Here is a 60,846-nt window from a genome sequence, read left to right on the forward strand (position 1 = left end):
ATGAAAGTGTGATAAACATAAAAAATATGTTTGTATCTTTTTAATCATTTCTGCACAAATCTGGGAAGATCACCCCTTTTTCTGTGGGAAAACCAAAGAGGTTTCACAGGCACTCAGTGCATTATATGATTGCCTCTCCCTGTGTCACCTCAAATCAACTGCAACTCCTCTCCGCAAATTGTTCTGCTGTGCGTAAGAGTGTTCTGCTGTGTGTACTCTTCTGATTTGAACGGGCCCCCTTCCGCATTTAACATAAACAATCATTCACAGTCTGCATGTCAGAGAGTGTGACACATTTCTGCATAAATCTGTGAGCAATGCATCTCCCTTTTTTTTCCTGAGGGAGCGAACATTTCTGGAGTGGGTGAGGAGAAGGGCGAGCAGAGATGGCAAGACGGAAGGCCTGTGATCAACCGGTGGACGGTAACGGTTAGGCAGTTAGACTTCACCCACCGTCCATCCAGTCACGGCAGACGTCTTCAGACAACAGTCTGTTTACAATCCGATTGCTCTGGCCACTGCAGTGGGTACATCCACGAGTCCATTCCCATGACGACCTTCCCAAGCACGACCTTCAACTCTCTTCTCTTAGCCTCCACTCAGTGAGTTGGCCCAGTGAAACAGAAACATGGATTTCTCTTCTATTTACGCCACCTTGTTTTCTTTGTCTTTTCCTCAATTGATGATTAGCTTGCGTTCACCTTTGGTAGAGGTGTCTGCCAAATTAATAAAATTAAGTAAATATAGTGGAAGAAAAGAATGTTAGAAACTGCTGTCTGGACTTCTATGGTACTTGTTCTCGACTTAATCTCCCAAAACATGTTAGATGTCGTGCATGCACTGTCTTCCGTGGCTTGTGGGAGAACAAGCAAGTTGTCTGAAAACTGGGACTTGTTTTCCTTTTTACAGACACGGTAGGTATCCATTTATAGCATCTGATGTGGCGATTTATTCTGGATGAAGTCCTGTGCAATTCACGCAATTCGAAGATTAGTCTACATAATTAGAAGATAAATCTGACCTTATCTACCTAATCACTTATAAATGAGTTTATAATATGTGTTTCTGGTAACACTTCATTTGGATAGTCCGCCTACAGAGACTTCACAGATGGTTTGTTGAAATTCAAATTCAGTCTTTCTAATTGTTCACTGAATCACCTTAACCAAACCCAACCCCTAACCTGAACCGTAACCATAAAATGTTGTTAGCACGGTTTCAACAGATAGTTTGTTTACAATCTGAGCATCTGTAGATAGTCTATAGGGGAGCATTCACATAAAGTGTGTTTATAATCTGAGCATCTGTAGATAGTCTATAGGGGACCATCCAAATAAAGTGTGTTCATAATCTGAACAGCTGTAGATAGTCTATAGGGGAGCATCCACATAAAGTGTGTTCATGATCTGAGCATCTGTAGATAGTCTATAGGGGACCATCCAAATGAAGTATGTTTATAATCTGAACAGCTGTAGATAGTCTATAGGGGAGCATCCACATAAAGTGTGTTTATAATCTGAGCATCTGAAGATAGTCTATAGGGGAGCATCCACATAAAGTGTGTTCATGATCTGAGCATCTGTAGATAGTCTATAGGGGACCATCCAAATAAAGTGTGTTTATAATCTGAACAGCTGTAGATAGTCTATAGGGAAGCATCCACATAAAGTGTGTTTATAATCTGAGCATCTGAAGATAGTCTATAGGGGAGCATCCACATAAAGTGTGTTTATAATCTGAGCATCTGTAGATAGTCTAATAAAAGTCTCATCGAGATAAAACGTGACGTCTCAGGTAGACATGCATGTCGTGATGGGGCTTGCACACAGTATAGTAGAGTCACCCCTTGAGTCAAATCCATGAGTTGAGGGGTTGTTCTTTACTGTGATGGTCGTGGTGCGATAGAGTCACCCCTTGAGTCAAATCCATGATTTGAGGGGTTGTTCTTTACTGTGATGGTCGTGGTGCGATAGAGTCACCCCTTGAGTCAAATCCATGATTTGAGGGGTTGTTCTTTACTAATGATGAATCCCTGAAGATGGAGGCTGTGATTCTCTGAAGAGCAAGCGTGGAGAACAAGTTTGGAATTACTTGTCCTCTAGAAAATCCAAATCGAATGCATGTCAATAGTATGGGGTCATTGTATGGGGCTCGTCTGCTGTTTAAGTCACATCACAACCTAAAATGGGGGGTGTATGTAAAGAGTTGCATATTCAGCAGTTTGTCGTGTCTAAGACACCTTGATTCATTCACCTTCTCTACCATACATACATGTTCACACACCCACATGCATGCACAAATTATTACATACACACGCATGCACAAATTATTACATACATACACACACACACACACCTGCATGCACAAATTATTACATACACACGCATGCACAAATGATTACATACACACGCATGCACAAATTATTACATACATACACACACACACATGCATGTTCAAATTCTCACTCAATCCCCTCTTTACTCAGACATTCACAAACACACACACGCACACATACAGTATTCTAATGAGGGTGGATAAAGGTTTAAACCTCTGCCTTGGCCACTGTCAGTATCATAGTATAATCATTGTGTAAATATTCATGATTGTGATCCTATGCAAAACAGCATCTGTTTTCCTATGCCCTTGCCATCTGGTTAGGAGACTTTTCCACTCTATTCCTTCAGGAAGCCATGTTACAAACCAAACCAATCTGATCCTCGAGCATGGGACACACATTATTATGGGATGTTTATACAAGAAGCAACCCTGCCTTTGTACGTTTACATTTGAGGATGCTGAGTATTCCAACGTTTTGGCTGATTCTGATCTAAATCCACACTTTCATACAACCAATCATTCAGTCAGTGAAGGGGGAGTCCAGTGATATTTCCTGAAGCACCTTTTTTTTTTTTTTAAACGTCCTGAGATCTTTTCATCAGACATATATTCTCTTCTTCTGCTAATAACAATTCCAGTACAGAGCGTTGTTTCAGGTGCCATGAGAACTACTGTATACAATCAAGACAACAAAGACCAGTCTAGAACTTGGAGCCATGTGCAGTTCAGCAACAAACATCTGTTTTTTGTTTTGCCTAAAATAGGTTTTCATCTCGTCTGGTGTTGTTTTAGGTAATCATTATTCGAAAGGTCACGATGGAACGGCATTAAGAGCTGCTTAGCTTCTGTGACTGTTAATATTGGTTCATACGCAGATTTTATTCTGGGGAATAATAGTTCATGTCCCTGTGGCCATTATTATAAGGCCATGTGGAAAACAATAACAGTGCCAAACACATTAGCCTCCCTAGGCCAAAAGAAACACAGGCCCTGTAATATCCAACAATGCCCTGGTCCAGGCCATTCTCTCCAGAGCTTTTATTTAAAGATAAATGAAAAAAAATGAAAAGAACGATGAAAAAGGAGAGAAAAAAAAACAAGAAACACTTTTCTTTTAGTGTAATATAAAAGTGGTGCAAAACCTCCTGCCACGCTACCTCAGGCTTTTAGCAGCCTGGATGTGTCAAACCACCCCATTTTAGGTGGGAAAACATTTGCACTTGTCTCTGGATAATATGAGGTGTGTGCCCAGAGTGTGTGTGTGGGTGTGTGGAGGGGTGAGAAGGTACGAGGTGGAATCTGAGAACATGACAGACCTAGAGAGAGCGTCTAAGGTGAGGAGATGAGGTGATGCAGAAAGGCTGGAAGTAGAGAATAGTCAGCACTAAATAAACTATATAACATAATATAATATAATATGATATAATATAATATAATCCATATTTATCCACTTAACTCACTGCAGTGGTATGCTTTAGGTCAAATGTAAATCTTAACCAGCCTGTAATAAGGAAGGAATCTATCTGAGAGAAAATACCTGCAGAGTGACACATGTAGTTCACTGATCAAGCCTCTCCATCCATCCATCCATCCATCCATCCATCCATCCATCCATCCTCTCAATTAGTGTCCTCTATGTGTCTCCTCTGAGGGGGAGTCACTGAATAACACAGATAATTACTTTCATTACCAGGCTGGGATCAGGGCTATCACTAGGCCGGGATGATGATGTCCTTTTGGAGGAAGGCTGTGTTTGAACAGGGACCCCCAGGGGCACAGCGGTCCTTGCTGGGACGCAGCCAGTGAGTGGGTACGGAGGCCTTTGAAAAAAAATAAGGGTTAAGAGCAATGGGAATCTTCCTTGAAGTGTGATCCAAGAGTGAGGGAGAGAGAGAGACAGAGAGAGAGAGAGGGAGAGAGAGAGAGGGAAGGACAGAGAAAGAGAGGGAAGGAGAGAGAGAGAGAGGGAAGGGGGGGGGGCGAGAATCTGAAGAATGCTTGGAGAGTTAAAGGAATCAACACATATGCAAAAGATGTCCGAACATGTATGCATCCACATATTACATTTTATTCAAATTGTGTAAAATGTGTTTCCATTGCCCCCCTTCCTTCCCATAAATACAGCACATACTGTACATGCACAAGTAGTGGAGTAACTGTATAAATACAGCACATATATGTACAAGTAACTGATTAGATCTGTATAAATACAGCACATATATGCACAAGTAACTGATTAGATCTGTATAAATACAGCACATACATGCACAAGTAGTGGAGTAACTCTGTATAAATACAGCACATATATGTACAAGTAACTGATTAGATCTGTATAAATACAGCACATACATGCACAAGTAGCAGAGTAATTCTGTATAAATACAGCACATATATGTACAAGTAGTGGAGTAACTCTGTATAAATACAGCACATATATGCACAAGTAGTGGAGTAACTCTGTATAAATACAGCACATATATGCACAAGTAGTGGAGTAACTCTGTATAAATACAGCACATATATGTACAAGTAGTGGAGTAACTCTGTATAAATACAGCACATATATGCACAAGTAGTGGAGTAACTCTGTATAAATACAGCACATATATGCACAAGTAGTGGAGTAACTCTGTATAAATACAGCACATGCATGCACAAGTAGCAGAGTAACTCTGTATAAATACAGCACATACATGCACAAGTAGTGGAGTAACTCTGTATAAATACAGCACATATATGCACAAGTAGTGGAGTAGATCTGTATAAATACAGCACATATATGCACAAGTAGCGAGGAGACAGAGTCCATGAATAAAGTTCCAATGCCATATACAGGGTTTCTTTAAAAGGATGTTTCAGCTGTGCAGCTGTGTAAGTTATTATAAGTTTAAATATGTTGTTCAATGGAAATAGTATCCTACCAAACGTTATCCTACCATACTTTTGGAGCTTATTTCAGGCTCATGATAACATAAAAAGGACCCGCGACAACCACTGGCGTGATGTGAGTAGTCTGGACCTATTTAAGCATGACCCTTGGACCCCTTCTTTTCTCCCAGTGTATAAATCTGTTACTTCAGCAGATCTGGATGACAATGTAAAAATTAAGCCAATCTAAAGGCTGGGAAACTTTCCCAATGGGTCACAACCCTTCCCCGAATAAAAATAAAAAGCTGTGTTTTTCTTTTTCTTTTAAAAAATTCATTTTTCTTGTTTTTTTTTGTAACGAGGTCAACAGTCTGTACGAATCAGATTGCAGCTCTACCATTAGCCTTCTGTAGATGGCCACTGATGATAGTGAACAACAACAATAAACAACGCTGGCACACAAAAAATAATTGTGAGAAACAATTTCAAACAGATGTGTTGTGCTGGACCCGGTCCCTCGTGTGCTGGCGTTAAATATAGTAATTTCATTGACAAAAAAAGGCAACAGCGAGGGATCGGCTGTCGGCCAATCTGGCCATTCAGGGGTCTCTAATGACCCCAAAGGTCGCGGGGTCACCGGAGTAAAAGCAGATCAGAGAGCGCGCCGGGGCCCTCGGCCAACTCAGAGCTCATAAATCCACCCCGCACTCAGAGGAAGCCATCTTTTATTTTTCCTGTTTCAATTAAAACACAATCACAGTCCTCACATTGCGCGCCAAAGCCTATATACAGAGGTTGTAATTCAGACACACGAGGTGGCGGGGTGCAAAAAAAAAGGGTGGGGTAGGGGGAGACATGCCGAGGGGATGGTAGGAGGGGGGTTCGGGCATGTTACGTTTTTTTATGCTCAAGGAACTGGTGAGCTTCCGATGACTCATGGACTCAGAAGAACAAGGGACCGCAGGATGGGCAGGACTACGGGGCTTTTGCACTGAGCCTCTCATCACAAACGTGACCTTTCAAGCGGCTGATTAGTATGTACTGCTGATGGCACGGCCACTCCTTCTAGGCTCACTTCAAAAGTTGACCCTCGTAAAACCTGACAGGGAGAAAAGTAATCGTGTGGACGGGTGATGTTTCCACAGTGACTTTAATCCGTTTTCAGAACCAACATGGGTTGAAGCTTGTAATTGTGAATACAGGTTCTGAGAAGTCACTCTTCAAGCAACAAATATATTACTTAATTTGGGCACTTGAACACCAGCTATATGTGTATTTTAAGGTATAATATTCCAGCAAAACTGAAAAATTAAGATTCTTTCTAGTTTAAATGTAAAAAGCTGATGCTTTTAAAGTTGGAAAAACTGTAAGTATATGATGTCCCTATAGATAATATGGCAACATTTTCGTTGAGGCAAATTTTGCTGTATAAAACTATAGGGCATTTTTTCCCAAAGGTAGAATGCGTAGCTATTTTTGTGCACATTTTTTTTCTCAAGACATACAACCAAAAGTGTCATTGACACCAGGCTGACAGCTGTTGTTTGTTACTTACGCCGAGTGAGACAATCAGCCAAGAACGTCCTGCCTATGAATTAGAGAAACGCGGTGGACAGAACAACGGCTATAGAACTTCACCCAGAAGAAATTTGTGGTGACTTCCTCATCAATTGTGGACGATCGAAAGTTGTTTGTTGTACCCTGGACTTACCTTTTCAACGACAATTAATCAGCTCTTGGTCTCCCTCTAGTGGCATCAGGGCTATAAAGCAGTGTTTCTGTCAGAGGGATCAGAAAGAGTAACCGGAGACCCTCTCAGGGAGTGGTGAAATCTCTCGTGGAGCGGGGCTACCTCCGCGGGGTCAGCAAGCATCAGGTCGCCTGCATTCCACGCTGGACATCTGATAGGCCCTATCTGAGGTAATAACAGCGAAGTTAAATGAAGTTGTAGTCATAAACTCTAACAGCAACGCACTCAGGCCAACATCGACTGCGTTTAAACACCAGTCTTGTGTAATCACTTTATTCATGTCGGTTAGCGGTTCTGTGAAACAAGTCCCAGTGTCTTCGTTTTGTTGTTTTTACAGGTGAGTCACTCTGGCTAATACTGCAAAGGAATGCTGGCTAAAAAAACTGACTTTCCCTTAGATATTCCAAATGAATCACGTATCGCTCTGTCGTCTTTGTTGTTACAAGGAGGTTTGTCACCGGTGGTGAAGAAGCGTTCCACCTACCAGGTGATCCGGAGAGGAATTCTATGGCCTCTTTAGTTCGTTCATTCTTGGTCGAACACGCAACGCTAAGATTAATGCTAAGCTTTTACCCCTTTCACGCTGAGTGAATTTACCCTCTCTCAGTGTAACCTCTGACCCACCTGAGTCGCTCTGACCCCTAACGGGGACCAGAGCAGTAGTCATTTTAGTCACTTTTACGACCTAGCAGGCCAAAGTATGCAGTTAAGTGTCTATTACTTAAAGTCAAAGTGTCTGTCACTGATATACTCTCCACGATGAAACAGATTTGAATTAATCTTCTTTACATACAATATACAGTAATACTGTACAGTAAAATTGCAGAATAACATCCTGGTACAGAGCTCCATTGCATAGCCCTTCAAGGTATTTTATGTAATCCAGTAAAAGGCAAGTGTTCTGCCTCCACAGCCGTTGCTTGGCAAAGACACGTCATCTCAAAGACCGTGTCAGTTTGACTGCAGTGGCTGCTCAGCAAGTTCCTGACTGAATGACTGACACCTCCAGCTCATCCATATTAAACAGGTGCTACACAGGCAACAGGGCATTCGGGCCAGACGACCAGGGCAGCTCCCCCGGGGCAGGGGGAGTGTTGTCCTTACCCAGGGCGGGGTGAGAGGCAGTCGGGCACAGCAGGCAAGGGTGTGTAGGGGTGTGTGTGGGGGGGGGTTGGTAGAGAGCTCAGGTAGGGGCAGCCTTGACTAATGTTACATCTCGGTGACCCCTCAGTCTGCCGCCAGCTGCCAGAAGGCTATTATTTCCCATCATGCACAGGGCCATGGCATCTCCCATGAGCCCTAGCATGGGCGTCACCATCTGCCAAGAAGATCTGGCAATAAATCACTGCTGATATTTAAGTCCTCCTGAGGTGAGTTTTAAAGTTGTCAGACTTTAGAGTTTTCTTAAACCTGGCTCCCATTAGAAAACACTAACTATAAAATGATATTGTGTATTCAAAAACATGCTTTACAGTACATTGCATTTAAAAAATATTTTACAATGTAAGCACATATTTGTCGCAACCCTGGAAAAAAATCTTTCTCACAGTGGAAAATGGTAACTAAAAATGTTAATATACTGTAAGGGACAGACAAAGAAGAGACTACCAGTGCAGTTTACAGATATTGGCACTCTGACTATGTATACAAATCAGAAATAATAAATAAATACAAATAATGTCAAATCAGCCTCCATTGGCCAACACACACAACCCCTAGGAGTATCTATAGGTGTGCTGTTCACTGATGAAGCTTTTAAGTCTTGGCTTTTGCACAACCTAGTGGCCAGAAGTATTATTGAATGTATTCTTTAAAAGTCGGTAGATTTGTGGACTGAGCTGAGGTCTGTCCTAAGAACTACAGTAAATGAAATCTTCTCTCATGATTGAAGTCAGATTTCCAGAGCTTTAGAAATGATAATATAATAGTATTATTGATATACTTGTCTCTCATGCTCATGCAATGTCAAAGATTCAGCCTGACTCATTTAGTTTGTTTAGCGCTACAGTTTTCTTATACAGAATCACATTTGGAAGGGAAATGATGAGATTGTTTCAATGAATTGATTGTGTTAATATCAATTTATTTTTTTACCTTAACTGTCAGTGCAATGTGACATCAAAATAAACAATAGTTATGTGATGCCACGAATAAGTGCATCACAGTTCGCAGAAAGTTACAGAATGGAAATATACGACAGAGCATTATGATCTTGTGCAATATTCTTGTGCCATCAACAGTATTTAATAAACAGTAGAATCCAGAAAATACTATGTAACTTCAACTAATTACCATACTCTACTATTTTGATAGCAGTAACGTCTCACAGAAATATAGGCAAAATATCTGATTTGACATTCCAATAAAAGTGAAAGAGTGAAAAATAGAAATACATTAAAAAAAAACTAAAAATAATTAAAAAGTAACTAGCATCTACAGATCTACAATACTATTCACTGTTTTAATGCCATCATACTATTCAGAGCTTTGAATTAAGACAACTGCCAGTGGATGGATGCATAAAGAGACAGGATTTAGTTTAAGCTTGGTGGTCCCAATGAACGTGCAATGTGACATCAAAATATACAATAGTTATGTGATGCAACGAATAAGTGCTTCACAGTTCACAGAAAGATACAGAATGGAAATATACGACAGAGCATTATATATAGTGGTTATGTGGTTATATCTTTAAAAACATGTAGAGAAAAGTATGAAAAAGTCAGTGCAGTTTAAAAAGAAGTGCCCAAAATTAAAACAGTGCAATAGGTATGCCATTACAGCTGGAGTGCTTGCAGTTCATCATACATGATCTTGTGCGATATTGTTGTGGCATCATAATGCATTCAACAGTATTTAATAAACAGTACAATCCAGAAAACACTATGTAACTTCAACTAATTACTATAATCTACTATTTTGAGAGCAGAAACGTGTCACAGCAATATAGGCAAAATATCTGATTTGACATTCCAATAAAAGAGAAAGAGTGAAAAATTGAAATACATTAAAAAAAAAACGAAAAATAATTAAAAAGTAACTAGCATCTACAGATCTACAATACTATTCATTGTTTTAATGCCATCATACTATTCAGAGCTTTGAATTAAGACAACTGCCAGTGGATGGATGCATAAAGAGACAGGATTTAGGTGATTTAGGTACATTTTAAGTGAAATTTAAAAGAACATCAGTGACTTAATATCACTGATTGGTCATGGAATGCTTGTAAAGTCATACTCAACATTGTGCAGAACGTCAACACTGGTTGCAACTTGCTGGTGGCGATTTGTTGGTGATTTTGATGGGATCAATTTTCATTGCCACCGATGAGGAAATGTATTTACTTAATGTCAAAAGCAACTGGGCCTTTCATGGTAAACCCGACATAGAATGACACACGGTTGTCTTCCATGACTTTTAAATCGCTTTTGTATCGGGGCCAGACTTCAACTTTGACATTTGGATTACAAGTGTTTGCCAAAATACAATTCCGCTGAACTACTCCGCAGACCCTCAGTAGGATTCTTTTGACTCTTTCTTCCCTCCATATTTGTCCATTGTCAAACTGTTCAGGGCTCCCACATTTGGTGAGGGCTCCATGGCTGACCAAGCGTCCATAGCCTTGCTTGTTTCCCAAGTAGAAGTGGACGACAGGTTTCTTTCCATGTTCCATCGATTGCATTTCATTCATGAACGTGCTCCTGAGCTGTGACAAGCAGGTTCCCATTTTCTCAGACAGTTTTGTGGGGAACAGAGGGTTGTTCTCCGGCCACAGAATAACAGTAGCAATGAAATGCACTGCCAAAGAATCAGCATGTTGAACCTGATGCAAGAGAACCTGATTTAGAAACTGAAGAAGTTCAACATAAGGTGCAATAAACTGAGATTGTGGCCAGACGCAAGCAAGGACTACATTGGCATAAATGTAGTTGACAACATCTCTCAAATTAACATGCTTGGTTGTATACAGTATCCTGTACTGTTGGACTATCATCTGCGGTGTGGGATCAGTGCCTTTTGCTGAAAGATATTCCAGTATTCCAAAATGGGTATCTGCTTTGTTTATTTCCAGAAACTGCCTCAACCTGTACACGGTTGGTATGTTTTTATTAGCCATTAGTTCTTGAGGATCTGTTTTGCAGAAAAGGTCCACATATTTGTGGAAACTCCTGAGGAGCTCCTTCCTTGTTTTCTCTTCTCTTGCATCATTCTGTGAGAACCAGGGCTTAAGGTTGATAAAGAAGCTGTCAAGGAAATCAAATTGCCTCCTCATGTTGTCCTTGATGTTCTGCAAAAATGGCTCAAAGTTCTGTAGGACATGGTAGTAAGATGCATTCTTGTGTCTCATGCGATCATTACTGGCAACAGCTTGGATAGGTATTTTGCCTGAGAGGATGTGACTTAGTATACTTCGCCTAAGTTTATCAAGGGAAAAAACTGGAATTTTCTCTAGGACTTCAATAACCATCACTGCCACCTGAATTTCTCCTTGACGTCCACTGATGTTGTAGGGTGTGTAGTCTTTTTTGCGCTGAGATCTCAGAGCAACTTCTTTCTTGGCAATAACTTGAGTCTCTTTGAAAGCATCTATGGCAGAGCAGGCCATCTTGAGATAGTCTTCCAGCTGGTCAGGTTTAATGGGATCATCTTGATTTGTGACAATGGCATTCCTCAGTTCATGCTTGATGACTTGTGCAGAAGTGTCAGCTATATATGAGCTGTCTTCATCAAGATCTTTTGCTTTTCGTGCCCAATCTTTTGCTTCTCTGAAATCCCTTTTCTTCAGGTAGTGGTACCTGGCCAGAAGCTGAGAAATGATTGCATCTTTCTCAAAGCGTTTGGCTGCATTGAACAGAACTGTTTCTTCAAACCCTGGTGTCTCCTTGATAATAGCGTGGATGAGCGGTGAGAACTGGGTCTCTTCACTCTCTGGCGAGTGATATCTTTTCACCAGCATGGCATGGACATCTTGTAGAAGTTTCTCTTTCCCCTGAAGACATTCATAAAACTGGTCTGTGGTCAGCAGAAGGTTGGCAATCTCTGCTTTTGATAAACTGTGGGTAGTTGTCAACTCTTCCAAACAATGCTTAGCCATGCTTGGATGAATTACTCTCACAGCATTGAAGACCACTTTGGCCTGGACAGTGCAACAAGTTACAAGTGGGGAGAATTTCCCAAAGCCATCCTGTACTTTACAAGACCCGAACTTTGGCTTGGTTGGCAGACCCAAGAATGTTTCGCACAGAGCAACAGAAAGGGGTGGATTTTTGCAATAGAAATTCAAAAGGACCATCACAGCAATGAGTTGGGCTTGCTTTTGGTTGATGTTAAAGCTCTTCAGGGTGTTTTTGGCCACTCCCTTTATATACTCTGGTGAGAAGTTCTCCTTTAAGATCATGAAGCCATAGAATGTTTCAACATTCTTGTATGTCTTCTTCATTTCCCCAAGCTTATTTTGGAAGAGTTTCTGTTCTGGCTCTGATAGTTCATTCCTAATGATGACAGTGTCTACTGTTGCCTCATGCTGACCCCAGGACTCAGTTTGCATGCAACAGAGTATGATGACTTGGGGATTGGTGCCCCCAGTGCTCTTCCTTGGGCATGCTCTTTCAATGCTCTGCTGCAGACTATATACTGCATCCCTTTCTTGAAAGTCATCGATCATCAGTAATATAGGGAGCCCAGTAGACTGTTCCGTTGCCTCATAGGTCAGCAGCTGTACCACCTGCTTGGCAACATCATCCGGATCTGCTGCTCTGTCCTTCAGAACAACACAGCGGAATTTCTCTTTCTGTGTCCATAAAACATGCATTGCAAGAGTAGTACCACCACAGCCTGGGAGATGCATTATGTTGAAGAGCGCACAAGGTCTTGTCAAGGAACAGAGATCTGGAATGATCGTGTCAATTATGTAATCAAATTTGTCTCGCTTGATGAATGGTGTAGATCCAGGTTCCTCAGAGAAGTAGAAGTTCCACCATGATACCTTCCCTCCTTTGTAAAAATTCTCCTGGATTGACAGCTTATCGTCATTACCCCCTTCACATTGATTGACACACAGAATATCCAGGGTGTCCAAGCAGCCCTCCATTTTCTTTGTTAACATAACTTTGCTGCCTCCACCGCAAGGTAAAAATCTGCTTGAGCGACGGTTACTGGACCACAGACTGAGAACAGTGCCATTAATCTCCGCAAAGCTGAGCTCAGAAATGCATCTGTTTGAAATGTTGTCTCCATAGCGAGCTTCAATAAGCTCCTTCCAAGAGATGAAAGATCGGTCATTCTCACAGATGCACAGGATTTGGTGGGGTCCTCTGAGCTCTTGCCGGAAGGTATTGAAGATCTCAAGCAAAGGGTCCTTGCTATCGATGACATCAGACAGCAGCAGAAATATGACAAGGAATCTCTTGGGAGGTAGGACTTCACCTCGACACAAGAAGGAAACGACATCTCGAACAGAAGCTCCTTTTTCTGTTGACCAGGAGTTTATGTCCGAGGGCTCCTCTCCACTGATGTCACCATTGCAGAAAATCCAGCTGGTGATTCTGGTCAGTTTCAATTTGCTTGCGATGTCCTCTACTGCTTCAGTGATTTTGTACTGCGCTGGAGAATGGACATTTGTGTTTCGATCTTCAAAAAACTTCTTTAAACCTTTCTCTGAAGACTCTGGATCAAAGTCCAAGACTGCAGTCAGGTTCATGTCTAAAAGGAAACTCAAGGAATCGAGTTGGACTGGATGCGATTTGTTGGTTACAAGTATGTACCTTTCAAAATGGGATGTATCCAAAGAATGTGATCCACCAGTTATCATTTCACACAACTTGGAACCCTGAACGCTATTTCTAGCAATGGAAAGGCGCTTTTCTTCAGCTTCCTTTCTTTCCTGTGACAGCTTTGATATATTTTCATTGTATTTAGTGTACTCCTCCAGAGGCTTGGACTGAGTGTTTTGCCTAAGAAGATCTCTGCTGCTACTGTTGTCTCGAATGTAGAAAGACTTTTTTGCATCTTCCCTAGATTCTTTGCTCTTGCTTCTTTTTGACTTTCGTGAGTCCATGTTGTAGACATGAAAGAAGTTCTCTTCACAGACTGAAAATGTCGGTTCTATGTCAACCTCCATGACATAGTTCTCTGAAGATGTCATATCAGATTGAAGCACCTCGACAAATCGAGGTGGCTTGATGCACTTCTTTGCTGCCGCCACATGTTTATGTTCAAAGTGGCCCTCAATCATGTCATGTAAAGCTTTCCCAAAAGACTCTTTATCTTCAACACTAAAGCCTAGAATCTGACCATGGCTAAAATCTGGCAAGTCCCCTACGCCAAAGTGAATGGTGCCATTTGTGCGACTGTTCATACAAGCTCCTGCAAAACGCACAACCTCGTCAGTGAATTTCTTGATTTTGGCTTCTTTTGTTGTGTCACCTGTATTGATGTATGCTTTAAATTCATGACATGGCTCAATCAAATCTAATGCCCCTGACTCTGGTATGTCGAGACAGCTGTTAATCCTGTATCTGTAAGCTTCATGAAATCGATTGAAAGGGTAAGGCTTGCACGGACCCCCTGCCTGAACTCCAGGATAATTTAACATCTCAGCTTTGAGTTTCACAAGTTCATCCCTCTTATGAATTATCAGTTTTGCTGGACCCAATGGAATACCTGTTCCCATCAAATCAGATTTGTCCAAAAGTAAAAGACTTTCTCCATTAATTTTCTGCTGGTACATTATATTAGCACATTCTTCACCTATATTTTTCAACTCAAGAGTCCACTTTCTGACATGTTCTGTAGACCAGCTCTCGATCTCCGCAGGAAGTTGTCCAGCAGGCAGATCCTCCATATTTCCTCCTCCATCACCCTGAAACCAGAAAAAAATACATGTCAAGCTTTGTAATATTACAATTACAGACAGAAGAACAAACAGGAGGATATGGGGACATGTGAACAATTTTGTTCAATTGCTTGACAATAAAAAGCACTGGTGGAAACGGTTGGCAAATGAACTAGGTACAGAAAGTTGCTAGACTGTTAGCAACACTGTTGCCTTTTTTGCTTTGTTAAAATTAGTTTATTAGAATCATAGGTTGTAATGCATTTTGTATACATTAAATGTCGTTTATTAGAGATGCGATGCAAATGAACATTCAGGAACTGATGACGAATGGGCAGAATGGCTTGGATCTTATACGCAGACACAAAGGACAGGGCAAGGGTAGACAAAGACGCTAATACCCCCTCTAAAATGGCAACAGACATTACACTGACATTAACCCGTGGTGGCACATCACTTTTGAAACTGAGGAAGCCCCAAAATGAGGGGGGCGGGGAGAGGCGGTCGGGTGATAGACAGATAGATAGATAGATAGATAGATAGATAGATAGATAGATAGATAGATAGATAGATAGATAGATAGATGGATACTTTATTTATCCCGAGGGACATTTTTGAATTTAGTGTATGATAGTGAGGATTGATCACAGACTTGCCGTGGTGCTGTCATAGCTGGTTTAATCTGGTCAATTTCATGTTACACGTTACAGATAACTTTACTCACAGTAACAGAGATAAACCACTTAAAAATGCTATCCCAGGTACATTTTCTGCTAAGCTATATTGTATTGCCAAAATTAGAAAAGTCCTATCCCTCCAAGATGCAGAAAAACTAATCCATGCTTTTATTACGTCGCAACTAGATTACTGCAATGCTGTCCAGATGTAGCAACAACTCAATAAAGAGCCTCCAGCTTATATAGAACACTGCTGCTCGCACACTCACTAGAACTACAAAATATGAACACATCTCACCTGTACTTGCCTCTCTGCATTGGCTCCCTGTCAAACATAGAATTGATTTCAAAGTACTCCTTCTAACATACAATGCCCTAAACGACTTGACTCCAAACTACCTTAAGGAATGAATTGTCCCCTTTTGCCCACCGGGATCGATTCGTTCCCAGAGTGCAGGCCATCAAAAAGCACAATAAGAGACAGAGCCTTCAGCTATTAAGCCCCCCTCCTCTGGAAGAATCTTCCTGCCTCCATCCGAGATGCAGACACCCTTCCCATATTCAAATCAAGACTAAAGACATTCCTCTTTAGTGCATCTTATAGCCATGAATAATTGCGTCACGTCACAACATTCCCCACCTTATCTGGCCATGTTGTAGTGTTTAACAGGTGCAGGCTACAGACAGAGCATGTTGTAGTGTTTAACAGGTGCAGGCTACAGACAGCGCATGTTGTACCGTGCCACCCTTACTACGCTTGTATGACCATAACTCCCCATTCACCAAGCCAGCCAACATAACTAAACATAACTCATCACATCACTCAACTAAACACATACAAAATCCCCAAAATCAATAAAATGGGGCTACAGACAGCACATGTTGTACCGTGAAGGCACGAAGGAGGGCCTTTACGGATCCCGGCTACAGCATACGGCGCGTGTAGCGACTATCACCAGCCAGTTGGGCACTGTTGTGTATCTTCCCATCCCTGCCATCCTAACTAAGATCCTCATGCACATGGCCGTATTAAGACTTCATGGTGCCCCTGGGCAACAGTGACTCTCTGGTGCCCACCTACCCCCACCCCGCAGAACACAAACCATACCCACCCCTGTGTATTGGTCCTTGAGTAGAAATACTTTCTTACTGTACTCAAGTATTATTTCTGAGTATCTGTACTTTACTTGATTGTTTTTTTATACTTTTTGCTTAATACTGCTCCACTACATTTTCCATACATTGATGTAACCTATGTAAGGAATAATGCACTGGGAGCAAGTCAGTTATAAGAAAATAACCGTTTGACAGGGGGATGCTACCGTTTACCCCCCTGAAGTGCGGTTATTTTCCATAACTCACTTGCTCCCAGTGCATTATCCCGCTTATATCACAGCAAACTTGCCAAAGTAATTAATGCATATGCTGTAAATTATGTTTAATGTGAACTTATGTTATTAGAAATCATAACTTAATACAGTGCAGAACTATTGTTTTATCTTTTGTTGACCTTAATGAAATATCATTACTAATCTCAACAGGTATATTATTCGTCTAAATCATAAGAGAGTTTATACTTTTACTTTTGGTATCTAAGTAGGATATACAGACTTAAATCTGCTATAATCTACACAGAAAATGAGAACATGAGCACATGTACAAAACAAATCAAGCTTTATTTATTTAATCGAACTCGCCCAAAAACAAGTCAGAAGCCTGCCAAGTAGCCTACGTCTTTCAACCAGTATATGGCGACATTAATAGCACTTTCTTAACAATGCATAGTATAGTTATCAATCTTCATTGCAATTATAGCACACCAAACAATCGGCAATGGCTTTCAAAAACATCGGCGAGGTTATGCATTTAGTGACACACACGTACATTGTTCAAACCTTTGCAAGCGCAGTGAGTCTACTAAGGAAACTATCATTTCAGAACCATTTGGAGCAGACAGCACACACACACTTTGCCTTCTGAAAAACACAGATTTACACTGGTTCAAACCTTTGCAAGCGCATTTTTTTTTAAGTGGCCGCATTTCTACACTCTTTCAACTGTCGTTTTGCATTACCGCTAAATTGCTGCTCGTTCTGTTGGTGCCTCTTTCGCTGAGTTTGTGCATTGTGTTGGAACGTCAAATTGTGCTAACGTGGGGTCAGAATGAAACATATATATTTTTTTTAAAATAAAAAATACATCGGTTGCTTGGTGCCCCTGGAGTCTTGGTGCCCTGGGCAGTTGCCCCAGTTGCTCATATGGTTAATCCGGCCATGCTCATGCACCATGTCAGCCAACCATAACTAAACCTAACATAACAAAACTAAATGCAAATAAAATTCCAGTATACCTGACCAGGCAACCTCTCTCTCTCCCTCTCCTTCTATATCCTATTGCTTAATTGATACTGATAAAGTGGCCATATTATCTACTGTTAATTGCCTACCTAAATGTATCTCCTTATCTGTTTATCAAATTGATGTCTACTAACAACATTTTTCTCTCTTATAGCATGATCCAAATGCTGATGGATGTGGAAACATTGCTCCTCATCACCCTTCCTAGTCTAGACTTTAATGTGGGATGCTCCCAGTCTCTCCAACCGATCTACTTGTAGAACCCTTGGGCCCACATGCACCCATCACCACCGTGCCGTAAACGTACTCTACCCTATACTCTATGCTAGCATTTATATGCAATATATATAATTGCCACCATCAACATGTTTTTCTTTCTTACCCTTGTAACAGTAACCCTATGAGCACACTGTATACCCACTAAGCTGTTTTTGTATGCAGCATGTATATACCATATGATGTTTTTATATATGTTATGTACATCTACAAAATGTATGCTGTGTACATTACCTGTGTATGCAGTGTACATTTACCCTGTGTATGCTGTGTACATTTACCCCGTGTATGCTGTGTAACATTTACCCTGTGTATGCTGTGTACATTTACCCTGTGTATGCTGTTGTACATTTTACCCCGTGTATGCTGTGTTACATTTACCCTGTGTATGCTGTGTACATTTACCACTTGTTGTTTGCCTCTCCCCTTTCTGCCCCCCTCCTATCTCTTCCCGCCCCCTTTATGTGCCGTCGGTTCTGCTTAAGGTTTCTTCCTGATTAACAGGGACTTACTATCTCATAGTTATGACTTACTATCTTATAATAATGACTTACTATCTTTCTGTCTCGTATCAATGACTTACTATCTCATAATTATCACTTACTGTCTCATTAATAATGACTTACTATCTCATAATTATGACGTACACATATCTAATCCTATCTAATAGGCTACAGCAGCAAAGGACAAGTCAAGCAAGTCATGACCAGAGGTTTCAAGGTGCTGCTGAATGAATGTTGCCACAAACAATTTTGTGCATCCGACATCACAGTGTCTTCTCGCTTAAAATCCTTTCCAGTGTGCGTTTGCTTAGAACAACCACCATGCAATTCAGCCAGTAAAGCAAGGATTACAGCATAAGTAAAACCACATTTGAAATATACTCAATGTATTCACAATTATTATTATAAGCTACTAAGTTATAATTATGAGATATGATGTCATAATTATGAGATACTAAGTCATAATTATGACATACTATGTGACGGCCTTCCATAATTGCCAGCACTAATTCATAGGCTACAATATAATACCTCTGCCTTATGTTCAGCCATCCTTGAATCCAGTCAGTCGAAACACGTCTGGGCTTTATTCAGACTGATGGAGAAGAGGTAAAGATATTGAATTTCAGAGATGCACCATGTAGAAATGAATACTGTACAATTGTACAGGCTACACCTATATCCTCTTTGATTCTAAGAAATGATTATTGACATGGCGAAAATGCATTCCATATATAGATATATTGCTAAAGGTTTATTATCAGAGTCACACATAGCATTTGCATAATGGGAAAGCTCGTCATTCTAGAGTTCTTCTTCCAACTCACCATTGTAAGTAGGCTGGCTGAGTTCCCAAGTTTCTTGTTACCCAAGACTTGGCCAATATCCTGTGGAAAGTATTCGGAAATTGTGATCACAAAGTTTGGGTCTTCTAACTCGGTTAAATAGTTTTATATGCTTTAAAAAACCTTTTGACGCATGGGTAGGTGATTTTATCAGGGTTATATTTTCAACACGTCGCTATTGACAGTGTTTAAACTTAAAAAGGAAACTCCTTTAAACAAGGAATAACAACCAAATACACCAACAAAAAATTATGGGCAAATGTAACCTACAAGCCTTTGTGAATTTAAAATTCTCCATATCACCCATATATCGATATAACATTGTCCGTGGATGACAAGTTAGTTTGCGGTTAGCTACTCGAAATTCTCAAAGAGAAAACGTAGCCTTCTTCCTCAGTTCGGCTTTCCTGGTTGTTTAATAGCCTAGCAATCATCAAGATGTCATTGATAAAAAACTAGCCTAATAAATGTAGCATACGGCTACTTACCCATCCAAGTCATCCGTTATTGCTGGTAGTTAATAAAGGAAAGAGGACTTTTTCAAACCCCTCAACCCAGGTCGATTTCGACGTCACTGTAAATATGATGGCTTAATGCGGAAGGACGGTTGAGTGATAAAGTAATGGTCAATGGGCGGTGCGAAACCGAAGTCCAAGGTGTCGGACTAGCCTATGTCGACAGCCAAGGATAATACATACAAATTATGTATATCTATGCCAACAGCGATTCAAATTAAAATTAGCAAGCATACTTGGCTAGTTGTTTCAAATTCAGAGCGAGTTCATTCAGAGCTTTTCAGGAGTTTTTCTGAGTTAATTTTGAAATTTGAAGATGAGCTGTTGTCATATGACGAGACCGATACGCTTAAGTTTCGATTACTTTGCAGAGAAGATGTTGCAGAAACGAAACTATGCTGCAAATGGAGTTGGTACCTGAGCACGTAGTATGAAGTTTCAATGGCCCCTTGACAGAACATATACATTACATGCGGTTAGTAAGAGCTCTTTGTTGTTTTGATGCAACTCTGCGTCAAGTATGGCTGAACTGTTTTAAGTTGTAATGCTTTGTGATTTCATTGTTTCCAGGAATGTCAGTGTATCCATAGGATCTGAACATGAAATGGGCCAGTGCAACCACGAAGAGGCCGACAGCCGCATCATGGTCCAAGTAGCCTACCCCAGTCTGCAGGGGGCTTGTCAGGACCGTTGACACGATGTTGTTGTGATCTTGGTTGGAAAGCTTCATGAGCTTCACGTGCCAAAATATGGGTGGCGTTTGGCATGGGACGCCACTATTCGCTTATCAGCATCAACAGAATCCGTTTTACTCTTGGAAAGTCTAATTAAGTCGCGAGCCCTACCCTCGGGTAGCTTTCTATCATATGTGCATACTGATTCAAGTAGTTAAATTACCTTTTTGCCATTTTTGTGTAGTCAACTGAAACCACAAACAATTTGGGCCACAAAATGTAATATTCCTTCAATGTTGTCCTTGTGAAAAGTGGCATAATGTTTTCATGTTATTTCTTATGCATTTAATATCAGCCATTTTGCATGCTTGAACATTAACAAGAAACTGTGAAGAAGCATTACACAAAATGGTGAAAGTTGGAAGAAAAGGAAATCCAACATAATAGTGGCAAGTTGCCAGTTTGTCTGTTCATGCTCTGACCAGAGGACTGCAGTACTGTCATATCGACACCAGAGGGAGCAAGATGCATAGTGTGTTTTCTGTGGAAGCAAGTTGAAATTATTTTTCATTGTGCGCATACATGCATTTCAACAACTTAACAGCTATGTGGTATATCACAGTTACCCTCAGTGTAACCTACTGTGAATTATTTCATCTGTTATTTCTTTTATGTTTTGTAGAGCATCATTTACAACAGCTAATTCAGCTAAGTGTGTTGTTTAAATTAGCTTGACTCATAAATGTGCCTTACCATAACTGTGTCTTGATGACTTACATTTCGGTTGCTGGCAGCAAAAGTTCTCTCAGTAAAGAGTAAATCAATATCTCTTGTCTGAAATCTGAAATGATCAATATCACGTTACATTGCATCAGTGCAACTATCAATTTACATATGCCCTGTTTAGATGACATGATATACAGCTTCGATTATACAAAACACATAATCTTTGCTTGATTCCTAGTGGATCAGTGGTAAGGAGCAGATCTGCAACTCCAAAGGTAAGTGGTTCAAATCCCAGCTTGGTGAGTGTCTGTCATGTCTAAGAATGTCCAGTTGATGTCAATATTAAGAGGTTCTAGGAGTCTACAAATAAGCAGGTTCTAGGAGACTGTAGATAGATGTAGTGGGTTCTATGGGCAGCATAGAACCAGTGAAATCTCCAGCCATTTAGTTTCTGCTTGTTGGCACACCCTGCGGTAATGTTGGACAACCAGAAAAAGCCGATAATAAAATAAAAATGATGGTACCCTTAACTTAATATTTTTGTCGCACGACCTTTTGAGGCAATCACTGCAATCAAGCGATTTCTGTAACTCTCAATGAGACTTCTGCACCTGTCAACAGGTATTTTGGCCCACTCCTTATGAGCAAACTGCTCCAGCTGTCTCAGGTTTGAAGAGTGCCTTCTCTAGATGTTTCAACTCCTTCCACAGATGTTCTATAGATTTAGATCAGGGCTCATAGAAGGCCACTTCAGAATAGTCCAATGTCTTGCTCTTAACCATTCCTGGTGTTTTAGCTGTGTGTTTAGGGTCATTATCCTGTTGGAGACCCATGACCTGCGACCGAGACCAAGCTTTCTGACACTGGGCAGCACATTTCGCTCCAGAATGCCTTGATAGTCTTGAGATTTCATTGGACCCTGCAGCAAAGCAGCCCCAGAACATAACCGAGCCTCCTCCATGTCTCACAGTAGTACAGTGTTCTTTCTTTGTATGCTTTATTTTTGAGTCTGTGAACATAGAGCTGATGTGACTTGCAAAAGCTCCAGTTTGGTCTCATCTGTCCAAAGGACATTCTCCCAGAAGCCCTGTGCTTGTCAATATGCATTTGACAAATTCCAGTCTCGCTTTTTTTTATGATTTGCTTTCACAGTGGTGTCCTCCTCGTCGACTTTGTCTCAACCAGTGACACTGGTGTACTTGACCTTGGAGTTCACTCTAATCTCTTTGGAAGTTGTTCTGGGCTCTTTGGTTTCCATTTGTTATTATTCCGTCTCTTCAATTTGTCATCAATTTTCCCTCTTGCGGCCACGTACAAGGAGGTTGGCTACAGTCCTCTGGACCTTAAACTTCTGAATATATGCGCAGACTGTAGTCACAGGAATATCAAGCTGCTTGGACATGGTCTTATAGCTTTTATCTTTAACATGATTGTCTAAAATGTTCTTTCTAATCTCCTGAGACAACTCTCTAATTAGCAAGACACCTGTAATGCTAATTAGAGGACACCCTTAGTTTAACATGTCCCCTATGGTGAAATTATTTCAATCTTTTCTAGGTACCATCATTTTTGTCCAGGCCAGTTTCATTTGAATTATTATTCTGTTGAACCACAATTTCAAAAGCAATGTCTGATTTTCATTAGTTAATTTTCATTACATTTTTTATTTATTATTACTTTTTGTCAAGGGTACCAACAATTTTGGTCCATGTCTGTATATATAGTATACATGGACATACAGTCAAAGGCACATCAAATACGCCAAATACACAATATTTCTCTCACTCTCACTCACTCACCACACACAAAACACAACACACACATGACATACTGTAATACACATAGTCATACAGAAAAAAATGTTCATTAGCTTTAGAATGTATACATTTGGCATTTTCTTTTTGAGTATATCAGCTGTAAGCCTTGGTTTAACACGAATACACCTTTAACAACGACGTCGTATTTATAAAGTTGCATAGTTACTGTTGCTATTGGGTGAATGCAATCAACAAATGGAAATTCAAAAGAAAACATTGAAGCTCACACATACAGTTTAAAGGGGTAATAGAACATCTGCGTCTGTCCCTACTATTGTTAAATATAAAACCTTTATTTCTGACAAGCAAGCTAAAACTAATCAGGCTATTGCCTAGCTGGTTCTCGAGGAGTTGCCCCCCTTATAAACACATTTTAATAATTATTTTCTCAGGACTGTTACTAGAAAACACAGATTCACACTGCTTTGGCGTAGGCGCTTGACTCTTTCCCATTCACAAAGCAGTTGTACCACACGGCATAAAGTTATCATAAAGAATGTAAGAAAATACAGATAATTATCATCAGAGCTAGAGCTATCACTTACATGACATGACAGAAAGATGAATATAATACTAAATGAAATGGTTAACTTAATGGTTAACTAAGACATCTTCATAATGTCCAGCCTTGGACCGGTCAAACTCATTAAACACATACCTAAATTGTCAGACTGTACTAATGATAGAGCCTTGATATAGCATTACACTACAAATGATTCCAAGCCCTGTGACTACTTCTGGCATTTAATGGTAAAGATGTTGAGCAGAAGAGATTCAGTTTCCATACAGCTCAAATGAAAGTAAAAAATTCCACAGAAGGGCGACTCAAAAAGTCTCTGCAATGTATATACGTATGCATATTTTTCAACTTGTATCGATTTGCCAATAAATCACTGCTGATATTTAAGTCCTCATGAGGTGAGTTTAAATTTGTCAATTTCTTTGAACCTGGTTCCCATTAGAAAACACTAACTATACAACTATATTGTGTATTTAAAAACATTTTTACAGTATATTGTTTTAAAAAAAATATTTCACAGTATAAGCACATGTTTGTCACAACCCTGGAAAAAATCTTTCTCACAGTGGAAAATGTTAACTAGAAATGTTAATATACTGTAAGGGGAAGACAAAGAAGAGACTACCCGTGCAGTTTACAGATCTTGGCGATCTCTGACTATAAATAAAAATTAGAAATAATAAATAAATACAAATAATGTTTCCCTCTTAATTTCAGCCTCCATTGGCCCACATGTACAACCCCTAGGAGAATATATAAGGTGTGCTGTTCACTGATGAAGCTTTTAAGTGTTGATTTAAACCTAGTGGCCAAAAGTATTATTGAATGTATTCTTTAAAAGTCTGTCAGATTTGTGGACTGAGCTGAGGTCTGTCCTAAGAACTACAGTAAATAAAATCTTCTCTTTTGATTGAATTCAGATTTCCAGAGCTTCAGAAATTATAATATAATAGTAGGATTGATATTCTTGTCTCTCATGCCCCTGCTTCGGTGCTCATGTTAAAGATTCAGCCTGACTCATTTAGTTTGTTTAGCACTACAGTTTTCTTATACAGAATCATATTTGGAAGGAAATTATGAGATTGTTGCAATTCATTGATTGAACCACTCTTGAGGAAGTGTACACTTAATGTCAAAAGCAACTGGCCCTTTCATGGTAAACCCGACATAGAATGACACATACTTGACTTCGATGTCTTTTAAATCACTCTTGTATTGGGGCCTGACTTCAACTTTGACATCTGGATTACAAGTGTTTGCCAAAATATAATTATTCTGAACTAATCCGTAGACCCTAAGTAGGATTCTTTTGACTCTTTCTTCCCTCCATATTTGTCCATTGTCAAACTGTTCAGGGCTCCCACATTTGGTGAGGGCTCCATGGCTGACGAAGCGTTCATAGCCTTGCTTCTGTCCCAAGTAGAAGTGGACGGCAGGTTTCTTTCCATGTTCCATCGATTGCATTTCATTCATGAAATTGCTCCTGAGCTGTGACAAGAACCTGCTTATTTTCTCAGACAGTTTTGTGTGGAACAGAGGGTTGTTCTCTGGCCACAGAATAACAGGAGCAATGAAATGCACTGCCATAGAATCAGCAAGTTGAACTTGTTTCAAAAGAACCTCCTTTAGAATTTGAAGAAGTTCAACATAGGGTGCATAAAACTGAGATTGTGGACAGACACAAAAATGGACTACATTGGCATAAATGTAGTTGACAACATCTCTCAAATTAACTTGCTTGTTTGTATACAGTGTCCTGTAATGTTGGACTATCATCTGCAGTGTGGGATCAGTGCTCTTTGCTGAAAGATATTCCAGTATTCCAAAATGGGTATCTGCTTTGTGTATTTCCAGGAACTGCCTCAATCTGTACACAGTTGGTATGTTTTTAGTAGCCATTAGTTCTTGAGGATCTGTTTTGCAGAAAAGGTCCACATATTTGTGGAAACTCCTGAGGAGCTCTTTCCTTGTTTTCTCTTCTCTTACATCATTCTGTGAGAACCAGGGCTTAAGGTTGATAAAGAAGCTTGTCAAGGAAATCAAATTGCCTCTCATGTTGTCCTTGATGTTCTGCAAAAATGGCTCAAAGTTCTGTAGGACATGGTAGTAAGATGCATTCTTGTGTCTCATGCGATCATTACTGGCAACAGCTTGGATAGGTATTTTGCCTGAGAGGATGTGACTTAGTATACTTCGCCTAAGTTTATCAAGGGAAAAAACTGGAATTTTCTCTAGGACTTCAATAACCATCACTGCCACCTGAATTTCTCCATGACGTCCACTGATGTTGTAGGGTGTGTAGTCTTTTTTGCGCTGAGATCTCAGAGCAACTTCTTTCTTGGCAATAACTTGAGTCTCTTTGAAAGCATCTATGGCAGAGCAGGCCATCTTGAGATAGTCTCCCAGCTGGTCAGGTTTAATGGGATCATCTTGATTTGTGACAATGGCATTCCTCAGTTCATGCTTGATGACTTGTGCAGAAGTGTCAGCTATATATGAGCTGTCTCCATCAAGATCTTTTGCTTTTCGTGCCCAATCTTTTGCTTCTCTGAAATCCCTTTTCTTCAGGTAGTGGTACCTGGCCAGAAGCTGAGAAATGATTGCATCTTTCTCAAAGCGTTTGGCTGCATTGAACAGAACTGTTTCTTCAAACCCTGGTGTCTCCTTGATAATAGCGTGGATGAGCGGTGAGAACTGGGTCTCTTCAATCTCTGGTGAGTGATATCTTTTCACCAGCATGGCATGGACATCTTGTAGAAGTTTCTCTTTCCCCTGAAGACAATCATAAAACTGGTCTGTGGTCAGCAGAAGGTTGGCAATCTCTGCTTTTGATATACTGTGGGTAGTCGTCAACTCTTCCAAACAATGCTTAGCCATGCTTGGATGAATTACTCTCACAGCATTGAAGACCACTTTGGCCTGGACAGTGCAACAAGTTACAAGTGGGGAGAATTTCCCAAAGCCATCCTGTACTTTACAAGACCCGAACTTTGGCTTGGTTGGAAGACCCAAGAATGTTTCGCACAGAGCAACAGAAAGGGGTGGATTTTTGCAATAGAAATTCAAAAGGACCATCACAGCAATGAGTTGGGCTTGCTTTTGGTTGATGTTAAAGCTCTTCAGGGTGTTTTTGGCCACTCTCTTTATATACTCTGGTGAGAAGTTCTCTTTTAAGATCATGAAGCCATAGAATGTTTCAACATTCTTGTATGTCTTCTTCATTTCCCCAAGCTTATTTTGGAAGAGTTTCTGTTCTGGCTCTGATAGTTTATTCCCAATGAAGACAGTGTCTACTGTTGCCTCATGCCGACCCCAGAACTCAGTTTGCATGCAACAGAGTATGATGACTTGGGGATTGGTGCCACCAGTGCTCTTCCTTGGGCATGCTCTTTCAATGCTCTGCTGCAGACAATATACTGCATCCCTTTCTTCAAAGTCATCGACCATCAGTAATATAGGGAGCCCAGTAGACTGTTCCGTTGCCTCATAGGTCAGCAGCTGTACCACCTGCTTGGCAACATCATCCGGATCTGCTGCTCTGTCCTTCAGAACAACACAGCGGAATTTCTCTTTCTGTGTCCATAAAACATGCATTGCAAGAGTGGTACCACCACAGCCTGGGAGATGCATTATGTTGAAGAGCGCACAAGGTCTTGTCAAGGAACACAGATCTGGAATGATCGTGTCAATTATGTAATCAAATTTGTCTCGCTTGATGAATGGTGTAGATCCAGGTTCCTCAGAGAAGTAGAAGTTCCACCATGATACCTTCCCTCCTTTGTAAAAATTCTCCTGGATTGACAGCTTATCGTCATTACCCCCTTCACATTGATTGACACACAGAATATCCAGGGTGTCCAAGCAGCCCTCAATTTTCTTTGTTAACATAACTTTGCTGCCTCCACCGGAAGGTAAAAATCTGCTTGAGCGACGGTTACTGGACCACAGACTGAGAACAGTGCCATTTATCTCTGCAAAGCTGAGCTCAGAAATGCATCTGTTTGAAATGTTGTCTCCATAGCGAGCTTCAATAAGCTCCTTCCAAGAGATGAAAGATCGGTCATTCTCACAGATGCACAGGATTTGGTGTGGTCCTCTGAGCTCTTGCCGGAAGGTATTGAAGATCTCAAGCAAAGGGTCCTTGCTATCGATGACATCAGACAGCAGCAGAAATATGACAAGGAATCTCTTGGGAGGTAGGACTTCACCTCGACACAAGAAGGAAACGACATCTCGAACAGAAGCTCCTTTTTCTGTTGACCAGGAGTTTATGTCCGAGGGCTCCTCTCCACTGATGTCACCATTGCAGAAAATCCAGCTGGTGATTCTGGTCAGTTTCAATTTGCTTGCGATGTCCTCTACTGCTTCAGTGATTTTGTACTGCACTGGAGAATGGACATTTGTGTTTCGATCTTCAAAAAACTTCTTTAAACCTTTCTCTGAAGACTCTGGATCAAAGTCCAAGACTGCAGTCAGGTTCATGTCTAAAAGGAAACTCAAGGAATCGAGTTGGACTGGATGCGATTTGTTGGTTACAAGTATGTACCTTTCAAAATGGGATGTATCCAAAGAATGTGATCCACCAGTTATCATTTCACACAACTTGGAACCCTGAACGCTATTTCTAGCAATGGAAAGGCGCTTTTCTTCAGCTTCCTTTCTTTCCTGTGACAGCTTTGATATATTTTCATTGTATTTAGTGTACTCCTCCAGAGGCTTGGACTGAGTGTTTTGCCTAAGAAGATCTCTGCTGCTACTGTTGTCTCGAATGTAGAAAGACTTGAATTCTTTTGCATCTTCCCTAGATTCTTTGCTCTTGCTTCTTTTTGACTTTCGTGAGTCCATGTTGTAGACATGGAAGAAGTTCTCTTCACAGACTGAAAATGTCGGTTCTATGTCAACCTCCATGACATAGTTCTCTGAAGATGTCATATCAGATTGAAGCACCTCGACAAATCGAGGTGGCTTGATGCACTTCTTTGCTGCCGCCACATGTTTATGTTCAAAGTGGCCCTCAATCATGTCATGTAAAGCTTTCCCAAAAGACTCTTTATCTTCAACACTAAAGCCTAGAATCTGACCATGGCTAAAATCTGGCAAGTCCCCTACGCCAAAGTGAATGGTGCCATTTGTTCGACTGTTCATACAAGCTGTTGCAAAACACATGACATCGTCAGTGAATTTCTTCATTTTAGCTTCTTTTGTCGCGTCGACTGTATTGATGTATGCTTTAAATTCATGACATGGCTCAATCAAATCTAATGCCCCTGACTCTGGTATGTCGAGACAGCTGTTAATCCTGTATCTGTAAGCTTCATGAAATCGATTGAAAGGGTAAGGCTTGCACGGACCCCCTGCCTGAACTCCAGGATAATTTAACATCTCAGCTTTGAGTTTCACAAGTTCATCCCTCTTATGAATTATCAGTTTTGCTGGACCCAATGGAATACCTGTTCCCATCAAATCAGATTTGTCCAAAAGTAAAAGACTTTCTCCATTAATTTTCTGCTGGTACATTATATTAGCACATTCTTCACCTATATTTTTCAACTCAAGAGTCCACTTTCTGACATGTTCGGTAGACCAGCTCTCCATCTCCGCAGGAAGTTGTCCAGCAGGCAGATCCTCCATATTTCCTCCTCCATCACCCTGAAACCAGAAATAAATACATGTCAAGCTTTGTAATATTACAATTACAGACACAAGAACAAACAGGGGTATATGGGGACATGTGAACAACTTTGTTCAATTGCTTGACAATAAAAAGCACTGGTGGAAACGGTTGGCACATGAACTAGGTACAGAAAGTTGCTAGACTGTTAGCAACACTGTTGCCTTTTTTGCTTTGTTAAAATTAGTTTATTAGAATCATAGGTTGTAAAGCATTTTGTATGCATTAAACGTTGTTTATTAGAGATACGATGCAAATGAACATTCAGGAACTGATGACGAATGGGCAGAATGGCCTGGATCTTATACGCAGACACAAAGGACAGGGCAAGGGTAGACAAAGACGTTAATACCCCCTCTAAAATGGCAACGGACATTACACTGACATTAACCCGTGGTGGCACATCACTTTTGAAACTGAGGAAGCCCCAAAGTGAATTTGGACGTGGGGGCTGGGAGAGGCGTTGGGGTGGTAGATAGATAGATCGATAGATGGATACTTTATTTATCCCGAGGGACATTTTTGAATTTAGTGTATGATGATGAGGATTGATCACAGACTTGCTGTGGTGCTGTCATAGCTGGTTTAATCTGGTCAATTTCATGTTACACGTTACAGATAACTTTACTCACAGTAACAGAGATAAACCACTTAAAAATGCTATCCCAGGTACATTTTCTGCTAAGCTATATTGTATTGCCAAAATTAGAAAAGTCCTATCCCTCCAAGATGCAGAAAAACTAATCCATGCTTTTATTACGTCGCAACTAGATTACTGCAATGCTGTCCAGATGTAGCAACAACTCAATAAAGAGCCTCCAGCTTATATAGAACACTGCTGCTCGCACACTCACTAGAACTACAAAATATGAACACATCTCACCTGTACTTGCCTCTCTGCATTGGCTCCCTGTCAAACATAGAATTGATTTCAAAGTACTCCTTCTAACATACAATGCCCTAAACGACTTGACTCCAAACTACCTTAAGGAATGAATTGTCCCCTTTTGCCCACCGGGATCGATTCGTTCCCAGAGTGCAGGCCATCAAAAAGCACAATAAGAGACAGAGCCTTCAGCTATTAAGCCCCCTCCTCTGGAAGAATCTTCCTGCCTCCATCCGAGATGCAGACACCCTTCCCATATTCAAATCAAGACTAAAGACATTCCTCTTTAGTGCATCTTATAGCCATGAATAATTGCGTCACGTCACAACATTCCCCACCTTATCTGGCCATGTTGTAGTGTTTAACAGGTGCAGGCTACAGACAGAGCATGTTGTAGTGTTTAACAGGTGCAGGCTACAGACAGCGCATGTTGTACCGTGCCACCCTTACTACGCTTGTATGACCATAACTCCCCATTCACCAAGCCAGCCAACATAACTAAACATAACTCATCACATCACTCAACTAAACACATACAAAATCCCCAAAATCAATAAAATGGGGCTACAGACAGCACATGTTGTACCGTGAAGGCACGAAGGAGGGCCTTTACGGATCCCGGCTACAGCATACGGCGCGTGTAGCGACTATCACCAGCCAGTTGGGCACTGTTGTGTATCTTCCCATCCCTGCCATCCTAACTAAGATCCTCATGCACATGGCCGTATTAAGACTTCATGGTGCCCCTGGGCAACAGTGACTCTCTGGTGCCCACCTACCCCCACCCCGCAGAACACAAACCATACCCACCCCTGTGTATTGGTCCTTGAGTAGAAATACTTTCTTACTGTACTCAAGTATTATTTCTGAGTATCTGTACTTTACTTGATTGTTTTTTTATACTTTTTGCTTAATACTGCTCCACTACATTTTCCATACATTGATGTAACCTATGTAAGGAATAATGCACTGGGAGCAAGTCAGTTATAAGAAAATAACCGTTTGACAGGGGGATGCTACCGTTTACCCCCCTGAAGTGCGGTTATTTTCCATAACTCACTTGCTCCCAGTGCATTATCCCGCTTATATCACAGCAAACTTGCCAAAGTAATTAATGCATATGCTGTAAATTATGTTTAATGTGAACTTATGTTATTAGAAATCATAACTTAATACAGTGCAGAACTATTGTTTTATCTTTTGTTGACCTTAATGAAATATCATTACTAATCTCAACAGGTATATTATTCGTCTAAATCATAAGAGAGTTTATACTTTTACTTTTGGTATCTAAGTAGGATATACAGACTTAAATCTGCTATAATCTACACAGAAAATGAGAACATGAGCACATGTACAAAACAAATCAAGCTTTATTTATTTAATCGAACTCGCCCAAAAACAAGTCAGAAGCCTGCCAAGTAGCCTACGTCTTTCAACCAGTATATGGCGACATTAATAGCACTTTCTTAACAATGCATAGTATAGTTATCAATCTTCATTGCAATTATAGCACACCAAACAATCGGCAATGGCTTTCAAAAACATCGGCGAGGTTATGCATTTAGTGACACACACGTACATTGTTCAAACCTTTGCAAGCGCAGTGAGTCTACTAAGGAACTATCATTTCAGAACCATTTGGAGCAGACAGCACACACACACTTTGCCTTCTGAAAAACACAGATTTACACTGTTCAAACCTTTGCAAGCGCATTTTTTTTTAAGTGGCCGCATTTCTACACTCTTTCAACTGTCGTTTTGCATTACCGCTAAATTGCTGCTCGTTCTGTTGGTGCCTCTTTCGCTGAGTTTGTGCATTGTGTTTGGAACGTCAAATTGTGCTAACGTGGGGTCAGAATGAAACATATATATTTTTTTTAAAATAAAAAATACATCGGTTGCTTGGTGCCCCTGGAGTCTTGGTGCCCCTGGGCAGTTGCCCAGTTGCTCATATGGTTAATCCGGCCATGCTCATGCACCATGTCAGCCAACCATAACTAAACCTAACATAACAAAACTAAATGCAAATAAAATTCCCATATACCTGACCAGGCAACCTCTCTCTCTCCCTCTCCTTCTATATCCTATTGCTTAATTGATACTGATAAAGTGGCCATATTATCTACTGTTAATTGCCTACCTAAATGTATCTCCTTATCTGTTTATCAAATTGATGTCTACTAACAACATTTTTCTCTCTTATAGCATGATCCAAATGCTGATGGATGTGAAAACATTGCTCCTCATCACCCTTCCTAGTCTAGACTTTAATGTGGGATGCTCCCAGTCTCTCCAACCGATCTACTTGTAGAAACCCTTGGGCCCACATGCACCCATCACCACCGTGCCGTAAACGTACTCTACCCTATACTCTATGCTAGCATTTATATGCAATATATATAATTGCCACCATCAACATGTTTTTCTTTCTTACCCTTGTAACAGTAACCCTATGAGCACACTGTATACCCACTAAGCTGTTTTTGTATGCAGCATGTATATACCATATGATGTTTTTATATATGTTATGTACATCTACAAAATGTATGCTGTGTACATTTACCCTGTGTATGCAGTGTACATTTACCCTGTGTATGCTGTGTACATTTACCCCGTGTATGCTGTGTACATTTACCCTGTGTATGCTGTGTACATTTACCCTGTGTATGCTGTGTACATTTACCCCGTGTATGCTGTGTACATTTACCCTGTGTATGCTGTGTACATTTACCACTTGTTGTTTCCTCTCCCCTTCTGCCCCCCTCCTATCTCTTCCCGGCCCCCTTTATGTGCCGTGGTTCTGCTTAAGGTTTCTTCCTGATTAACAGGGACTTACTATCTCATAGTTATGACTTACTATCTTATAATAATGACTTACTATCTTTCTGTCTCGTATCAATGACTTACTATCTCATAATTATCACTTACTGTCTCATAATAATGACTTACTATCTCATAATTATGACGTACACATATCTAATCCTATCTAATAGGCTACAGCAGCAAAAGACAAGTCAAGCAAGTCATGACCAGAGGTTTCAAGGTGCTGCTGAATGAATGTTGCCACAACAATTTTGTGCATCCGACATCACAGTGTCTTCTCGCTTAAAATCCTTTCCAGTGTGCGTTTGCTTAGAACAACACCATGCAATTCAGCCAGTAAAGCAAGGATTACAGCATAAGTAAAACCACATTTGAAATATACTCAATGTATTCACAATTATTATTATAAGCTACTAAGTTATAATTATGAGATATGATGTCATAATTATGAGATACTAAGTCATAATTATGACATACTATGTGACGGCCTTCCATAATTGCCAGCACTAATTCATAGGCTACAATATAATACCTCTGCCTTATGTTCAGCCATCCTTGAATCCAGTCAGTCGAAACACGTCTGGGCTTTATTCAGACTGATGGAGAAGAGGTAAAGATATTGAATTTCAGAGATGCACCATGTAGAAATGAATACTGTACAATTGTACAGGCTACACCTATATCCTCTTTGATTTCTAAGAAATGATTATTGACATGGCGAAAATGCATTCCATATATAGATATATTGCTAAAGGTTTATTATCAGAGTCACACATAGCATTTGCATAATGGGAAAGCTCGTCATTCTAGAGTTCTTCTTCCAACTCACCATTGTAAGTAGGCTGGCTGAGTTCCCAAGTTTCTTGTTACCCAAGACTTGGCCAATATCCTGTGGAAAGTATTCGGAAATTGTGATCACAAAGTTTGGGTCTTCTAACTCGGTTAAATAGTTTTATATGCTTTAAAAAACCTTTTGACGCATGGGTAGGTGATTTTATCAGGGTTATATTTTCAACACGTCGCTATTGACAGTGTTTAAACTTAAAAAGGAAACTCCTTTAAACAAGGAATAACAACCAAATACACCAACAAAAATTATGGGCAAATGTAACCTACAAGCCTTTGTGATTTAAAATTCTCCATATCACCCATATATCGATATAACATTGTCGTGGATGACAAGTTAGTTTGCGGTTAGCTACTCGAAATTCTCAAAAGAGAAAACGTAGCCTTCTTCCTCAGTTCGGCTTTTCCTGGTTGTTTAATAGCCTAGCAATCATCAAGATGTCATTGATAAAAAACTAGCCTAATAAATGTAGCATAGGCTACTTACCCATCCAAGTCATCCGTTATTGCTGGTAGTTAATAAAGGAAAGAGGACTTTTTCAACCCCTCAACCCAGGTCGATTTCGACGTCACTGTAAATATGATGGCTTATGCGGAAGACGGTGAGTGATAAAGTAATGGTCAATGGGCGGTGCGAAACCGAAGTCCAAGGTGTCGGACTAGCCTATGTCCGACAGCCAAGGATAATACATACAAATTATGTATATCTATGCAACAGCGATTCAAATTAAAATTAGCAAGCATACTTGGCTAGTTGTTTCAAATTCAGAGCGAGTTCATTCAGAGCTTTTCAGGAGTTTTTCTGAGTTAATTTTGAAATTTTGAAGATGAGCTGTTGTCATATGACGAGACCGATACGCTTAAGTTTCGATTACTTTGCAGAGAAGATGTTGCAGAAAACGAAACTATGCTGCAAATGGAGTTGGTACCTGAGCACGTAGTATGAAGTTTCAATGGCCCCTTGACAGAACATTATACATTACATGCGGTTAGTAAGAGCTCTTTGTTTGTTTTGATGCAACTCTGCGTCAAGTATGGCTGAACTGTTTTAAGTTGTAATGCTTTGTGATTTCATTGTTTCCAGGAATGTCAGTGGTATCCATAGGATCTGAACATGAAATGGGCCAGTGCAACCACGAAGAGGCCGACAGCCGCATCATGGTCCAAGTAGCCTACCCCAGTCTGCAGGGGGTGCTTGTCAGGACCGTTGACACCGATGTTGTTGTGATCTTGGTTGGAAAGCTTCATGAGCTTCACGTGCCAAAATATGGGTGGCGTTTGGCATGGGACGCCACTATTCGCTTATCAGCATCAACAGAATCCGTTTTACTCTTGGAAAGTCTAATTAAGTCGCGAGCCCTACCCGTCTCGGGTAGCTTTCTATCATATGTGCATACTGATTCAAGTAGTTAAATTACCTTTTTGCCCATTTTTTTGTGTAGTCAACTGAAACCACAAACAATTTGGGCCACAAAATGTAATATTCCTTGCAATGTTGTCCTTGTGAAAAAGTGGCATAATTAGTTTCATGTTATTTCTATATGCATTTAATATCAGCCATTTTGCATGCTTGAACATTAACAAGAAAACTGTGAAGAAGCATTACACAAAATGGTGAAAGTTGGAAGAAAAGGAAATCCAACATAATAGTGGCAAGTTGCCAAGTTTGTCTGTTCATGCTCTGACCAGAGGACTGCAGTACTGTCATATCGACACCAGAGGGAGCAAGATGCATAGTGTGTTTTCCTGTGGAAGCAAGTTGAAATTATTTTTCATTGTGCGCATACATGCATTTCAACAACTTAACAGCTATGTGGTATATCACAGTTACCCTCAGTGTAACCTACTGTGAATTATTTCATCTGTTATTTCTTTTTATGTTTTGTAGAGGCATCATTTACAAACAGCTAATTCAGCTAAGTGTGTTGTTTAAATTAGCTTGACTCATAAATGTGCCTTACCATAACTGTGTCTTGATGACTTACATTTCGGTTGCTGGCAGCAAAAGTTCTCTCAGTAAAGAGTAAATCAATATCTCTTGTCTGAAATCTGAAATGATCAATATCACGTTACATTGCATCAGTGCAACTATCAATTTACATATGCCCTGTTTAGATGACATGATATACAGCTTCGATTATACAAAACACATAATCTTTGCTTGATTCCTAGTGGATCAGTGGTAAGGAGCAGATCTGCAACTCCAAAGGTAAGTGGTTCAAATCCCAGCTTGGTGAGTGTCTGTCATGTCTAAGAATGTCCAGTTGATGTCAATATTAAGAGGTTCTAGGAGTCTACAAATAAGCAGGTTCTAGGAGACTGTAGATAGATGTAGTGGGTTCTATGGGCAGCATAGAACCAGTGAAATCTCCAGCCATTTAGTTTCTGCTTGTTGGCACACCCTGCGGGTAATGTTGGACAACCAGAAAAAGCCGATAATAAAATAAAAATGATGGTACCCTTAACTTAATATTTTTGTCGCACGACCTTTTGGAGGCAATCACTGCAATCAAGCGATTTCTGTAACTCTCAATGAGACTTCTGCACCTGTCAACAGGTATTTTGGCCCACTCCTTATGAGCAAACTGCTCCAGCTGTCTCAGGTTTGAAGAGTGCCTTCCTCTAGATGTTTCAACTCCTTCCACAGATGTTCTATTAGGATTTAGATCAGGGCTCATAGAAGGCCACTTCAGAATAGTCCAATGTCTTGCTCTTAACCATTCCTGGGTGTTTTTAGCTGTGTGTTTAGGGTCATTATCCTGTTGGAGGACCCATGACCTGCGACCGAGACCAAGCTTTCTGACACTGGGCAGCACATTTCGCTCCAGAATGCCTTGATAGTCTTGAGATTTCATTGGACCCTGCAGCAAAGCAGCCCCCAGAAACATAACCGAGCCTCCTCCATGTCTCACAGTAGGTACAGTGTTTCTTTCTTTGTATGCTTTATTTTTGAGTCTGTGAACATAGAGCTGATGTGACTTGCCAAAAAGCTCCAGTTTGGTCTCATCTGTCCAAAGGACATTCTCCCAGAAGCCTGTGGCTTGTCAATATGCATTTGACAATTCCAGTCTCGCTTTTTTATGATTTGGCTTTCAAACAGTGGTGTCCTCCTCGGTCGACTTTGTCTCAAACAGTGACACTGGTGTACCTTGACCTTGGAGTTCACCTCTAATCTCTTTGGAAGTTGTTCTGGGCTCTTTGGTTTCCATTTGTATTATCCGTCTCTTCAATTTGTCATCAATTTTCCTCTTGCGGCCACGTACAAGGAGGTTGGCTACAGTCCTCTGGACCTTAAACTTCTGAATAATATGCGCAACTGTAGTCACAGGAATATCAAGCTGCTTGGACATGGTCTTATAGCTTTTATCTTTAACATGATTGTCTAAAATGTTCTTTCTAATCTCCTGAGACAACTCTCTAATTAGCAAGACACCTGTAATGCTAATTAGAGGACACACCTTAGTTTAACATGTCCCTATGGTGAAATTATTTCAATCTTTTCTAGGGTACCATCATTTTTGTCCAGGCCAGTTTCATTTGAATTATTATTCTGTTGAACCACAATTCAAAAGCAATGTCTGATTTTCATTAGTTAATTTTCATTACATTTTTATTTATTATTACTTTTGTCAAGGGTACCAACAATTTTGTCCATGTCTGTATATATAGTATACATGGACATACAGTCAAAGGCACATTCAAATACGCCAAATACACAATATTTCTCTCACTCTCACTCACTCACACACACAAACACACACACACACATGACATACTGTATACACATAGTCATACAGAAAAAAATGTTCATTAGCTTTAGAATGTATACATTTGGCATTTTCTTTTTGAGTATATCAGCTGTAAGCCTTGGTTTAACACGAATACACTTTAACACGACGTCGTATTTATAAAGTTGCATAGTTACTGTTGCTATTGGGTGAATGCAATCAACAAATGGAAATTCAAAAGAAAACATTGAAGCTCACACATACAGTTTAAAGGGGTAATAGAACATCTGCGTCTGTCCCTACTATTGTTAAATATAAAACCTTTATTTCTGACAAGCAAGCTAAAACTAATCAGGCTATTGCCTAGCTGGTTCTCGAGGAGTTGCCCCCCTTATAAACACATTTTATAATTATTTTCTCAGGACTGTTACTAGAAAACACAGATTCACACTGCTTTGGCGTAGGCGCTTGACTCTTTCCCATTCACAAAGCAGTTGTACACACGGCATAAAGTTATCATAAAGAATGTAAGAAAATACAGATAATTATCATCAGAAGCTAGAGCTATCACTTACATGACATGACAGAAAGATGAATATAATACTAAATGAAATGGTTAACTTAATGGTTAACTAAGACATCTTCATAATGTCCAGCCTTGGACCGGTCAAACTCATTAAACACATACCTAAATTGTCAGACTGTACTAATGATAGAGCCTTGATATAGCATTACACTACAAATGATTCCAAGCCCTGTGACTACTTCTGGCATTTAATGGTAAAGATGTTGAGCAGAAGAGATTCAGTTTCCATACAGCTCAAATGAAAGTAAAAAATTCCACAGAAGGGCGACTCAAAAAGTCTCTGCAATGTATATACGTATGCATATTTTTTCAACTTGTATCGATTTGCCAATAAATCACTGCTGATATTTAAGTCCTCATGAGGTGAGTTTAAATTTGTCAAATTTCTTTGAACCTGGTTCCCATTAGAAAACACTAACTATACAACTATATTGTGTATTTAAAAACATTTTTACAGTATATTGTTTTAAAAAAAATATTTCACAGTATAAGCACATGTTTGTCACAACCCTGGAAAAAATCTTTCTCACAGTGGAAAATGTTAACTAGAAATGTTAATATACTGTAAGGGGAAGACAAAGAAGAGACTACCCGTGCAGTTTACAGATCTTGGCGATCTCTGACTATAAATAAAAATTAGAAATAATAAATAAATACAAATAATGTTTCCCTCTTAATTTCAGCCTCCATTGGCCCACATGTACAACCCCTAGGAGAATATATAGGTGTGCTGTTCACTGATGAAGCTTTTAAGTGTTGATTTAAACCTAGTGGCCAAAAGTATTATTGAATGTATTCTTTAAAAGTCTGTAGATTTGTGGACTGAGCTGAGGTCTGTCCTAAGAACTACAGTAAATAAAATCTTCTCTTTTGATTGAATTCAGATTTCCAGAGCTTCAGAAATTATAATATAATAGTAGGATTGATATTCTTGTCTCTCATGCCCCTGCTTCGGTGCTCATGTTAAAGATTCAGCCTGACTCATTTAGTTTGTTTAGCACTACAGTTTTCTTATACAGAATCATATTTGGAAGGAAATTATGAGATTGTTGCAATTCATTGATTGAACCACTCTTGAGGAAGTGTACACTTAATGTCAAAAGCAACTGGCCCTTTCATGGTAAACCCGACATAGAATGACACATACTTGACTTCGATGTCTTTTAAATCACTCTTGTATTGGGGCCTGACTTCAACTTTGACATCTGGATTACAAGTGTTTGCCAAAATATAATTATTCTGAACTAATCCGTAGACCCTAAGTAGGATTCTTTTGACTCTTTCTTCCCTCCATATTTGTCCATTGTCAAACTGTTCAGGGCTCCCACATTTGGTGAGGGCTCCATGGCTGACGAAGCGTTCATAGCCTTGCTTCTGTCCCAAGTAGAAGTGGACGGCAGGTTTCTTTCCATGTTCCATCGATTGCATTTCATTCATGAAATTGCTCCTGAGCTGTGACAAGAACCTGCTTATTTTCTCAGACAGTTTTGTGTGGAACAGAGGGTTGTTCTCTGGCCACAGAATAACAGGAGCAATGAAATGCACTGCCATAGAATCAGCAAGTTGAACTTGTTTCAAAAGAACCTCCTTTAGAATTTGAAGAAGTTCAACATAGGGTGCATAAAACTGAGATTGTGGACAGACACAAAAATGGACTACATTGGCATAAATGTAGTTGACAACATCTCTCAAATTAACATGCTTGTTGTATACAGTATCCTGTACTGTTGGACTATCATCTGCAGTGTGGGATCAGTGCCTTTGCTGAAAGATATTCCAGTATTCCAAAATGGGTATCTGCTTTGTGTATTTCCAGAACTGCCTCAATCTGTACACGGTTGGTATGTTTTTATTAGCCATTAGTTCTTGAGGATCTGTTTTGCAGAAAAGGTCCACATATTTGTGGAAACTCCTGAGGAGCTCCTTCCTTGTTTTCTCTTCTCTTGCATCATTCTGTGAGAACCAGGGCTTAAGGTTGATAAAGAAGCTGTCAAGGAAATCAAATTGCCTCCTCATGTTGTCCTTATGTTCTGCAAAAATGGCTCAAGTTCTGTAGGACATGGTAGTAGATGCATTCTTGTGTCTCATGCGATCATTACTGGCAACAGCTTGGATAGGTATTTTGCCTGAGAGGATGTGACTTAGTATACTTCGCCTAAGTTTATCAAGGGAAAAAACTGGAATTTTCTCTAGGACTTCAATAACCATCACTGCCACCTGAATTTCTCCATGACGTCCACTGATGTTGGTAGGGTGTGTAGTCTTTTTTTGCGCTGAGATCTCAGAGCAACTTCTTTCTTGGCAATAACTTGAGTCTCTTTGAAAGCATCTATGGCAGAGCAGGCCATCTTGAGATAGTCTTCCAGCTGGTCAGGTTTTAATGGGATCATCTTGATTTGTGACAATGGCATTCCTCAGTTCATGCTTGAATGACTTGTGCAGAAGTGTCAGCTATATATGAAGCTGTCTCCATCAAGATCTTTTGCTTTTCGTGCCCAATCTTTTGCTTTCTCTGAAATCCCTTTTCTTCAGGTAGTGGTACCTGGCCAGAAGCTGAGAAATGATTGCATCTTTCTCAAAGCGTTTGGCTTGCATTGAACAGAACTGTTTCTTCAAACCCTGGTGTTCCCTTTGATAATAGCGTGGATGAGCGGTGAGAACTGGGTCTCTTCACTCTCTGGCGAGTGATATCTTTTCACCAGCATGGCATGGACATCTTGTAGAAGTTTCTCTTTCCCCTGAAGACATCATAAAACTGGTCTGTGGTCAGGCAGAAGGTTGGCAATCTCTGCTTTTGATAAACTGTGGGTAGTTCGTCAACTCTTCCAAACAATGCTTAGCCATGCTTGGATGAATTACTCTCACAGCATTGAAGACCACTTTGGCCTGGACAGTGCAACAAGTTACAAGTGGGGAGAAATTTCCCAAAGCCATCCTGTACTTTACAAGACCCGAACTTTGGCTTGGTTGGCAGACCCAAGAATGTTTTCGCACAGAGCAACAGACAGGGGTGGATTTTTTGCAATAGACATTCAAAAGGACCATCACAGCATGAGTTGGGCTTGCTTTTGGTTGATGTTAAAGCTCTTCAGGGTGTTTTTGGCCACTCCCTTTATATACTCTGGTGAGAAGTTCTCCTTTAAGATCAATGAAGCCATAGAATGTTTCAACATTCTTGTATGTCTTCTTCATTTTCCCCAAGCTTATTTTGGAAGAGTTTCTGTTCTGGCTCTGATAGTTTCATTCCTAATGATGACAGTGTCTACTGTTGCCTCATGCCGACCCCAGGACTCAGTTTTGCATGCAACAGAGTATGATGACTTGGGGATTGGTGCCCCCAGTGCTCTTCCTTGGGCATGCTCTTTCAATGCTCTGTTGCAGACTATATACTGCATCCCTTTCTTCAAAGTCATCGATCATCAGTAATATAGGGAGCCCAGTAGACTGTTCCGTTGCTCATAGGTCAGCAGCTGTACCACCTGCTTGGCAACATCATCCGGATCTGCTGCTCCTGTCCTTCAGAACAACACAGCGGAATTTCTCTTTCTGTGTCCATAAAACATGCATTGCAAGGTAGTACCACCACAGCCTGGGAGATGCATTATGTTGAAGAGCAGCACAAGGTCTTGTCAAGGAACAGAGATCTGGAATGATCGTGTCAATTATGTAATCAAATTTGTCTCGCTTGATGAATGGTGTAGATCCAGGTTCCTCAGAGAAGTAGAAGTTCCCACCATGATACCTTCCCTCCTTTGTTAAAAATTCTCCTGGATTGACAGCTTATCGTCATACCCCCTTCACATTGATTGACACACAGAATATCCAGGGTGTCCAAGCAGCCCTCCATTTTCTTTGTTAACATAACTTTGCTGCCTCCACCGCAAGGTAAAAATCTGCTTGAGCGACGGTTACTGGACCACAGACTGAGAACAGTGCCATTAATCTCCGCAAAGCTGAGCTCAGAAAATGCATCTGTTTGAAATGTTGTCTCCATAGCGAGCTTCAATAAGCTCCTTCCAAGAGATGAAAGATCGGTCATTCTCACAGATGCACAGGATTTGGTGGGGTCCTCTGAGCTCTTGCCGGAAGGTATTGAAGATCTCAAGCAAAGGGTCCTTGCTATCGATGACATCAGACAGCAGCAGAAATATGACAAGGAATCTCTTGGGAGGTAGGACTTCACCTCGACACAAGAAGGAAACGACATCTCGAACAGAAGCTCCTTTTTCTGTTGACCAGGAGTTTATGTCCGAGGGCTCCTCTCCACTGATGTCACCATTGCAGAAAATCCAGCTGGTGATTCTGGTCAGTTTCAATTTGCTTGCGATGTCCTCTACTGCTTCAGTGATTTTGTACTGCCGCTGGAGAATGGACATTTGTGTTTCGATCTTCAAAAAACTTCTTTAAACCTTTCTCTGAAGACTCTGGATCAAAGTCCAAGACTGCAGTCAGGTTCATGTCTAAAAGGAAACTCAAGGAATCGAGTTGGACTGGATGCGATTTGTTGGTTACAAGTATGTACCTTTCAAAATGGGATGTATCCAAAGAATGTGATCCACCAGTTATCATTTCACACAACTTGGAACCCTGAACGCTATTTCTAGCAATGGAAAGGCGCTTTTCTTCAGCTTCCTTTCTTTCCTGTGACAGCTTTGATATATTTTCATTGTATTTAGTGTACTCCTCCAGAGGCTTGGACTGAGTGTTTTGCCTAAGAAGATCTCTGCTGCTACTGTTGTCTCGAATGTAGAAAGACTTTTTTGCATCTTCCCTAGATTCTTTGCTCTTGCTTCTTTTTGACTTTCGTGAGTCCATGTTGTAGACATGAAAGAAGTTCTCTTCACAGACTGAAAATGTCGGTTCTATGTCAACCTCCATGACATAGTTCTCTGAAGATGTCATATCAGATTGAAGCACCTCGACAAATCGAGGTGGCTTGATGCACTTCTTTGCTGCCGCCACATGTTTATGTTCAAAGTGGCCCTCAATCATGTCATGTAAAGCTTTCCCAAAAGACTCTTTATCTTCAACACTAAAGCCTAGAATCTGACCATGGCTAAAATCTGGCAAGTCCCCTACGCCAAAGTGAATGGTGCCATTTGTGCGACTGTTCATACAAGCTCCTGCAAAACGCACAACCTCGTCAGTGAATTTCTTGATTTTGGCTTCTTTTGTTGTGTCACCTGTATTGATGTATGCTTTAAATTCATGACATGGCTCAATCAAATCTAATGCCCCTGACTCTGGTATGTCGAGACAGCTGTTAATCCTGTATCTGTAAGCTTCATGAAATCGATTGAAAGGGTAAGGCTTGCACGGACCCCCTGCCTGAACTCCAGGATAATTTAACATCTCAGCTTTGAGTTTCACAAGTTCATCCCTCTTATGAATTATCAGTTTTGCTGGACCCAATGGAATACCTGTTCCCATCAAATCAGATTTGTCCAAAAGTAAAAGACTTTCTCCATTAATTTTCTGCTGGTACATTATATTAGCACATTCTTCACCTATATTTTTCAACTCAAGAGTCCACTTTCTGACATGTTCTGTAGACCAGCTCTCGATCTCCGCAGGAAGTTGTCCAGCAGGCAGATCCTCCATATTTCCTCCTCCATCACCCTGAAACCAGAAAAAAATACATGTCAAGCTTTGTAATATTACAATTACAGACAGAAGAACAAACAGGAGGATATGGGGACATGTGAACAATTTTGTTCAATTGCTTGACAATAAAAAGCACTGGTGGAAACGGTTGGCAAATGAACTAGGTACAGAAAGTTGCTAGACTGTTAGCAACACTGTTGCCTTTTTTGCTTTGTTAAAATTAGTTTATTAGAATCATAGGTTGTAATGCATTTTGTATACATTAAACGTCGTTTATTAGAGATACGATGCAAATGAACATTCAGGAACTGATGACGAATGGGCAGAATGGCTTGGATCTTATACGCAGACACAAAGGACAGGGCAAGGGTAGACAAAGACGCTAATACCCCCTCTAAAATGGCAACAGACATTACACTGACATTAACCCGTGGTGGCACATCACTTTTGAAACTGAGGAAGCCCCAAAATGAGGGGGGCGGGGAGAGGCGGTCGGGTGATAGACAGATAGATAGATAGATAGATAGATAGATAGATAGATAGATAGATAGATATATAGATGGATACTTTATTTATCCCGAGGGACATTTTTGAATTTAGTGTATGATAGTGAGGATTGATCACAGACTTGCCGTGGTGCTGTCATAGCTGGTTTAATCTGGTCAATTTCATGTTACACGTTACAGATAACTTTACTCACAGTAACAGAGATATACCACTTAAAAATGCTATCCCAGGTACATTTTCTGCTAAGCTATATTGTATTGCCAAAATTAGAAAAGTCCTATCCCTCCAAGATGCAGAAAAACTAATCCATGCTTTTATTACGTCGCAACTAGATTACTGCAATGCTGTCCAGATGTAGCAACAACTCAATAAAGAGCCTCCAGCTTATACAGAACACTGCTGCTCGCACACTCACTAGAACTACAAAATGTGAACACATCTCACCTGTACTTGCCTCTCTGCATTGGCTCCCTGTCAAACGTAGAATTGATTTCAAAGTACTCCTTCTAACATACAATGCCCTAAACGACTTGACTCCAAACTACCTTAAGGAATGAATTGTCCCCTTTTGCCCACCGGGATCGATTCGTTCCCAGAGTGCAGGCCTCCTTGTAATTCCAAGAATATCAAAAAGCACAATAAGAGACAGAGCCTTCAGCTATTAAGCCCCCCTCCTCTGGAAGAATCTTCCTGCCTCCATCCGAGATGCAGACACCCTTCCCATATTCAAATCAAGACTAAAGACATTCCTCTTTAGTGCATCTTATAGCCATGAATAATTGCGTCACGTCACAACATTCCCCACCTTATCTGGCCATGTTGTAGTGTTTAACAGGTGCAGGCTACAGACAGAGCATGTTGTAGTGTTTAACAGGTGCAGGCTACAGACAGCGCATGTTGTACCGTGCCACCCTTACTACGCTTGTATGACCATAACTCCCCATTCACCAAGCCAGCCAACATAACTAAACATAACTCATCACATCACTCAACTAAACACATACAAAATCCCCAAAATCAATAAAATGGGGCTACAGACAGCACATGTTGTACCGTGAAGGCACGAAGGAGGGCCTTTACGGATCCCGGCTACAGCATACGGCGCGTGTAGCGACTATCACCAGCCAGTTGGGCACTGTTGTGTATCTTCCCATCCCTGCCATCCTAACTAAGATCCTCATGCACCATGTCAGCCAACCATAACTAAACCTAACATAACAAAACTAAATGCAAATAAAATTCCCATATACCTGACCAGGCAACCTCTCTCTCTCCCTCTCCTTCTATATCCTATTGCTTAATTGATACTGATAAAGTGGCCATATTATCTACTGTTAATTGCCTACCTAAATGTATCTCCTTATCTGTTTATCAAATTGATGTCTACTAACAACATTTTTCTCTCTTATAGCATGATCCAAATGCTGATGGATGTGGAAACATTGCTCCTCATCACCCTTCCTAGTCTAGACTTTAATGTGGGATGCTGCCAGTCTCTCCAACCGATCTACTTGTAGAAAACCCTTGGGCCCACATGCACCCATCACCACCGTGCCGTAAACTTACTCTACCCTATACTCTATGCTAGCATTTATATGCAATATATATAATTGCCACCATCAACATGTTTTTCTTTCTTACCCTTGTAACAGTAACCCTATGAGCACACTGTATACCCACTAAGCTGTTTTTGTATGGAGCATGTATATACCATATGATGTTTTTATATATGTTATGTACGTCTACCAAATGTATGCTGTGTACATCTACCACATGTATGCTGTGTACATTTACCCCGTGTATGCTGTGTACATTTACCACTTGCTGTTTCCTCTCCCCTTCTGCCCCCCTCCTATCTCTTCCCGGCCCCCTTTATGTGCCGTGGTTCTGCTTAAGTTTTCTTCCTGATTAACAGGGACTTACTATCTCATAGTTATGACTTACTATCTCATAGTTATGACTTACTATCTCATAGTTATGACTTACTATCTTATAATAATGACTTACTATCTTTCTGTCTCGTATCAATGACTTACTATCTCATAATTATCACTTACTGTCTCATAATAATGACTTACTATCTCATAATTATGACGTACACATATCTAATCCTATCTAATAGGCTACAGCAGCAAAAGACAAGTCAAGCAAGTCATGACCAGAGGTTTCAAGGTGCTGCTGAATGAATGTTGCCACAACAATTTTGTGCATCCGACATCACAGTGTCCAGTAAAGCAAGGATTACAGCATAAGTAAAACCACATTTGAAATTCACTCAATGTATTCACAATTATTATTATAAGCTACTAAGTTATAATTATGAGATATGATGTCATAATTATGACATACTATGTGACGGCCTTCCATAATTGCCAGCACTAATTCATAGGCTACAATATAATACCTCTGCCTTATGTTCAGCCATCCTTGAATCCAGTCAGTCGAAACACGTCTGGGCTTTATTCAGACTGATGGAGAAGAGGTAAAGATATTGAATTTCAGAGATGCACCATGTAGAAATGAATACTGTACAATTGTACAGGCTACACCTACATCCTCTTTGATTTCTAAGAAATGATTATTGACATGGCGAAAATGCATTCCATATATAGATATATTGCTAAAGGTTTATTATCAGAGTCACACATAGCATTTGCATAATGGGAAAGCTCGTCATTCTAGAGTTCTTCTTCCAACTCACCATTGTAAGTAGGCTGGCTGAGTTCCCAAGTTTCTTGTTACCCAAGACTTGGCCAATATCCTGTGGAAAGTATTCGGAAATTGTGATCACAAAGTTTGGGTCTTCTAACTCGGTTAAATAGTTTTATATGCTTTAAAAAACCTTTTGACGCATGGGTAGGTGATTTTATCAGGGTTATATTTTCAACACGTCGCTATTGACAGTGTTTAAACTTAAAAAGGAAACTCCTTTAAACAAGGAATAACAACCAAATACACCAACAAAAATTATGGGCAAATGTAACCTACAAGCCTTTGTGATTTAAAATTCTCCATATCACCCATATATCGATATAACATTGTCGTGGATGACAAGTTAGTTTGCGGTTAGCTACTCGAAATTCTCAAAAGAGAAAACGTAGCCTTTTTCCTCAGCTCGGCTTTTCCTAGTTGTTTGAAAGCCTAGCAGTCATCAATATGTCATTGATAAAAAGACTAGCCTAATAAATGTAGCATAGGCTACTTACCCATCCAACTCATCCGTTATTGCTGGTAGCCTAGTTAATAAGGGAAAAGAGGACTTTTTCAAACCCCTCAACCCAGGTCGATTTCGACGTCCATGTAAATATGATGGCTTATGCGGAAGACGGTAAGAGATAAAGTAATGGTCAATGGGCGGTGCGAAACCGAAGTCCAAGGTGTCGGACTAGCCTATGTCCGACAGCCAAGGATAATAAATACAAATTATGTATATCTATGCAACAGCGATTAAAATTAAAATTAGCAAGCATACTTTGTTAGTTGTTTCAAATTCAGAGCGAGTTCAATCAGAGCTTTTCGGGAGTTTTTCTGAGTTCATTTTGAAGTTTTGAAGATGAGCTGTTGTCATATGACGAGACCGATAAGCTTAAGTTTCGATTACTTTGCAGAGAAGATGTTGCAGAAAACGAAACTATGCTGCAAATGGAGTTGGTACCTGAGCACCTAATATGAAGTTTCAATGGCCCCTTGACAGAACATTATACATTACATGCGGTTAGTAAGAGCTCTTTGTTGTTTTGATGCAACTCTGCGTCAAGTATGGCTGAACTGTTTTAAGTTGTAATGCTTTGTGATTTCATTGTTTCCAGGAATGTCAGTGGTATCCATAGGATCTGAACATGAAATGGGCCAGTGCAACCACGAAGAGGCCGACAGCCGCATCATGGTCCAAGTAGCCTACCCCAGTCTGCAGGGGGTGCTTGTCAGGACCGTTGACACCGATGTTGTTGTGATCTTGGTTGGAAAGCTTCACGAGCTTCACGTGCCAAAATATGGGTGGCGTTTGGCATGGGACGCCACTATTCGCTTATCAGCATCAACAGAATCCGTTTTACTCTTGGAAAGTCTAATTAAGTCGCGAGCCCTACCCGTCTCGGGTAGCTTTCTATCATATGTGCATACTGATTCAAGTAGTTAAATTACCTTTTTGCCATTTTTTTGTGTAGTCAACTGAAACCACAAACAATTTGGGCCACAAAATGTAATATTCCTTGCAATGTTGTCCTTGTGAAAAGTGGCATAATTATTTTCATGTTATTTCTATATGCATTTAATATCAGCCATTTTGCAAGCTTGAACATTAACAAGAAAACTGTGAAGAAGCATTACACAAAATGGTAAAAGTTGGAAGAAAAGGAAATCCAACATAATAGTGGCAAGTTGCCAAGTTTGTCTGTTCATGCTCTGACCAGAGGACTGCAGTACTGTCATATCGACACCAGAGGGAGCAAGATGCATAGTGTGTTTTCTGTGGAAGCAAGTTGAAATTATTTTTCATTGTGAGCATACATGCATTTCAACAACTTAACAGCTATGTGGTATATCACAGTTACCCTCAGTGTAACCTACTGTGAATTATTTCATCTGTTATTTCTTTTTATGTTTTGTAGAGCATCATTTACAACAGCTAATTCAGCTAAGTGTGTTGTTTAAATTAGCTTGACTCATAAATGTGCCTTACCATAACTGTGTCTTGATGACTTACATTTCGGTTGCTGGCAGCAAAAGTTCTCTCAGTAAAGAGTATATCAATATCTCTTGTCTGAAATCTGAAATGATCAATATCACGTTACATTGCATCAGTGCAACTATCAATTTACATATGCCCTGTTTAGATGACATGATATACAGCTTCAATTACACAAAACACATAATCTTTGCTTGATTCCTAGTGGATCAGTGGTAAGGAGCAGATCTGCAACTCCAAAGGTAAGTGGTTCAAATCCCAGCTTGGTGAGTGTCTGTCATGTCTAAGAATGTCCAGTTGATGTCAATATTAAGAGGTTCTAGGAGTCTACAAATAAGCAGGTTCTAGGAGACTGTAGGTAGATGTAGTGGGTTCTATGGGCAGCATAGAACCAGTGAAATCTCCAGCCATTTACTTTCTGCCTGTTGGCACACCCTGCAGGTAATGTTGGACAACCAGAAAAAGCCGATAATAAAATGAAACTGGCCTGGACAAAAATTATGGTACCCTTAACTTAATATTTTTGTCGCACAACCTTTTGAGGCAATCACTGCAATCAAGCGATTTCTGTAACTCTCAATTAGACTTCTGCACCTGTCAACAGGTATTTTGGCCCACTCCTTATGAGCAAACTGCTCCAGCTGTCTCAGGTTTGAAGGGTGCCTTCTCCAGACTGCATGTTTCAACTCCTTCCACAGATGTTCTATAGGATTTAGATCAGTGGAGATGGTTGTAGACTTTAGAAAGAACCCAGCCCCACCCACCCCAATTTGTCATCAATTTTCCTCTTGCGGCCACGTCCAAGGAGGTTGGCTACAGTCCTCTGGACCTTAAACTTCTGAATAATATGCACAACTGTAGTCACAGGAATATCAAGCTGCTTGGAGATGGTCTTATAGCCTTTATCTTTAACATCAGCCAACCATAACTAAACCTAACTTAACAAAACTAAATGCAAATCAAATTCCCATATACCTGACCAGGCAACCTCTCTCTCTCCCTCTCCTTCTATATCATATTGCTTAATTGATACTGATAAAGTGGCCATATTATCTACTGTTAATTGCCTACCTAAATGTATCTCATTATCTGTTCATCAAATTGATGTCTACTAACAACATTTTTCTCTCTTATAGCATGATCCAAATGCTGATGGATGTGGAAACATTGCTCCTCATCACCCTTCCTAGTCTAGACTTTAATGTGGGATGCTGCCAGTCTCTCCAACCGATCTACTTGTAGAAACCCTTGGGCCCACATGCACCCATCACCACCGTGCCGTAAACTTACTCTACCCTATACTCTATGCTAGCATTTATATGCAATATATATAATTGCCACCATCAACATGTTTTTCTTTCTTACCCTTGTAACAGTAACCCTATGAGCACACTGTATACCCACTAAGCTGTTTTTGTATGCAGCATGTATATACCATATGATGTTTTTATATATGTACATCTACCAAATGTATGCTGTGTACATTTACCCCGTGTATGCTGTGTACATTTACCCTGTGTATGCTGTGTACATTTACCCTGTGTATGCTGTGTACATTTACCACTTGTATGCTGTGTACATTTACCCCGTGTATGCTGTGTACATTTACCCCGTGTATGCTGTGTACATTTACCCCGTGTATGCTGTGTACATTTACCCTGTGTATGCTGTGTACATTTACCACTTGCTGTTTCCTCTCCCCTTCTGCCCCCCTCCTATCTCTTCCCGGCCCCCTTTATGTGCCGTGGTTCTGCTTAAGGTTTCTTCCTGATTAACAGGGACTTACTATCTCATAGTTATGACTTACTATCTCATAGTTATGACTTACTATCTTATAATAATGACTTACTATCTTTCTGTCTCGTATCAATGACTTACTATCTCATAATTATCACTTACTGTCTCATAATAATGACTTACTATCTCATAATTATGATGTACCCATATCTAATCCTATCTAATAGGCCACAGCAGCAAAAGACAAGTCAAGCAAGTCATGACCAGAGGTTTCAAGGTGCTGCTGAATGAATGTTGCCACAACAATTTTGTGCATCCAACATCACAGTGTCCAGTAAAGCAAGGAAGTAAAACCACATTTGAAATTCACTCAATGTATTCACAATTATTATTATAAGCTACTAAGTTATAAGTATGAGATATGAAGTCATAATTATGAGATACTAAGTCATAATTATGACATACTATGTGACAGCCTTCCATAATTGCCAGCACTAATTCATGAGCTACAATATAATACCTCTGTCTTATGTTCAGCCATCCTTGAATCCAGTCAGTCGAAACACGTCTGGGCTTTATTCAGACTGATGGAGAAGAGGTAAAGATATTGTATTTCAGAGATGCACCATGTAGAAATGAATACTGTACACAGGCTATACCTATATCCTCTTTGATTTCTAAGAAATGATTATTGACATGGCGAAAATGCATTCCATATATAGATATTAGTGCTGTCAGTTTAACGCGTTATTAACGTTAATTTTTTTATCACGAGATTAACGCGAATTTTTTTTTAAATATATATTTTTTTTTTTTAATATTTTTTTTTAGATTAACGTTCTTTTTGGCCTCGCAAACTGTGTAGTATGCTAACGTTACGGTTTGAGTGAATGATGAGCGCGATACGGCGAAATGGATGATAAAAAGCTTCTGAATGGAAAGTTTACTTTTAAAAGTTGTGTTGTGCAAAAGAAGCAAGCTTCACTGTTGTCCGAAAATGTCAACAGGCAGCTGGCTGAAGTAGTACCTTTTATTGGTAACCTAACTGTTATGGTTCATTGTTTCTGAAATAAGAGGCCTGACTGCTATGTTCCCAGCAAACTTGAAAAAAAGAAAATATTAAGCATCATTTAACTGCACTTTAGGCTGATTCCTTGCTGAGTCCTTGTTTACCTGAAATGTGCACTTTATAATTTTATTTTGTACCGCCCTGTTTGGCAATGTTGGTTTTCAATAAAATAAAACATTTGCATAAAGCAAGCCAATTCACTTTTCCATGTTGATAAGGAAATTAAAATAAAAATAAAATGATGGAAAAAATAAATAAACGAAGGGACATTTAGAATAGATAAAAAATTGCGATTAATCGCGATTCATTTTGAGTTAACTATGACATAAATGCGATTAATCGCGATTAAATATTTTAATCGTTTGACAGCACTAATAGATATATTGCAAAAGGTTTATTATCATAGTCACACATAACATTTGCATAATGGGAAAGCTCGCCATTCTAGAGTTCTTCTTCCAACTCACCATTGTAAGTAGGCTGGCTGAGTTCCCAAGTTTCTTGTTACCCAAGACTTGGCCAATATCCTGTGGAAAGTATTCGGAAATTGTGATCACAAAGTTTGGGTCTTCTAACTCGGTTAAATTGTTTTATATGCTTTTAAAAGCCTTATGACGCATGGGTAGGTGATTTTATCAGGGTTATATTTTCAACACGTCGCTATTGACAGTGTTTAAACCTAAAAAGGAAACTCCTTTAAACAAGGAATAACAACCAAATACACCAACAAAAATTATGGGCAAATGTAACCTACAAGCCTTTGTGATTTAAAATTCTCCATATCACCCATATATCGATATAACATTGTCGTGGATGACAAGTTAGTTTGCGGTTAGCTACTCGAAATTCTCAAAAGAGAAAACGTAGCCTTTTTCCTCAGCTCGGCTTTTCCTAGTTGTTTAAAAGCCTAGCAGTCATCAATATGTCATTGATAAAAAGACTAGCCTAATAAATGTAGCATAGGCTACTTACCCATCCAACTCATCCGTTATTGCTGGTAGCCTAGTTAATAAGGGAAAAGAGGACTTTTTCAAACCCCTCAACCCAGGTCGATTTCGACGTCCATGTAAATATGATGGCTTATGCGGAAGACGGTAAGTTATAAAGTAATGGTCAATGGGCGGTGCGAAACCGAAGTCCCAAGGTGTCGGACTAGCCTATGTCCGACAGCCAAGGATAATAAATACAAATTATGTATATCTATGCAACAGCGATTCAAATTTAAATTAGCAAGCATACTTAGCTAGTTGTTTCAAATTCAGAGCGAGTTCATTCCGAGCTTTTCAGGAGTTTTTCTGAGTTAATTTTGAAGTTTTGAAGATGAGCTGTTGTCATATGACGAGACCGATAAGCTTAAGTTTCGATTACTTTGCAGAGAGGATGTTGCAGAAAACGAAACTATGCTGCAAATGGAGTTGGTACCTGAGCACGTAGTATGAAGTTTCAATGGCCCCTTGACAGAACATTATACATTACATGTGGTTAGTAAGAGCTCTGCGTTGTTTTGATGCAACTCTGCGTTGTATTGAATTTATTCAATAAGTATGGCTGAACTGTTTTAAGTTGTAATGCTTTGTGATTTCATTGTTTCCAGGAATGTCAGTGGTATCCATATAGTCCAGGCAAAATAGCGTTTTACGACAGACTAATTGTAAAATACATTTTTTAAGCATAGATCATTTCTATGAGGTGTCCAGAACAACATACTAAAAGTCCTAAGAAATCCTAGTTGAGGAAATATGTTTAATTCTCATCAATCTGAGATGTGTGCTAATAGTGCATGGCAAAAATACACCTCAAAAATGTAATTTTTTTCTTTACTCCTATCAAAATGAAACTTTACACAATGAAAGTACCCATGAAAACAAGTTTCTTTTGAAATTAATTTGAATATACAAAAAAATGTACTTTGCATGAGTACTTTCATTGTGTAAAGTTTTATTTTGATGGGAGTAAAGGAAAAAATAAAAATGTTGAGGTGTATTTTTGCCATGCATTATTAGCACACATCTCAGATTGATGAGAATTAAACATATTTCCTCAACTAGGATTTCTTAGGACTTTTAGTATGTGGTTCTAGACACCTCCTAGAAATGATCTATGCTGAAAAAAAGTCTTTTACAATTAATTCTATTTTTGGCTCCAAAATGGGTTAATTTGCCTGGCCTAATAGGATCTGAACATGAAATGGGCCAGTGCAACCACGAAGAGGCCGGGAGCCGCATCATGGTCCATGTACGCCGGTCTGCAGGGGGTGCTTGTCAGGGCCGTTGACACCGATGTTGTTGTGATCTTGGTTGGAAAGCTTCATGAGCTTCACGTGCCAAAATATGGGTGGCGTTTGGCATGGGACGCCACTATTCGCTTATCAGCATCAACAGAATCTGTTTTAGGCCTACTCTTGGAGAGTCTAATTAAGTCGCGAGCCCTACCAGTCTCGGGTTTGCTACATTCATATGTGCATACTGATTCAAGTAGTTCAATTACCTTTTGCCATTTTTTTCTGTAGTTAACTGAAACTACAAACAATTTGGGCCATAAAAAGAAAGGATTTATTTTGCTGTTTTGTATAATGCAAAATCTAGATTGTTTATAACAAAAATGTAATATTCCTTGCAATTTTGTCCTAGTGAAAGTGACAGTTATTTTCATGTTATTTCTAAATGCATTTAATATCAGCCATTTTGCAAGCTTGAGCATTAACAAGAAACTGTGAAGAAGTATTACACAAAATGGTTAAAGTTGGAAGAAAAGGAAATCCAACCTAAAAGTGGCAAGTTGCCAAGGATGCTGTTCCTTAATGGTAGGCCATGCTCAATGTGACATGAGAAAATGGGAGGTCAACTATTGGGAGAGTTAAGACTATAATAACTCTGATACCCTCTTGTAACATCAGACTCTCCATGGACAGTCTACCTCTGTTGATCTTCAATAAAGGCATTACTACTCAAAGATTGTCCGAACTCAGAATCTTCTTAAAGAGGCTTTATTTTATAATTAGTTGAAGAAACTATCCTAAACAAAACCCCACATGGGATTGTTTTGTTTAGGACAGGTCTCAGGGGTATTCCAGGAAGCTGGATTGTCAGCACACTGGAATATATTTGGCTATAGTTTTTATTGTTTTGAATCTGAATTTGAATAATTAAACTTGAATTTATTAGGTGTGAATTAGTTTTGATTATTGCTTTTTATCATTGATTATCGCTTTTTGTTTCCAGGAATGTCAGTGGTATCCATAGGATCTATGTAATGGGCCAGTGCAACCACGAAGAGGCCGAGAGCCGCATCATGGTCCACGTACGCCAGTCTGCAGGGGGTGCTTGTCTGGACCGTTGACACCGATGTTGTTGTGATCTTGGTTGGAAAGCTTCGTGAGCTTCACGTGCCAAAATATGGGTGGCGTTTGGCATGGGACGCCACTATTCGCTTATCAGCATCAACAGAATCCGTTTTACTCTTGGAAAGTCTAATTAAGTCGCGAGCCCTACCAGTCTTCCAATTGCATTCACTGGGTGTGACTGTACTAAGCAGTTCTTTGGTATCGGGAAAACAACAGCGTGGTGAGCATGGCAATTAAGTAGCAGTCAAGTAACACCTGCCTCGGAGCACATCACAGCTCATCCCTTCCAGCAACTGAGTGTCTCCTCAGAGAATTTCCAGATGTAGAGAGATTCACAGTCATAATGTATGACAAATCAAGTCCCCTGTAGGGATGGGTAGCGTTTGGGTTTTTTCCGATACCGGTGCCTGAACCGATACTTAAAAAAAAAAAAAGCACAAAACGACGATTGACGACATTAAAAATATAAATAAATACCAGTTAAAATTCCAATCTGTCAATTTAATGAATGGAACAAGCAAATATCTAGATTTATATGGAACGGAAAGAAACCAAGGATTAGATTTAATACATTAACCATTGATAAGGCTAGAGGTGGAATGTCCCTGCCAAATCTCAGGGATTATTACTTGGCGGCCCAGATAAAACCTGTCATTCTTTGGTGTGACAGTGGATATGATGCAGGATGGAAAGAGATGGAGAGGAAGTGTGGAGATATCCCAATACAAGCAATGATTGGTGACCGAAAATTAGCTACAACTCATCAGGAGGACTTGAATCCTTTAGTCTCCTTTACCCTGTCCATATGGTTTGATGTTATCAAACAATTAAATCTATCCACACAGATAAAAAAACTGAGATGGGTCGCATATGACACAGATTTTGTTCCAAACAGTATGGACTCCAGGTTTAAATTTTGGATGAATAGAGGAATCACAGCTTTTTGCAGATTGATACAAAACAATAGATTACACAGTTTTCAGACAATAAGAGAAAAATACAATTTAGAAAAACAAGATTTTTTCAGATATTTACAGCTGCGCCAATACTTTTTAAAAAGAAATGGGTAAAAAAGAAGCAAATACTGTGCCGAATGACATAATACAGTTGATCACACAGACTTACACCATTGGCTCTAAGTCAGTGATTTCAAGACTCTACCAGGGAATAGTTAAGGGAAGAGGCAGTTCCACAAATTACATCAGAGAAAAATGGGAAAAAGAAATAAAGGAAAGAATATCCCCCCAACAATGGGAGAATATATGTGAAAATATGTCTTCGACTACCTGCTCATCTTATTGGCGTGAATTTTGTTGGAAAAACCTTGTCCGTTTTTTTATCACACCTAAATTAAAATCACATCAAACATCACTGACACACACATGTTGGAGGGGTTGTGGGGAAGTGGATGCAAATCACTACCACATTTTTTGGGCCTGCCCGAAGATTGATAAGTTCTGGGAGAATGTTTGGGAAACTATACAACAAATTTTAGATTTACAAATTCCAGGATCATGTCTATCACTTTATTTGGGCGATATGCCAGAAGAACTTACTAGGAATGATAAATACCTGTTGAAAATATTTACGGCAGCAGCAAAGAAAGCAATCACACGTAAATGGTTACAGACCGACTCACCTACTGTGGATAATTGGTTAAATATTATTAAGGAGATCCATGAAATGGAGAGACTAACCTTTCTATTGCGTTTGAGAAATGACTTGTATATCGGAAGATGGACAAAATGGAATCTGCATATGTTTAAGTAGGGTTGTGATTATTGATTGACTTTTGATATAATTTGCCATTTCATTTTCCTTTCTGCTGCTGTATATTATATAAATATATGTCTGGGAATGCTGTAGCGCATGTCACAATAATATGTTGTACAAAATGAATGTCGTCGTGCCGACACTTAACCTTGTACTTGTATGGTTGTTCAGTACCATTGTCTTTCACAGAAAAACTCAATAAAATCTAAGTAATAAAAAAAAAATATATATAAATAAATACAAACACTTGGCTTCAAACTACAGCTTCAAACTTTTTATCTTCAAACTATGAACAATATATTAACTGTTAACAACAGTTTACAGTATACTTAATAAATATAAATATACAAAACACACACACACTACAGCTTCAAACTTCAGCAATTATTTTGCAGATATATGAGCATATTTGCCTTCTGAGTCAAAAATGTATTTGTAGTGTTGTAAGATATGAGAAATGACGGAGTAGGCAGAGCTTAACCAACAGGTACTTTACTCATGGCAGAACTAACATGGCATCATCAGGAAGTGCAACTTCTTTACATGTATACAACCTGTATAGGTACTTCCTGTGCTGCATTAAAAGTACAGGACACAACAGTATTATTTTGTTTGCATTTATTTCATGAAATTTCACCATTTTCTGATTTGTTTGATACCTATCTTTTCTATCTTGTTTATACTTAATCTTGTTATTTGAACGCACTGAGTACGTGAATTTGTACTGCCCCTTTAAGAGACTAGGTATAGTCTTCAGTCTCCGGTTGCTGATCTGCTTTTGACTCTTGCCTTTTCTCCCCCCTTTACACGCAATTGTTTTGTTGCATTTCCTGCAAGTCGCGTTGTTTGAATCTTTTTGTGCGAAATACAGCCACACTTTTGACCGTTTACCTTTCGGCATTTTCTCTGTTAAATTGATGGCTAGCTCTGTTTGTGCTTGCTCTGTGAAATGCTGTCTGCTCTTCGCTGTCATAAGACTGTTATGACTTGTTATGGAAACACCAATGAGCGTGAGCGACACAGGCCAAAGTTTACATTGGGAGATGGGACAGTTTAAAAAATATCGCCTGCCGTCTTACCGGCAATAACACAGGTGATTAATGCTTCATTTAATTCTGGAACATTCCCTTCTTCATTTAAAGTGGCTCGGGTAACACCGCTGCTCAAGAAGCCGTCTCTCGATCCCACTCAGGTGGAAAACTATCGACCGGTCTCACTTCTCACGCTCCTATCAAAAACCATTGAGAGGGCAGCTTCCAAACAGGTCACAGAGTTCCTATCAAGGAACAATCTCCTCGATCCAAACCAGTCTGGATTCAAAAGTGGTCACTCCACCGAAACAGCCCTGTTGTCTGTGACAGAGGCCTTGAAAACAGCTAGAGCAGCAGCTCAATCCTCAGCTCTCGTCCTGCTTGATTTATCAGCTGCGTTTGATACAGTCAACCACCGCATCCTTCTGTCCATACTGTCAAGTATGGGCATTTCTGGCAAGGCGCACTCCTGGTTTGAATCGTACCTCACTGGGCGCTCGTTCAATGTGTCATGGCAAGGTCAGCTGCCTGTACCTCACCACCTTACCACAGGGGTGCCCCAAGGCTCGGTGATGGGACCACTTCTCTTTGCCATTTACACCACTTCGCTGGGCCCTATCATCCGCTCGCATGGTTTTTCCTATCATTGCTATGCCGATGATACTCAACTGTTTCTGTCTTTCCCTCCTGAGGACACCACTGTCTCGGCGCGGATCTCGGACTGTCTTGCTGATATATCCACGTGGATGAAAAACCACCACCTTCAGCTGAACCTGGCCAAAACGGAACTGATGGTCTTTCCAGCCAAACAGGCCATCCACCACAACATCAGCATCAATATTGACTCCTTGTCTCTTGTTCCATCCAAAACAGCAAGAAACCTCGGGGTCATTATTGATGACCAACTGACTTTCACGGACCACATTGCCTCTATCTCTAGGTCCTGCCGCTTTGCGCTATTCAACATCCGCAAAATCAGGCCGTACCTAACCCAGTATGCCACCCAGCTGCTGGTGCAAACCTTGGTGAATTCCCGCCTTGATTACTGCAACGCCCTTCTAACGGGCCTGCCGGCTTGTGTGGTGAAACCACTACAAATGATCCAGAACGCGGCGGCGCGTCTGGTGTTCAACCAACCGAAGAGGGCACACGTCACCCCGCTACTCATTGACCTCCACTGGCTGCCTGTAGCTGCTCGCATTAAGTTCAAGTCACTTATGCTTGCCTACAGAGTGCTTGATGGTTCTGCTCCCACCTACCTAAATGCTCTTGTAAGGGCAAGTGTTACACCCAGGATGCTGCGCTCTTCTAGTGAGCGTCGTTTGGCACTGCCGTCTGTGCAAGTACGGCAGTCCAGACTATTCTCATTTGTAGTTCCACGTTGGTGGAATGAACTACCCAGCACTACCAGAGCAGGGGCGTCCCTCTCTACCTTTAAGAAGCTTTTGAAGACCCAACTCTTCAGAGAGCACTTCCCGTCCTAACTGGCACTTCGACTAGTGCGTAACTTGCAATTACAGCAGTTACATTTCTGCACTTCTTTCTTTCTTTTTTATTTCATTTTGTTATATTTCTTATGTAAAGTAGTATTTATTTATTGTTACACCAGGTTATATTGCTCGTAGCTTGAATATTCTCTCCCTTGTACGTCGCTTTGGACAAAAGCGTCTGCTAAATGACTAAATGTAAATGTAAATGTTAAATGTGCCCCTCGAAATCTGCCTAGCATACTGTGACCAAGAAAACATTCATACAGATCGTACTGAGACAGATCTACGCCACTAACGTTAGCTATCGCTAGTTTTCTACTGTTTTGGAACCAGCCCCCGTGTTTCATGTTGCAGCCTGAAATAATTCCTTTTTATAAGACAACATTTTACGTAAGTTTTGTTCATTTAGCTGGATGATTTGTTGGTGTTATTTATTTCAATCGGCTCAGGCACCGAAAGGAAGCCCTGAAATCTGCGTTGCATTACAGTTCGGGTATGTACCAGTTGTATTGGAACCGGTTCTCGGTACCCAACCCTAGTCCCCTGATGTCTGTAAATGAGACAAGAATGATGCTGTTCTCAAAGCGCAACAGAGACTTGGACAATATTCCTCCGACGCAGACGTTAGCAGTAGTTGATCGTTATCGTCTTGGTCAGGGACAGACAGAAGTGTTCTGTTCTTTTTGCATGTTTTTCTGTTGGGGTTCTTAGTGAAGGAAACCCCTTGTGAACACGGGGAGAACATGCAAACTCCACACAGAAAGGCCCGGGAGACCTGAGCACTGAAGGTCTGGGGAGGACCTGCCTCCCAGAGCCAACAGCGCCCCATGCGGGAATCAAACCCATGACCTTCTTGCTGTGAGGCGGCAGTGCAAGCACCTGAGCCACCGTGCCACGTTAGACAGAACTGACAGCAGTGAAGACCAGACTGGCAGCAACTGAGACTGAAGTAGTGAATCTGGCGAAAGAGATTACAGAGAAACCAAAGGTGGCATTCTCAGCAGGTCTGACTAACTCAGAATTCATAGAGGCTAAGGATACTGAGCTGAACTTGGTCTTCACTAAAACCATCACTAATGTTGGACAGGCCTACAGCAACATGAACGGCTTCTTCACAGCTCCAGTAAAAGGAGTCTACTACTTCAGATTCACAGTCATGGATCAACTTTCCTCACACTGGATGTATATCAGGATGTATAAGAATAGAGAGCAGGTCATGCAATTGGAGAGGCCAATACTGATGGGCATCACTCCTATCTCTCAGGTGGTGTCACTCTGCAGCTGGAGGTGGGAGATGTAGTTAACATGAGACTCCCTGCAGGCCTCAGGCTCTTTGATAATTTTGATAACCAAAGCACCT

At 40.2% G+C, this 60,846-nt stretch overlaps 3 protein-coding genes across 3 annotated transcripts; all 3 read right to left on the reverse strand.

The window, feature by feature from the left end:
* Positions 1-9,021: 9,021 nt before the first annotated feature.
* LOC116224007 (sterile alpha motif domain-containing protein 9-like) lies at positions 9,022-19,686 on the reverse strand. Its single transcript, XM_031582312.2, has 3 exons — positions 19,433-19,686; positions 19,137-19,200; positions 9,022-14,819 (listed from the first exon to the last, which is right to left on the reverse strand). The coding sequence occupies exons 2-3, from the start codon at positions 19,155-19,157 to the stop codon at positions 10,299-10,301; spliced, it is 4,542 nt and encodes a 1,513-aa protein (XP_031438172.1). The 5' UTR covers positions 19,158-19,200; positions 19,433-19,686; the 3' UTR covers positions 9,022-10,298.
* Positions 19,687-25,344: 5,658 nt separating this feature from the next.
* LOC116224016 (sterile alpha motif domain-containing protein 9-like) lies at positions 25,345-34,223 on the reverse strand. Its single transcript, XM_042709308.1, has 4 exons — positions 33,915-34,223; positions 33,618-33,681; positions 25,751-29,351; positions 25,345-25,364 (listed from the first exon to the last, which is right to left on the reverse strand). Exons 2-4 carry the CDS (start codon positions 33,636-33,638, stop codon positions 25,345-25,347), a joined length of 3,642 nt encoding a protein of 1,213 aa, XP_042565242.1. The 5' UTR covers positions 33,639-33,681; positions 33,915-34,223.
* An 8,363-nt stretch (positions 34,224-42,586) lies between these two features.
* LOC116222811 (sterile alpha motif domain-containing protein 9-like) lies at positions 42,587-47,860 on the reverse strand. The gene is made up of 4 exons (XM_031577620.2): positions 47,563-47,860; positions 47,058-47,117; positions 46,761-46,824; positions 42,587-43,864 (listed from the first exon to the last, which is right to left on the reverse strand). The coding sequence occupies exons 3-4, from the start codon at positions 46,779-46,781 to the stop codon at positions 42,587-42,589; spliced, it is 1,299 nt and encodes a 432-aa protein (XP_031433480.1). The 5' UTR covers positions 46,782-46,824; positions 47,058-47,117; positions 47,563-47,860.
* Between the last annotated feature and the right edge of the window lie 12,986 nt (positions 47,861-60,846).

The sequence above is a fragment of the Clupea harengus genome, chromosome 2, assembly GCF_900700415.2.
Source record: "Clupea harengus chromosome 2, Ch_v2.0.2, whole genome shotgun sequence".
In the NCBI taxonomy this organism is placed as follows: Eukaryota; Metazoa; Chordata; class Actinopteri; order Clupeiformes; family Clupeidae; genus Clupea; species Clupea harengus.

Bases quoted from the DNA above. Each gene is read 5' to 3' on its own strand.
- LOC116224007 (XM_031582312.2), bottom strand. From the start codon at position 19,157: ATGGCTGAACATAAGGCAGAG. The intron at 14,820-19,136 runs GTATTATATTGT...TTCTGGTTTCAG, and splicing joins TGGCTGAACATAAGGCAGAG to GGTGATGGAGGAGGAAATAT.
- LOC116224016 (XM_042709308.1), bottom strand. From the start codon at position 33,638: ATGGCTGAACATAAGGCAGAG. The intron at 29,352-33,617 runs GTATTATATTGT...TTCTGGTTTCAG, and splicing joins TGGCTGAACATAAGGCAGAG to GGTGATGGAGGAGGAAATAT. The intron at 25,365-25,750 runs GCAATTTGATTT...CCACAATCTCAG, and splicing joins CATCAAGGACAACATGAGAG to TTTTATGCACCCTATGTTGA.
- LOC116222811 (XM_031577620.2), bottom strand. From the start codon at position 46,781: ATGGCTGAACATAAGGCAGAG. The intron at 43,865-46,760 runs GTATTATATTGT...TTCTGGTTTCAG, and splicing joins TGGCTGAACATAAGGCAGAG to GGTGATGGAGGAGGAAATAT.